Genomic DNA, 72,089 nt, shown 5'->3' on the forward strand with positions numbered 1-72,089 from the left:
AAACAAAGGGGCTTCCCTTCGTCCACCATCAACTCTGCTCTCAAACGCATCTCTCCCATTTCCCGCACATCTGCCCTCACCCCATCTACCCACCACCCCACTCGGGATAGGGTTCCCCTTGTCCTTACCTACCACCCCACCAGCCTTCAGGTCCAACATATAATTCTCCGTAACTTCCGCCACCTCCAACGGGATCCCACTACCAAACATATTTTTCCCTCCCCCCCCCCCTTTCTGCTTTTTGCAGGGATCGCTCCCTACGCGACTCCCTTGTCCACTCGTCCCCCCAATCCCTTCCCACCGATCTCCCTCCTGGCACTTATCCTTGTAAACGGAACAAGTGCTACACCTGCCCTTACACTTCCTCCCTCACCACCATTCAGGGCCCCAGACAGTCCTTCCAGGTGAGGCGGCACTTCACCTGTGAGTCGGCTGGTGTGGTATACTGCGTCCGGTGCTCCCGGTGTGGCCTTTTATATATTGGTGAGACCCGACGCAGACTGGGAGACCGTTTCGCTGAACACCTATGCTCAGTCCGCCAGAGAAAGCAGGATCTCCCAGTGGCCACACATTTTAATTCCACGTCCCATTCCCATTCTGATATGTCTATCCATGGCCTCCTCTACTGTCAAAATGAAGCCACACTCAGGTTGGAGGAACAACACCTTATATACTGGCTGGGTAGCCTCCAACCTGATGGCATGAACATTGACTTCTCTAACTTCCGTTAATGCCCCTCCTCCCCTTCTTACCCCATCCCTGACATATTTAGTTGTTTACCTGTTCTCCATCTTCCTCTGGTTCTTCCCCCCCTTTCTTTCTCCTGAGGCCTCCCGTCCCATAATCCTTTCCCTTCTCCAGCTCAGTATCACTTTCGCCAATCACCTTTCTAGCTCTTAGCTTCATCCCACCCCCTCCGGTCTTCTCCTATCATTTCACATTTCCCTCTCCCCCCGCTACTTTCAAATCTCTTACTATCTTTCCTTTCGGTTAGTCCTGACGAAGGGTCTCGGCCAGAAATGTCAACAGTGCTTCTCCCTAAAGATGCTGCCTGGCCTGCTGTGTTCCACCAGCATTTTGTGTGTGTTGTCATATATAGAGGTAATGGATGGATGCAGATCACGTGCAGACAGGTGAGATTAGTCTCAATTGGCATGACGTTTCCCAGAGAAACATTGTGCTGAATGGCCTGTTCCTGTACTGTCCTGTACAGTACATGTTCTATGTTCAAATCTCAGCATTACACCTTTCATTAGAATCACTTATTTAGAATCAAATATTCCTGTTTCTTTTGACTAAGAAATGTTTTTGATCGGATTGATTCTATTATTCTATCTTTTATTTGGGATAATAAAAGACCAAGAATTTGTCATAAGGGGACAAGAGACTGGAATCAAGTGCAGGACACAGGCACTGAAGTACTAGGGGCAGGATAGGAACAACTAAATGATAGACAAGATGTGGTGACCGTGGTGTGCATGAGGGTCATGACGTTCAAGGTGATTCTGGGGTTCTGGGAGGATCCCAGAGTTCAGGCAAAGGAGGATCCCAGAGTTCAGGCAAGGTAGGATCCCAGAGTTCAGGCAAAGGAGGATCTCGGAGCTCACTGGGTAGGTTGCGAGGCACAACCCGTCGGCAGCGAGGGATAGGTAGGGGCAGAGGCATCTGAGCGGGCTGCATAACTCCTGGGCAGGGCCTGGACCTCCCAGGCAGGAACACGAGGCACTGAGCAGGTCGCGGGGCACCTGGGTAGGTTGCAGGGCACAACCCGTCGGCAGCGAGGGATGGAAAGGGGCAGAATCCCTCGCTGGGCAACGGCAGTCGAGCCAGGCTTGTCTGATGGAGGCAAGGGATAGGAAGGGAACTAGGTCCAGGGTGACTGCCAGACTTACTCAAAGAACTCATCTTTAACAAGGGGATCTCCAAGCCAGGGTAACCAGAGGAACAGGATAGGCAGGACAACCCCCCATCTCTACTCAGTCCCAGATCCCCCTATATACACCGCCAGCCGATGGGCATCAGGTGCGCCTCCTTGAGCCCCAATAAGTCAAGGTAATCCACAGATGTGACTAATTGGGCTCAGTGGCGAAAGGAGGGACGGCTACAAGACCCGGAGTCCGGAGTCTGCGGACCAGATGAAGACCCGGAATGCGGGTTCCGGACTGAACCATAACAGAATTAGTAAATGTCATTTACAAAAGTTGAAAAAGGATGGAGGTCTCGCTTTGCCTAATCTAAGAATGTATTATTGGGCTGGTAATTTGTGATATATGTCCTTTTGGTTATATTGGGGTGATAAGAATGATTAGCCTACTTGGGTAGACCTGGAACTGAGAGCTGTGAAACAGTTTTATTTAACTTTGTTATTAGGAGTTGTTCTACCCATACAATTAGCTAAAGATGCTAATATAAACCTATATCCTGTGGTTAAGCACTCTTCACAAATTGGGCTCCAGTTCTACAATTTTTTTAATCTTAAACATTGTAGTATAATTTATCATAATTACTTTTTTAAACCTTCCTGGAGTGATCCAATTGTCTTACTTGGGAAAAATAAAGGTATTAATTCTTTTTTGGATTTATTTAAAGAAGGCAGATTAATGTCTTTTGAACAATTAATCAATAAATATTCTCTCTCATGTTCACACTTTTTACAATACCTTCAAGTTAGACAGTTTTTACAAACATATTTAAGTAATTTTCCTTACATATTGGAGGCTGACTTGTTAGATACTATTATGAATATGAACCCTTCGATGAAAGGTTCTATGGAAGAATTTATAATTTATTATTACAATGGGATAAGCGTCCTTTATTTAAGATTAAACAATATTGGGAGAAAGAACTCAATTTGACTTTTATATGGGAGAATTGGACATGGATTCTGAAGTTGGTTAACTCTTCTTCGATCTGTGCTAGTCATTCACTGATTCAATTTAAAATTGTGCATCGTTACCATTTGACGAAGGAGAGACTTTCTAAAATATTTCCCAATGTTGACAAGTATTGTGATAGATGTAAAACTGAGATAGCTACACTGACACATATGTTCTGGTCATGTTCTATATTAAAACAGTTTTAGAAGTCAGTCTTATTGACAATTTCTAAAGCACTCAGAATCAACTTACAACCTAATAAATTGACTGTGCTTTTTGGAATAATTCCTCAAAATATCCATGGTATTTCTGTGTCTGACCAACATGTTATTGCAATTGTTACATTGATAGCTAGGAGGGCCATCTTGCTGAAATGGAAGGATATATCAGCTCCTACTTTGTCACAATGGTTCTCTCAAGTGATGCTGTGTCTTAATTTGGAGAAAATTAGAAGTCGAACCTTTGAACCTTTATTTGATTTTGAGAAGAGATGGGGCTCATTTGCTCATTATTATCATTTCAGTTAACTGATAGATTTCCTCCATGATCTAAGTGTAAATTTTTTTCTGATATATCTTTCTTTCTTGTTGGCAGTTTGCTGTTTACTTTTAGCAGCTTTCTGTCTGATGCATGGCTCCGGGGTTGTGCCCTCAATGGGTTTCTTTTTTTCTCACTATTCTTGCTTAGCAGGGGTTTTTTTTATTCACAAAAAAATTTTCAATCTTTAAGATAATTTCTTTTTTTTTGGAGGCATTGTAAGTGTTGTTACTTCGACGTACTTGTGTTGTTTTTGAATAATAATAATAATAAAAGATTTGAAAAGAATCACTTTGTAAACTTAAATCACCAGACCAAATAACCACAACACAAAAGATTGTTACTTATATTTTCACCAGTTTATTTCTTCAAGCTTAGCTGGCGAGGGAACTTGGTCCCGACAACAGGGGGAGAAGTGATCTCATCCCTCTGGCGGTTCAAACAAGTTCACTGTTCAACTTCCAGAATTGTTACAATTTATAAGGCCACTGATACAGAAGAACAGCTTGATAAAGATTCCAGCCAAGTCAATGGACTATTGATACAAAAGAACTGAAGCCGTGAATTCTTCTGTTCCCTCAGTGCCAATACTCACTCAGACCACTTCTCCAATTTATAAAAGCGAAATAGAAGATCATGCATTGGCCCAGTTACATCACGTAAAACTGGAGTTGGAAATTGGTTTTCAATTCTGTTTAGTCTTTCTATTGAATCATTGAATAGAAGGGTATCCAGTTGTCAGAATTAATAATGAATGCACTCTTGACAACCTAATTATGTCATTCATTGTACAATATCAGATCCAAAATCATTCTGTACTATTGCTGGATTGAATTAAATTTTTGTATGTATTTGGACAATGCAACTGGAAGAAATGTTCCATTAATGATCCACTTCCAGCAGCAACTTTTATTTTCTTGTGTTTATTCATGAAGTTCCAGACATGTGCTCCATACGTATCTGAAAAGACCTGTTCTATATGCTCCTTTTTCCAGGGAGCAAAGTACTTCTGCCATGCTGGATATGGGACTGGATAGAAACGTTTTGAGATCCATATAGAGATGCCATTGCATTCCTTGCCAATGAAGGTGGCTAGTTCAGTGGTATTGCACCATCTCTTCAGCACACGGGTGATCAGTTGAGGACCTTGTTGACCCCAAACATGACCAATGTAATGAGTCACAAAATCTTCCATGCAATTCCACAAAAAGGTATGATGCTTCTGATAGAAACCCATTGCTCCATTACTGAAAACATTTGGGCTTTGTGGACAGGTAAAGTTATCAAACGGCATAGACCTCAGTGATATAATGTCAGTATCCAGGTAGATTCCTCCATATTTCCAGATCAACACTAACCTGCAGCCATCAGCAAGTACATGAGTCCAAAACCTCTCTTTTTGTGGATTTACCTACAGTATAAATGACAAGAAAAGTTTAATCCATTAACTGAGTATTTCAGTGATAATAAAGAACTGTATTTAGCATCAGGAAGAGAAATATAGATGTAGAAATAATGAGAAAGGAAATTAAGATAATAGTCAACTACAAAGGAAGTTCTAGTTGGGTGTCTCACAAAGGAGGAACACCAGCTCTTCTGCTGTCAAAGGCACATAGTGAAGGCATTATGAATTCTATTAATATCAGTATCAGAATCTGGTTTATTATCGGCATGTGTTCTGAGTCTTGTTAAATTACCAGCAGCCGCAATACATAATATTGAAGAAAAGATCAATCAATCAATCAATTACAGTATATGTATATTGAATAGATTAAAAATTGTGCAAAAACAGAAATAATATATGTAGGACTCTCAGTACCCGTAACAGTGGTGTTAACTGTTCAGACTAACAATATAGCTTCTCTGTATTGTTATAATGAAATAGCTTCTCTGTAATGCGGTGATGGGTTTCTGTGTCTGGTATGTTTGGGTTATGACTGTAGATAAGGGGGGAACTAACCAATGGAGAATTGTTATGCTATCTTGTATGTGTGAGCTGAGCGGGAGTTCACGGTCTTTTCCGGGAGGAGGACGAGGAGGACGGACGTGTGAGGAGCAGACAGCAGTTCCAGGGCAATGGATACTGGACGTTGGCGGTTCAGACGGTGAATGAAGGCTCAGAAGGTCGTAGTGGATGGAACTGGAGGCCTGAGCTTCAACCTATTAAAATATTATGTGCACAAACTGATAAACTTACTTATTTGGTGCATTTAGATTATCTGTTTCTACTAACCCATCACTAAGAGAAAACTATAAAGTTGCAACTATTTAATCGCTTTTGGGTGCATTGTCTGATATTTGTATTGCGAGCGTGTACTGGGGGGGCATTACTCCGTATTTACACCGAAGTATTGCACTATTGGCGGGGTGACGGCGGTTCACCCTAGGCAAACAGGGGCCAACTGGGGTGTCATTTGTAGGGGTTTCTCGTCTGGGTTTGAATTTGTCACATATGGTGTAATTCGCCCCGGTTTAAACGACGGGAGATGGATTCGGATAAGATTGAACTCTGATGTGAGATCGAGGACATACCATTTACTCATGTCTGCGTATTAAGTGGGGTGCACATGCATACCTCAGGCAAAGTGTTAATTCGATGCTTGAGTACGGTTAGAGATATGTGTTAGTGCAGATTGGTGCTGACGTCTCGGTGGTGGGACTGCCACCATCTCTGTGACCTCAGTGACAGGGGCGTGCATATTGTCTCAGCGGAAAGGTTTGATGGGACACCTGAGGAGTTGCCAGTAGCTGGGGGCGGAGATTTTCGAGAGCGGGTCCTATCATTTTTGAAGGATGAAGGATGAGGGTGTCGTGAAACTTAGAGGAGACTCAGTGAGGGAACGGCCTGGAGTCTCTGGGAAAACACGTTCCCAGCAATGTGCCACGGGACCCCTGAGTGGAGAAGAGCCAATCCCAGAAGGATTGGTGGGACCCAGATCCAGTGTGTCAATCCGGATAGAGGGAATAGATGCAAAAGCCATACTAAACACGGGGTCACAGGTCACGCTATTGTACTATTCGTTCTATGATCAGTATTTGTCACATTCACCCCTGACATCCTTCAATGCCCTGGAAATTTGGGGTATCAGTGCTGGTCAGTACCCATACAATGGTTATTTGTCCATGAGGCTGAAGTTCCTCGAGGCCGAGGTGGGAGTGTCTGAGGTTCATGAGGCCTTGGCACTGGTTTGCCTGGACCCAGTTGTGACTAGAGTTGTGTCAATTCTGATAGGGACCAACACCCCTATTGTGCAGAAACTCCTGGGGGCTTTCAAGGAGAAGACGGGTGAGGACTGTCAGTGCACCCGGTGTTCCATGCTGCCTTTAAAGATGTGGGTGGTCGCCACGGGTGGGACACGGTATTGGAAAGAGGAACTGTATGGTGTGCCCAGTCGAAGCCCAGGGTGGTACGGCCCAGTGAAGTAACGAGAGTGGTGGGGATCCCCAGATACCCCAGAGTGCCTGAGGGTGAAGCCTTTTTAGTGGACAGTCTAGAGGATCTCGAGGGGGAATCGAGATTCCCAGCTGGGGTGCTGGTGAGGCCTGAGCTACAGAAGCTCTCGGTGGTGAAGGCACGCCGGGTGGCGGTGAACATCAGGAACACCACACAACGGGAGATCACTTTTAAACGAGGAATGCCCCTGGCGCATTTGTTCCCAGTGACGGTGATGCATAGTGCCCCCGTGAGGCTCGCAGGAGGAGAACCATTGGAAAACAGGGATAAGTTGACCGCTGGGGTGTTTAACTTTGGGGCCTCACCTGTGCCAGAGAGTTGGAAGCGGAGGATGGTGGAGAAGATGTTGATGAGTTTGACTTGGGCTGTTTCAGGAGCACTCGCCACACCATCCGGGTGACTGAAGACATCCCATTTCGAGAAAGGTCGCGATGATGGGCCCCTGCAGATGTGGACGATGTGCGGCAACATTTGTGTAAGTTGAAGGAAGCTGGGATAATTTTGGAGTCCCGCAGCCCTTATGTGTCCCCGATAGTCATGGCCAGGAAGAAAAATGGGAAGATTCATGTGTATGTGGACTATAGGACCCTGAATATGTGCACCATCCCTGACCAGTATACGGTCCCCAGGGTCAAAGACATGCTGGCCTGTCTGAGTGAGGCAAAGTGGTTCAGTGTGTTGGATTTGAGGAGTGGATATTTCTAGATCCCAATGAGTGAGGCGGATCAGGAGAAGATGGCCTTTATATGTCCTCTGGGATTTTACCAGTTTGAAAGGATGCCCCAAGGCATATTGGGGGCTCCTGCCACCTTCCAGAGGGTCATGGAGAAGACCGTGGGGAATATGAACTTGCTTGAAGTGCTGGTATATTTGGACAACCTGATAGTATTTGGATCCACCTTGGAAGAACACGAAGCGAGGCTACTGAAGGTGCTCAACCGGCTGAAGGATGAAGGGTTAAAACTTTACTGGACAAGTGCCCGTTTTGCCAGATGTTTGTTAGGTATGTTGGACATATAATCTCACAGAACAGGGTAGTTACAGACCCGAGTAAAATCAAAGCAGCGACCACCTGGCCGAGACCCCAGACTGTGAGCATTCTGTGCTCGTTCTTGGGGTTCTGTGGATATTACTGGAGATTCGTGAAGGGCTATGCCAAGGTGAGCCATCCCTTGAACCAGCCTCTGCATGGCTAACCCCCTCTGGGACAGAAAGGGAAAGGGAGAGGAGGACGGAAGGCTGGAGAATATTTGAACCCGGCAGAGCCCTTCAGACAGAGATGGGATGACCGATGTGAGGCGGCTTTTCGGTCCCTTAAGGAGACGCTGATTCAGGGGCCGGTGCTGGCTTTTGCGGAACCCCGGTTGCCCTATGTGCTACACACCAATACTAGTCGGGAGGGGTTAGGGGTGGTCTTGTATCAGGATCAGGGTGCCGGGCTGAGGCCGGTAGCATTTGTCAGCCGGAGTTTGTCACCCTCCGAGAGGAACTACCCCAGCCACAAGTTGGAGTTTCTGGCATTGAAATGGGCGGTAGTGGATAAGCTGAGTGACTATCTCTACGGGGCCAAGTTTGAGGGACAGACGGACAACAACCCGCTTACCTACATCCTGACCTCGGCGAAACTGGACGCCACCGGTCATCGTTGGTTGGCCGCCCTGTCTGCATATGACTTTCACCTGAAGTACCGGCCGGGGAGCCGGAATGTCGATGCAGATGCTCTGTCTTCATGGAAGCATGAGGACCTGGAGGGGGACGAGGAGTGGGAGAGCGTTCCTGCATCCGGAGTGAAGGCCATGTGTCAGTTTGCTATAACCGCGCAGACCGAGGAAAAGGAGCGGCCAGAGTGTGTGGTGGACCCATTGGGGGCATCCGATGATGCCCTACCCCTAGTTGACTGTGACATGTCGGCTCTGAAGACCCCACAGCTGCCAGAGTTGAGTCCTGGGGAAATTGCAGCTGCTCAGCGAGATGACCCTGGCATTGGCGCTATTTGGGACGCAGTTGAAAAGGGGGACGTGGCCTGGGTGGAGAAGACACAACATGGCTCAGTGCCTCTGTTACTGAGAGAGTGGCCTCGGTTGAGGTTGAAGAACCAAATGTTATACCGGGTAACGTCACCCCCGGACCGACCTCGGAGTTGGCAGCTGGTCCTGCCTGGGAAGTATCGGAGGGTTGTGATGAGGTCACTGCATGATGACTCTGGACACTTGGGGGTGGAGAAGACCTATGGATTGCTGAAGGACTGGTTTTATTGGCCCTGAATGAGGTCGGAGGTCGACGAGTATTGCAAGTCCTGCATATGTTGCATACGCCGGAAGACACTGCCTGTGCAGGCTGCTCCGTTGTCGCACTTGCAGAGTGCGGGGCCTTTGGACCTGGTGTGTATGGATTTCCTGGCCATAGAACCTGATACCAGCAACACGGCGAATGTCCTAGTCATCACCGATCATTACACCAGGCATGTTCAAGCATTCCCCACCAAGGATTAGAGGGCGACTACAGTGGCAAGAGTGCTATGGGAGAAGTATTTTGTGCATTATGGCCTTCCCCGACGGATACACAGTGACCAGGGACAGGACTTTGAGAGTAAGCTCATCTATGAGTTACTGGATATGCTGGGGATTGAGAAATCGAGGACCATCCCATATCATCCACAGGACGATCCCCAGCCAGAGAGGTTTAATCGGACTTTTTTAGACATGCTCGGGACTCTGGAGATCAGCAAAAAGAGTCGATGGAGTCAACATATTGGACATCTGGTTCACTGCTACAACTGGCCCTTCCCCCACTGGGTTAGAGGGGGTAAGGGGGGCTAGTGATGGGCTGTTGGGAGTAGCACAGGGCATTGGTGAGGAGGATGTGGGGCCCGAGCAAGAGATAGAGGGTTGCGAGGTGCAGAAGGGTTTGGGTGACCGCTTTCAGGAGGGTTCGCCTCATAGTTTCCATGAGTATTCTGTAGTGTCCGAAGTGGAGGAGGTAGAAGAGGGAGTGCGCAGGTATCAGAGAAGTAGGCGCCCCCCAGATAGGTTGGTCTATGTTGCACCTGGGGAACAGGGTGTGATCTCCACTGTTTTAGGGAGTTATGTCACTGCTTTCTGCACCTGGGTTGGGCTTTGTGCTTTGCAGGAAGGGTTGGCAAATTATCTGAGCGTCATGAGGGCTTGACTAAATTTAGTAGGGGGAGAATGTAGGACTCTCAGTACCCGTAACAGTGGTGTTAACTGTTCAGGCTAACAAAATGGCTTCTCTGTATTGTTATAATGAAATGGCTTCTCTGTAATGCTGTAATGAGTTCCTGTGTCAGGAATGTTTGGGTTCTGACTACCGATAAGGGGGAAAATAACCAATGGAGAATTGTTATGCTATCTTGCATGTGTGAGCTGAGCGGGAGTTCATGGTCTTTTTCAGGAGGAGAACGAGGAGGACGGACGTGTGTGGAGCAGACAGCGGTTCCAGGGCGGCAGATACTGGATGTCGGTGGTTCGGACGGTGGCCGAAGGCTCGGAAGGTCGTTGTGGATGGAACTGGAGGCGTGAGCTACAACATATTAAAATATTATGTGCACAAACTGATAAACTTATTTATTTGTGCCTTTAGATTATCTGTTTCTACTAACCCACCACTAAGAGAAAACTACAAAGTTGCAACTATTTACTCGCTTTTGGGTGCATTGTCTGATATTTGTATTGCGTGCTTTTACTGGGGGGGGGGCATTACTCCGTATTTACACCGACGTATTGCACTATTGGTGGGGCGATGGTGGTTCACCCTAGGCGAACGGGGGCCAATTGGGGTCACGGAGGCTACATATATATATTAAAAAATGTGAGGTAGCATTCATGGGTTAAATGTCCATTTAGGAATCACATGGCAGAGGGAAAGAAGCTGTTCCTGAATCACTGAGTGTGTGCCCTTAGGCTTCTGTACCTGCTACCTGATGGTAACAGTGAGAGAAGGGCATCCTTGGGTGCTGGGGATTCTTAATAATGGACGCTACCTTTCTGAGGCACCGCTGCTTGAAGATGTCCTGAGTACTTTGTACGCTAGTACCCAAGATGGCGCTGACTAAATTTATGACCCTCTGCAGCTTCTTTCAGTCCTGTGCAGTAGTCCCACATCCCTTCAAACTTCTAATGAAGTGTAGTCACTGTCTTGCCTTTTTTTATAGCTGCAGAAATATGGTGAGACCAGGTTAGCTCCTCAAAGATCTTGACACTCAGGAACTTGAACCTGCTCACTCTCTTCACTTCTGATCCTTTATGAGGATTGGTATGTGCTCCTTCGTCTTACCCTTCCTGAAGTCTACAATCAGCTCTTTTGTCTTACTGACATTGAGTGCAAGGTTGTTGCTGCAACACTACTCCACTAGACGGTATATCTCGCTCATGTACGCCCTGTCATCTCCATCTGATATTCTACCAACAGTGGATGTATCATCAGCAAATTTATACATGGTATTTGAGCTATGCCTAGCCACACAGTTATGGTATAGAGAGAGTAGAACATTGGGCTAAGCACACACCGCTGAGATGCACCAGTGTTGGTCGTCAGCGAGGAGGAGGTATTATCACCAATCCGCACAGATTGTGGTTTTCCTGTTAGGAAGTTGAGGATCCAATTACAGAGGGAGGTACAGAGGCCCAAGTTCTATAGCTTATCAATCAGGATAGTGAGAATGATGGTATTAAATGCTGAGCTATAGTCGATGAACAGCATCCTGACATAGGTTTCGGGTTGTCCAAGTGGTCTAAAGCCATGTAAAGAGCCATTGAGATTGCATCTGCCATTGACCTACTGTGTGCTGAGCCAGGAGTTCAGTCTAGTCATGACCAAACTCTCCAAGCATTTCATCACAGTTGATGTGAGTGCTGCTGGGTGATAGCCATCAAGGCAGCTCGCATTATTATTTTAGGCACTGTTATAATTGTTGCCTCTTTGAAGCAAGTGGGAACTTCCACCCTTAGTAGTGAGAAGTTGAAAATGTCCTTGAATACTCCCACCAGTTGGTTGGCACAGGTTTTCAGAGCCTTACCTGGTACTCCATCAGGACCTTCAGTCTTGCAAGTGGTCACCCTCTTTAAAGACAGGGGTTAAAACTAACTCTCATATCCTAATCGGTATTTGAATAGTCTTGAATTTTTTTAACTTATATTTCTCAATATATACACAAAAAGGATGGGAGAATGTTGAGTTCTGTCAACTAGGACTATGTAAGCATTTAGTAGGGATGTGCTTTTTCCCTTGTACGCACGTACATACTGGGTGAGAAAGGGGATTGTGGGATGAAAACGTGGAGGCCCTCTGGTATTGAACTGAGACACTGAAAATAAAGTTGCTTAAACAAAATAAAATCATATCTTTGTTGTTCGGGCATTAACACTGACCTTGGCATCAACAACTTCCCTAAAATATTCACTCACTGTAACGTGCTGGAAGATATTTAAATACTAACTCTATGCTCCAGAGGACTATGCTGTGACTAACTGAAGATATTATGACTCTTTATGAGGTAGATTTGCAGTACTTGTGTCTTGTGTGCTGTTTCTTTAAGAAGTTTTCTGAGTTGTGTGGATATGTGGGCTCCCACTGTCATCCATCATCTTTTGACTTTAGGTTTTGGACCACATGTTGGAAGTTTCATTATGGAATTAACTCGAACACCTATTACCACCAGTAATCATCTTCCATCATACAGCACCTTTGCATGTACATAGAGGAAAAATTTCTGCACTTTGGTCATGTGAGAAGGGAAGTCATTATTTATAGAAGTTCCTTATCTATCTTCCAGGTGCTCAATTGCTCCTTCAGGTCAAGCAACAAATTATCTGTATTTCTACCAATTTTTGTGCACTGCATCAGGATTCTTGTCTTTCTACACTGGAGAATCCAAAGCCAGATTAGGCAAGTGACTGTTGTACAGTGTATCTCTGCTGTCTTCGATTGAGACCCAAGGTGTCAAGTTTAAATTTTTAATCACATTAATTTTCTCCACTTGCTTTGTACAGCACTGCCTTGTCTCAAAATATACCATGTACCTTTCCCTTTGGTGTCCATTAGCATGTCTGCCCTGCCTCCAACATCTGGCCTGCAGTAAAATGCTCTCAGATACAACACACTGGTTTAAACGTAAAGAATAGGCGAGGCAATGTTTGTCAATGTGGCAATGCCTTTCACTGCATCCAGTACTTCTGCCCTAGATATTTATTTCCCATCATTCCTACCGATACTCTACAATAAATCAGGGGTGTCAAACTGACTTTAGGTCATGGGCCAGATTGAGCAAAATGCAGCTTCATGCGGGCCGGATCAGTCGGACGCGTGCGAATGCAGCTTTCGTTGCCTCTGTTTTTTCAGCCTGCTCTCATGTGTCTACTATAACTACAAAGTGTTTCACTTTACAAATTCCGTTTCTTATGAAGAAGACTGCCGAGCAAGACTGCCGAATAAACACTAAAAACCCTGAAAACCTGGTACCTGAATAAACTCAGCATTAGCCATATCATATGCCATAGGCGCTTTGATTACTGGGGTCAGCTTTAATAGTAATTAGATATTATCTCGTGGGCCAAAGATAATTCCACCGCGGGCCGAATTTGGCCCGTGGGCCTTGAGTTTGACATATATGCTCTACATTCATTTAAAAACAAGTTAATTTGAGTCAAACACTGAGCTTACCAAACAAAATCAGATATTTCTGTTGATTACCTTTTGATACCAGCTTTTCAATGGAGTGTCTTCGAACAGTTCAGTGACATTCAAGGGTAGAATCGTGACATTCCTCACTGAGGAGAGCAAAGGGATTCCTTTGTACTCAGGCTGTGGATACTGGCTCAAGTTGCCACTGAATCCCTTCATGAAGTAATAGATTGGTTTGTCTGGGTTTCGGAGAGCAGCAGACTCCACTGAACACACCATTAATGGTGTCGGCTCTACGTTGTCAGTTGACTCCACAAACATAATCCCGGGATTCTGGTATAAGAATGCAAGATCAGGAACATCTTTTTCAGAACCAGATTCGTCTTTTAGATGCAATATTCTAAGCATGTACCTTTGAATGGAATAATAGCCTTCTAAATCCCAGCATCTGTACAACATGCCTGCAGTTGCAAATATTAAGACAAGGAAATATCCTTTCTTCATGGAGATCATAATGTGGAGCTGAGATGGTTTGTCAAATGTTCCTGCAAAACAAAGATGCATGTTCTGTTTTCAATATTGACTACATGAACTAAGACATACTTAGATTTATAGAAAAGGAAGACAAATTCATCCTGTTATTGATGGCAGCAATTTTTCTTTAACAAAACACGTTTAAAAGAAACTGGCAAATTATGAATCCCCTGCATTTACTGTTCTGAAGTATTGGGATCTAGAATTAAGGACCCAAAGACAAAGTTATCATGAAAGTTTTGAGCTGATCAGACATAGGATTTATAACATAAAAATAGACAAAGCTGCCGGTCACATGCAACTGTGGAAACAGAGCTCACGATCCAGGTTGAAAACCCATTGTCAGAAATGCAGTGAGAGAAAAGTTAGTTTTATGTGTTTAGAAAGTGCAGGGGTGGGATGGAGTGGACTCTGATGTGGATTAGACAATGGAAATAACATTTGACAAAAGAGAAATAGGGTAGGGGCAAGATACTGACTCTTCCTCTCTCACTATAACCTACTCCCTCCTGAACCCGCAGCATTCCTCTCTGAAAGGACAGTGATAATACCATTCTTTTCCTGACAAAGTGCTACAGGTCTAGTTCAGTGAATTGTTTGCTAACTTGCAGAGATCAAATGTCAGCTCTCAGGCATGTCATTACACGTCCACTGGATCATGACACAATCATACCGTCACCAATCATCAAGCAATCAATGCTTCTCTCTCTCTCTCGATCTTGTTATGAACCCCATAACTGGGTCACTTACCAGCAAAGATAGAGAGGTCCATTGAAGTCTGATGGTACTATTTTTAAATGTTTTTATTTATAAAGGGGCACAAAAGTAAGGTTAATACAAACATTCAGATAATATATGTCGTCAATACTCAATCTAAAGCGCGGGTATAGTAATAATCAACAATAAGAAGTAGCTCTATCGTTTTGTCTAGGGGTAAATTATTGTCCGATGGAAATATCAAAGTCTCTCGAGTTCATGCAGGCTTTTTGCCTTTTGGGAACCGCTGGGTTTCACGTGTTGGAGAGAGAGAGATTTTTGGTGAGAAAAATAAACTTGCCAGCCTTTTGGACTCAAATCATTGAATCGGGAACGTGGGTTCCCCGTTGTCAGTTCGAAGTCCTTTTCAGTGTTATCAGCCACTCGCTCCCCAGGCTAGGGGAAACAAACCACACGTGGCTTCCGAATAGCTTCCCGTTATCACGGGAGCGATGAGCGATGGTGTCTCCTTCTGGTGCGTCGCTAGGGTACAGCCTCCTTGATGCACCATCAATAACTCACGCTGAGACGTAGGAAGTGAGGTATCGGCTTTTATTGACTGGAAGAATGAACAACACTACATCCTGGGGAATGAGCAGGGCAACAGGCCACAGTCACCTTTATACAGGGGTCTGTGGGAGGAGCCACAGGAGCAGTCAGCAGGGTCTGTGGGAGGAGCCACAGGAGCAGCCCAGACAGGTATATGTAGTTCACCACACTCCTGCAGTCCCCTTTTTATCTTGACTTGCAGAGTTGTAGATGTCAATCAAGGTGGGGTGATACAATCCCCAACCCACATTGCCCGAGGGTGTCCATGTATCCCTGATAGCTGGCACGTAGTATAGAGTCGCAATCTACAAGGGTGTCTCCAAGAAACAATGGTCAAAATCCGTTGCATTGTCTCTCTGAGGATTCTCTCTCATTTCCTGGGTCCAAGACCCGAATTAATAGCGATCTTGCGATTCTCAGGAAGGAGGGGGCTGGGATCATAACACCTCCCCTCTTAAAAAACGTTTTTTACCAGCGGTTAAAAATGGATTCGTACAAAGTCTTACAGGATTTTAGAATCTAACACAATACACAAGCTTTTCTTTTCACTACAGAGCTATACAGTTATACATTTAATTCAGCATCTTAACAGGTAACGATTACAGTGGTACTTCCTTTAATATTTTTTTCCTCTTGTACCTGACTAAAGGCTGGTAGCATCAGATTTCAACTTAACAGGCAGGTTCCAAGGGGGTTGTCTTTGTTACTCACATGCTTTGTCAAAATCACGTACAGCCGGTTTTTCTATTTAAAAATGGCGCCCCCATTAACCATCACCTTTTTTCCGGTGAGTTCCTACGGGAGGAACTCGAGTAGTTTGGCGAGGGAAACTCATAGGAGTTAATTTATCAACACCGTGTCCCAGACTTAGGTCATTTCCACCCAATTCTTTAGTTTTCTCTTCAGGAACCGTCATGCTATTAGTTTTCAATTTAAGATCTGCAAGCGATCCCTCTTTGTTCAAACAGCATTTTGAATTCTGCTGTTTCACACCACACCCTTGAATAACAATAGTGTGTGGGGCCCCAGCAGCTCCCGCCTTACTCTGTAAGTGATCTGCAGGGTTTAAATTTTCTTCATTCGGTTTGGGAACTACAAACTTTCTGTTCCCTTCAATAATAATATTTATCCCCCCATGTTCGAGTTCCGCTTTAAGTTTCACCACCCCTTCATGTACAAACACCAGGGAACCCTCACTTCCCACAATTACCAGGGTTAACCCTGTCTTCACTGAACCCAGTCTATCTGACCCAAAAGGACAGACGTCTTGTTCAGCTGAATCAGATACCTCAGACCTTTTCTGAGCTCCGGGACTAGGTTCAGGACCACGTGCATCCCCGTCTTGGACACACTCAAATGGGACATTGACCTCTTCCAGGCTTTCAATACCCGTACCTTTTTCAAATTCCAAATTCTCTTGCTCCTCCCAGCTACTCTCTGGGCAACTCCCTTCCGGAGTAAACTCAACCCCGTGGGCTGAAACAACCTCATCTGCCAACCCAGCAGACCTCTCCAAGGTAATGGCATCCTTTTCATCTAGGACTGCCTTCATCTCATTATCGGGAACACCTTTATAACTCTCAACTTCTTCAAACAGGTCTGCCAAACCAGACAGATCATCCATGTCCAACTCTGGACCTTTTAACCGCTTTATCTGTTTCTCATCTTTATTTCCTACCTCTAGGACCTTTCTCTTCGCTAAGGGAAGATCTATCTCCTCTCCCTTACCCTCTTTCACTTCACTACTCCTCGTTTTACCACCCTCAGAACCCTCGTGGCACAGGGTCGGTAAAGACGTCTCGGCCAAATCAAAACTGCTCAGATTTAAACTGCTCTTGGGCTCAGCTGCCTTTTTTAACATGCTGCGAGTGACCGCGCATGCGGGATAGATCTTAGGATCTGACGGAGGGGCCTCAACCCACACAGGCTGGGTTGTCAGCTTCACGGCTGCACCCATCTCCCCACCCACTAGGTCGTTACCCAGAAGGACGTCCACGCCTTCCCCCGGCAACTCCGGCAGGACCCCCAGTTCCACTGGTCCCGACACCAACTCACAATCTAAAAGGACCCTATGCAAAGGCACCACTTCGGTCCATTTTCCTATGCCTCTCAGGGCTACCTCTCCCGTCTGAGGTCCGAATTTTAACACCTTACTGCTAATCAATGAAAGCTCCGCCGCCGTGTCTCTCCAAATCCGTACGGGAATTGGTGGGTCCCCCTCCCTCAAAGACACGGTTCCGTGTGACAGACAAATCTCAGACCCCTCTCGCACTCTGCCTACCCGGTACCCTCTTGCCGATTTTCTGATTACCACTGCACACCCGATAGGGACCGCTGCTTTCCCTTTTTCTGGCTCCTTCCTCGGAGCAGGGCATTTAGATGCAATATGTCCCACCTTTCCACAATTAAAACAGGTCAAACCAGGAAATCTCCAGTTTTCTGGCCTGTTATCCTCACTTCTTCCGCTAGCAGCTGGCTGAGTTTCTCCCTTAGCCGGCGGGCTTTCCCTACCGTTCCCACGGTCTCTCGGATAACTTTCTGGCGAGGAAAACTTTGTCTTCTGGGTTAGGGCATAGTCATCTGCGAACCTAGCAAATTCTGAGATGGACTTATTCGGCTTCTCATTCAAATACATCCGGGTCTCTTCCGGAACACAACCTTTAAATTCCTCAATCAAAAGTAACTCCCTGAGACGCCCATAATCCTCATCCACCTGTTCCGCAGTGCACCAACGATCCAAGAGCACACCCTTCTCATGGGCTAGCTCGGTTTGATACGTTTGATTCCACCCTTTCCTTAAATTTCTGAACTTTTGTCTATACGCCTCAGGTACCAATTCGTAAATCCGGAGAATTGCCTCCTTTATTTCGGCATAATTTCGAATGGAGGTACTACCCTCAACTCCCGACTAACATTAAACCTCTCCTCTCGATCTAACCCTAGATCTCTTCGCTCTTTCTTTAACTTCTCCATCTCCAAGTCATGTTCCCGCTGTTCTCGTCTCTCCTCATACTCTCTTTGCTTTTTGGCTCGTTCTCTCTCGTTCTCGGCTCATTCCCTCTCGTTCTCAGCTACTTCTAGCTCTTTTAGCTGAATTTCATGCTGTCTTTGCTTTTCAGCTTGGTCCTGCTCTTTTTCCACCTCTAACGCCTTTAGTTGGAGCTCCTGGTCCCGTTTCACCTCTAACTCCTTTATGTGGAACGCCTGCTCCCTTTCTCTCTCAGCCCCTTCCAGCTGCTTCATTTTAAATTCATGTTCCAACCTTAATTTCTCCAACTCTAGCTGATCCATTCCACTCGCTGGTACTGTTTCAGGGATATTTTCCACTACCTCAGCTTCAAACACATCCTTCCCAATGTAATACTGAGTTATGGCCCCTCGCACCTCCCGCTTTTTCATGGACGACCTCACTTCTGTGAGGTCCAATCCCTTCGCCAAATTTAACAAGTCTAATTTGGTGGCCGCCTCTAACAGTTGGGTTTTTCATAAATTCATCCACGTCCATCTTTGCTGGTTTCCCGTCTGGCTACCCGCGTACCAGATCCAATTTATTTATTTATTTATTTTTGACTTACAAACCCAATTCACTGCCCTCCCAATTAGGTTTCAAATCCCGGATGAGCCCCCACGTTGTTACGTATCCCGTAACTGGATCACTTACCAGCAAAGATAGAGAGGTCCACTGAAGTCTGATGGTACCATTTTTAAACGTTTTTATTTATAAAGGGGCACAAAAGGAATGTTAATACATATATTTTGATAACATACGTCGTCAATACTCAATCTAAAGCGCAGGTATAGTAATGATCAATCAGAATTAAGCTCTATCGTTGTCTAGGGGATATTATCTTGTCCATTTGGGAATATAACAGTCATTCAAAAGTCGGCAGGCTTCAGCTTTCTGGGAACCGCTGGGTTTCCCTTGTTGGAGAGAGAGAGAGAGATTGGAGAGAAAAGGAACACTTGCCCAGGTCCTTACGAAGCAAAGCTGTGGAATCAGGAGAGCAGGCTTTCCTGTTGTTAGTTAAAAGCGATTGTCCGTGATTCCAGCCACAGACTCCCGATTCGGAATCTAACGCACGTGGCTTCCTTCAAAATGGCTTCCCGCTACGACGGGATCGCTATCGTGTCTCCTTGGTGCGTCTAAAGGGGTCGTCCCCCCCAGACCCTCCTTTATACTTCCTCACGGGATGGCAGGTGTCAATCTCTCTCTCTTTCTTTCTTTCTTTCTTTTCAAATCTTTTTATTAATTTTTAAGAAAAACATAAGTAAAATATAAGTACAAAACATTTGAGAGTACATAATAGATTAATTAACAATCAAATATGTATTAATCAATACATAACATCTCCAAACTCATAGTATAATGTAAAGGAATTAAGAAAAAAGAAACCCCCCCCCAAAAAAAAACTAAAAACTAACCAACATGGGCAATTGCATAATGTTAAATACATACAGTAGTGCCGATGACTCCCAACCTCCATCCACACAATTCAGGATAGTAACAATAAGGTTCAGGATCAGACCATTTAATTCATATGAAAATGTTGAATAAATGGTCTCCAAGTTTCCTCAAATTTAACTGAAGAATCAAAAACCACACTTCTAATTTTTTCTAAACTCAAACAGGAAATAGTTTGAGAAAACCACTGAAATACAGTTGGAGGGTTAATTTCTTTCCAATTCAGTAAAATAGATCTTCTAGCCATTAGTGTAACAAATGCAATCATTCGTTGGGATGAAGTGGATAAACGCTTCTTATCTATCATTGGTAGACCAAAAATTGCGGTAAAAGGATGTGGTTGGAGATTAATATTTAAGACTCTTGAAATAATATTAAAAATATCTTTCCAATAGTTTTGTAAACAAGGACAAGACCAAAACATATGGGTCAACGAAGCAATATCAGAATGACATCTATCACAGGTTGGATTAACATAAGAATAAAATCGAGCAAGTTTATCTTTAGACATGTGAGCTCTATGTACAACCTTAAATTGTATTAGAGCATGTTTAGCACAGATAATGAGTTTACCAATGATAATTTTTTTTCCCATTGCTCAGTAGATATAGGGCAATGCAATTCTTCCTGCCATTCCTTCTTAATTTTTTCTGATATATCTGGTTGTACATTCATAATCATATTATAAATGATAGCTACTAAGCCCTTTTGACAAGGATTGAGGGCTAAAATTCTTTCTGTAATGTCCAATGGACATTCTTTTGAAAAAGACTTTAGTTCATTATATAGAAAATTTCTAACTTGTAAATATCTAAAAAAAATGGGTTTTAGATAAATTATATTTATTAGATAACTGTTCAAAGGACATAATGTTATCATCCAAAAACAGATCACAAAAGCATGTTATACCTTTTGTTTTCCATAAAAGAAAAGCTTGATCTATAGATGATGGTCGGAAAAAGTAGTTAGATATTATAGGACTTGACAGCATAAACTTATTCAAACCAAAACATTTACGAAATTGAAACCAGATTCGTAATGTATACTTGACTATAGGATTAGTTATCTGTTTATTCGTTTGAATAACGAAAAAGGAAGTGAAGATCCTAAGATTGAGATCAATGAGAAATCTTGCACAGATTTACATTCCAAATTTACCCATTGTGGGCCAGCAACTGTAGTCGATTCTTGTGTCCAAAATATCAAATACCGTATATTAACAGCCCAATAGTAAAATCTTAAATTTGGTAGAGCCAAGCCGCTCTCCTTCTTAGGCTTCTGTAAATATTTTTTACCTAGCCTAGGATTTTTGTTCTGCCACAAATACGAAGATATTTTAGAGTCAACCATATCAAAAAAAGATTTAGGAATAAAAATTGGTAATGCTTGAAATAGATATAGAAATTTAGGTAGTATCATCATCTTAATGGCATTAATTCTGCCTACCAAAGACAAAGATAGTGGGGACCACCTATTAGCAAGTTGCTTAATTTGATCTATTAAAGGCAAAAAATTAGTTTTAAATAAATCTTTATGTTTTTTAGTAATTTTAATACCTAAATAAGTAAAATAATCTGTAACAATTCTATATGGTACCTGATTATAAATTGAAGTATGCATATTTAATGGAAAAAGTTCACTCTTATTAAAATTCAATTTATATCCAGAAAAATTACTAAATTGAGCAAGCAAAGAAGAAATAGCAGGAATAGATCTTTCAGGGTCAGATATATATAATAACAAATCATCCGCATATAATGATACCTTATACATTGTCTCCCCACGGGTAATACCTAAAATATTGGGTGATTCACGAATGGCTATAGCCAAGGGTTCTAAAGCAATGTCAAATAATAAAGGGCTTAAAGGACAACCTTGCCTTGTACCCCGAAATAACTGAAAAAAAGGGGATCTTTGATTATTGGTGAAGACCGAAACTAAAGGTTTCTGATATATTAATTTAATCCATGATATAAATTTTGAACTAAAATTAAAATGTTGCAATGTATTAAATAAATATGACCATTCGACTCTATCAAATGCTTTTTCGGCATCTAAAGAGATGACACATTCTGGGATTTTAGATGAAGAGGTATAAACAATATTAATTAATTTTCTAATGTTAAAAGATGAATAGCGATTTTTAATAAATCCAGTCTGATCCTCAGAAATAATCCGAGGCAATATATTTTCTAATCTAATAGCCAAAATTTTACTAAGAATCTTAAAATCCGTATTCAGCAAAGATATAGGCCGATAGGATGCACATTCAGTAGGGTCTTTATCTTTTTTAAGAATTAAGGGAATAGAAGCTTCATAAAAAGATTGTGGTAGTTTACCTATACTTAATGCATCTTTAAAAATTTTACAAAGCCAAGGAGAAAGTATGGAAGAAAAGGATTTTAAAAATTCTGCAGAAAAACCATCTGGACCCGAAGCTTTACCTGAGTTCATTGAGAAAATAGCCTTTTCTATTTCAGACTCCGTAATAGGTGTGTCCAAAAATACACTATCCTCAACAGTTACTTTTGGAATATTCAATTTCCTTAAGAATTCATTCATTATAGAAGAGTCCTTAGTACATTCTGATTGATATAAGAAATTATAAAAATCTTGGAAGGCTTTATTTATCTCTTTATGATCAATCGTCAAAGTACCATCTTGTTTGTGAATCTTAGTAATTTGTCGCTTATCCGAAACAATTTTCAATTGGTTAGCTAGTAGTTTACCAGACTTATCTCCATATGTATAGAATTGAGCTTTCGATTTAATTAACTGACTTTCAATCGAGGAGGTTAATAATAAACTATGCTCCATTTGAAGTTCCACTCTTTCTTTATAAAGTTCTTTACTAGGGGTCAATGAGTAGATCTTGTCAATTGCCTTAATTTTATCAACTAATATTAATATTTTAGAATTAGTTCGTTTCCTAACTCCGGCAGAATATGAAATAATCTGTCCACGAATATATGCCTTAAAAGTATCCCACAAAATTCCACTAGAGATCTCTGCTGTAGAATTTATTGAGAAAAACAAATCAATTTGCTGTTTAATAAAGTTAACAAAGTCAGAGTCCTGCAGTAAAACAGGATTAAACCTCCAACCTTTAGTACTAATATATGAATCTGTCACCTTAATAGATAACTTCAAAGGTGCATGATCAGATATAGCAATAGAGTCATATTTACAATCCATAACATCTGTAAGTAAATGCTGATCAATGAAACAGTAATCAATTCTTGAGTAATTATGATACACATGGGAAAAGTATGAGAACTCTTTGTTATTAGGGTGTAGAAAACGCCAAATTTCACAAATAACTGAATCAATCATAAAAGGATTAATAAGAGAAGCCGATTTATTCGGAAAAGTTTGAGTGGGCTTGGATCTATCCATCAAAGGGTTTAGACAACAATTAAAATCCCCGCCCATTATCAATCTATATTGATTCAGATTAGGAAAGGATGTAAATAAGCATTTAAAAAATTCAGGACAGTCAGTATTTGGAGCATAAACATTAACTAAAACAACTTTTTGATTAAAAAGTAAACCAGTAATAAGCAAAAATCTACCTTGCGGATCTGAAATTGTTTCATGATGTATAAAAGCAGTTGATGAGTCTATAAAAATAGAAACACCTCTCACTTTGGCTTGCGAATTTGAGTGATACTGTTGGTCCTTCCAAAACCTAAACAACCGCTGACTATCCACCTTCCTTACATGAGTCTCTTGTACAAAAATAACATTAGCATTCATTCTATGGAATACTTTGAATACTTTTTTCCGTTTGATCGGATGATTTAAACCATTAGTATTCCAAGAAACAAAGTTAATAGTCTTATCCATATTGACAATATATATTACAGTTAACATATAGGTTTGAAAGAAAAGTGAACTCATGAACCCGGAAGAAGGAAGTAAGTTCAAAGGGAAACCGGAAGTCACAGCACTGCAGCCATTTTTGTAGTTTCATATAAGCCCATGAAATAAAACTAAGCAAAAAGCAAGCGAAAAAAAGAAAAAAAAAGAAAAAATCCCCCTCCCACCACCCTCAAAACCCCAGGAAAAAAGCCAAAAAGAGGCAAGCGAGCGATCTAATGCTAAAATTACCCCAACCAGCTCTCTCTCTCTACCAGCCCACTTTGCCCGAGGGCTTTACACGTGGTCTTCATGAGACAATAGTCAAGGTCGCCTTATTCGGCATCCCGGTGGAACGCGGTATTCAGCACGTCTCTCTTTCTCCCATTTCCTGTGTCTATTCAGCACGTCTCTCTCTCTCTTGGGTCATTGACCCCCCCTTCACTAGGGCTCTTGCGATTCTCACAAAGGAGGGGGCTGGAATCATAACACCTCCCCTCTTAAACGTTTTTTACCAGCGGTTAAAAACAGTGGTATAGAGTCCTACAGGATTTTTGAATCTACCACAATACACAAGCTTTTCTTTTCACAGAGTACTACTGTTATACATTCAAGTCAGTATCCAAACGGTTAACGATTACAGTGTCCCTTTCTTTAATATCTTAACATCGCGTACCGTACTAAAAATCTTGTAGCATCAGACTTTAATTCAATAACCACCTATTTTTTTTTTCAGCAACAAAACTAAGGAGGTGTGATCTTAGCTTAGGTGCATCTACAAAAGTTTATGCGAATACTAATCGTTTCGGTCGTTTCACTTCACAGGCAGGTCTCCAAAGGGGCTGTCTTTATTATGCACAGGCTTTGGCACAACCCTGTACAACTTGCTTTGCTGTTTAAAAATGTCATCCCCATTAACCGTCGCCTCTTTTCCGGTGAGTCGTCCCCCCCCCCGTGAGGAACTTGAGTAATTTGGCGTGGTGAGCTCCCGCCCATCTCGTTCCTCGAGGTCATCTTATCAACACCACTTAGACCATTTCCACCCAATTCTGTAATTTTCCCCAGGCGACTAGCCCTTTTGTCAGGACCATGCAGGCTGATGGGTTTCAGTTCGAACCTTTCCCTCAGGCCGCATTTGAATTTCGGCTTTTTCACAGCGCTCTCCAGAATAACAACAGCGGGTGGTGCACCTTTACATTCCAAATCAACCTGTAATCGATGCGCAGGCACCGAGTTACCAAGCCCTCGTTTCTGTAGCTTGGTTGCTTCTTCTGACACCAATCTAAACTTTAAATTTTCTTCATTCGATTTGGGAACTACAAACTTCCCGTTCCCTTCAATAATGATGTTTAATCCCCCATGGTCGAGTTCCACTTTAAGGTTCACCACCCCTTCGTGTACCAACACCTGGGAACCCTCCCTTCCCCCAATTACCAGGGGTAATCCTGTCTTCACTGAACCCAGTCCATCTGACCCACAGGGACTGCATTCCTTTTCAACTGAATCAAATACCTCAGACTTGTTCTGAGCTCCATTACTAGGTTCAGTACCACGTGCATCCACATCTTGGACACACTCAAACGGGACATCTGCCTCTCCCAGGCTTTCAATACCCGTACCCTTTTCAAATTCTAAATTCCCCTGATCCTCCCAGTTCCTCTCTGGGCAACGCCCTTCCAGAGTAAACTCAACCTCGCGGGCTGAAACAACCTCGTCTGCCAACCCAGCAGACCTCTCCAAGGTAATGGCATCCTTTTCATCTAGGACTGCCTTCATCTCATTATTGGGAACACCTTGATAACTCTCAACTTCTTCAAACAGGGCTGCCACCCCCGACAGATCATCCATGTCCAACTCTGGACCTTTTAACAGCTTTTTCCATCTCTCATCTTTATTTCCTACCTCTAGGACCTTTCTCTTTGCTAGGGGCAGTTCTAACTCCTCTCCCTTAACCCCTTTCACATTACTACTCTTCGGTTTACCACCCTCAGAACCCTTGTGGTACAGGGTCGGTAGGACCGTCTCGGCCAAATCAATACTGGCCAGATTTAAACTGCTCGCTTTCTCAGCTGCCTTTCTCGACAGGCTGCGAATGCTCGCGCCTGTGGTACAGACTGGAGATGCGAGGGGCGGGGCTTCAATCCTCACAGGCTGTTTGAGCCGTGTCATCCTTGTCCTATCCTTCCCCCCGGCTAAATCATTTCCGAGGAGGACGTCCACGTCAGTTCTCGAGAATTCTGATGGCACCCCTATTTCGACTGGTCCAGATACCAGCTCACAATCCATAATTACCTGATGTAGGGGCACCATTTCTATTCTTGTACCTATCCCCTTCACGGCGACCATTCCCCTTCTCCGACCGAAATCTAGTATCTCACGGCGGATCAACGACAGCTCCGCCCCGGTGTCTCGCCAGATTCGGACAGGAATGGGTGGGTCTCCCCCCTTCACGGACACGGTTCCGGGTGACAGCCAAGTCTCTGACCCTTCTCGTACTCTGTCTACCCGGGGCTCTCTTGTCGATTTACTGATTACCACGGCACACCCGATAGGGACCGCTGTTCTCCCTTTTTCTGGCTCCTTTCTCGGAGCAAAACACCTAGAGACAATATGTCCTCCCTTCCCACAATTAAAACAGTTCAAGCCCGGAAATCTCGGGCCGCCTGGCCTTTCCCCCTCAACCTTACCACTAGCTCCCGGCGGGACCTCTGCCTCAGCCGGCGGACTTTCTCGGTCGTTCCCACGGTCTCTCGGGTAACCTTTTGGCGAGGAAAACTTTGTCCTGTGGGTTAGGGCATATTCATCTGCGAACCTAGCAATTTCCGAGATGGACTTATTCGGCTTCTCATTCAAATACATCCGGATCTCCTCCGGAACACACCCTTTTTATTCCTCAATCAAAAATAACTCCCTGATACGCCCATAATCCCCGTCCACCTGTTCCGCGGTGCACCAACGGTCAAAGAGCACACCCTTTTCATAGGCTAGCTCGGTATACGTTTGATTCCACCTTTTCCGTAAATTTCTGAACCTTTGTCTATACGCCTCAGGTACTAGTTCGTAACTCCGGAGAATGGCCTCCTTTACTTTGGCATAATTCTCCGCTTCCCCTTCCTCGACGGCCAAGGCTGCATATGCTCGTTGTGCCTTCCCCTTTAACACACTTTGTAACAACGCCACCCACTGCTCTTTGGGCCACTTTTGATTTACTGCCACCTTTTCAAAAAGCAAGAAATAACTATCAACATCCGACTCTTCGAATGGAGGTACTACCCTCAACTCCCGACTAACATTAAACCTCTCCTCTCAATCTAACCCTAGATCTCTTCGCTCTTTCTTTAACTTCTCCATCTCCAAGTCACGTTCCCGCTGTTCTCGTCTCTCCTCATACTCTCTTTGCTTTTCGGCTCGTTCTCTCTCGTTCTCGGCTCGTTCCCTCTCGTTCTCGGCTACTTCTAGTTCTTTTAGCTGAATTTCATGCTGTCTTTGCTTTTCAGCTTGGTCCTGCTCTTTTTCCACGTCTAACGCCTTTAGTTGGAGCTCCTGGTCCCGTTTCACCTCTAACTCCTTTATGTGGAACGCCTGCTCCCTTTCTCTCTCAGCCCCTTCCAGCTGCTTCATTTTAAATTCATGTTCCAACCTTAATTTCTCCAACTCTAGCTGATCCATTCCACTCGCTGGTACTGTTTCAGGGATATTTTCCACTACCTCAGCTTCGAACACTTTCTTCCCAATGTAATACTGAGTTATGGCCCCTCGCACCTCCCGCTTTTTCATGGACGACCTCACTTCTGTGAGGTCCAATCCCTTCGCCAAATTTAACAAGTCTGATTTGGTGGCCACCTCTAGCACCTCCACAGTCGGGTTTTTCATAAATTCATCCACGTCCATCTTTGCTGGTTTCCCGTCTGGCTACCTGCATACCAGATCCAATTTATTTATTTATTTATTTTTGACTTACAAACCCAATTCACTGCCCTCCCAATTAGGTTTCAAATCCCGGTGGAATGCAGTTTTCAGCACGTCTCCCTCTCTCCCATTTCCTGTGTCTATTCAGCACGTCTCTCTCTCTCTTGGGTCATTGACCCCCCCTTCACTAGGGCTCTTGCGATTCTCACAAAGGAGGGGGCTGGTATCATAACAATGTGTAGCTGTGTCCATCCTAAGATTGCAAATGTTATCTCTGATTCTGTCAGTGAATTAACGCTGACAATTGCAGTGGATTTTTTCTTAACTGCTCTCAGATACCGGATGCAACATCGGCAGAGATTTCAACAGTCATTACTTGCCATCCCCGCTTCATCTCTAACCTGTTGATCATGCTGGCAGTCCACATGCAGAGGAAATACCTTCTTATTTCAACTTTTCTAGCTGACATGAAAGCCTGTGTCTTAAAGACAGCCTCTCTCACAGCTATCACTACTAATGCACCATCAATAACTCACTCTGAGACATAAAAGCGAGGTATCGGCTTTTATTGACTGGAAGAAGGAACGAGCAGTGAGTGACCACCATACTACATCCTGGAGACTGAGAGGCCGGGCTCAGACCTCCATCACCGTTATACAGGGGTCTTTGGGAGGAGCCACAGGAGCAGTCATCAGGGGGTGTGTCCAGACTGGTATATGTAGTTCACCACAACTACACTGAAAATATCACACAAAATTCCAGCTGAGTCACAGCATTAGGGACAGTTCTGATGAAGATTTGCTGTCATGATGTCACAAATGGTTGGCATGGATCTTCATCCATCATCCCATGGGATTAAGAGGAATAGACAGAGTGGACAGCAAGCGCTTCTTCCCCAGGGCACCACTGCTCAGTACAAGAGGACATGGCTGTAAGGTAAGGGGAGGGAAGTTCAAGGGGGGTATTAGAGGAAGGTTTTTTACTCAGAGTGGTTGGTGCGTGGAATGCACTGCCTGAGTCAGTGGTGGAGGCAGATACACTAGTGAAGTTTAAGAGACTACTAGACAGGTATATGGAGGAATTCAAGGTGGGGGGTTATATGGGAGGCAGGGTTTGAGAGTCAGCACAACATAGTGGGCTGAAGGGCCTGTAACGTGCTGTACTATTCTATGTTCTATGTTCTATTACCAAGGCAAACATGCATACCACTCCCAACCTGCACTGGCTTGTTAACTGTACAGACTGTGTTTGGTGCTTGAGAGATAAAAGAGATGATGAAAATCTGAAATACAGCTTAACATACCAGGGGAATGTGGGTCTGGCAGTACAAGTAGAATGGAAACCAGAAATTAATGATCCAATTCAGTGAAGCATCAGTATTACTTCAATACTCCTGATTGTTCTAATTTCTTTAATACTTTTAATGAGAAACATGGTGAAAGAAAACAAAACAAAACCAAAGCTATGTCTGAGTCATATTAATATACTAAACATCTTTTTCTTAATGACATGTTTTTTGTGCTTTTTGTTTTTGTGATGTCTGGGCATCAACACTCAAAATTGATATTAGAGTATTCCTGATGGTCAAAATGTTTTTCTTTGCCAAGCGTTGTAAAAACAGATCAGGTAATTGCTCAAATTTGAATCTATCCCCAGTTTGCTCACTGGCTGATGGTATCCAAAGAGATTAAGTTCATGAAAAATAAAACACATTTTCCCAAAATGAAAAGAAATCCCAACATAATTCAGAGAAAACATATTAAAATTCATTGGCACCTACCTGTTTTAAGTGGGATTCACTCATGCCACTCTGTGTGAATGAAAGGATGTTCCGGGAATTGTTTGATTTTATATCTGAAGTACAAACCTTGTTAGCATATCTGACACACCCAGTGTGCTCTGCTTGTAACTCAGGTGAGAGGAAGTCAGCTATTGGTTGTAAATGAAAAGCAGAAACAAAGCAACTCACACAAAATGCTGAAGGTCTCAGTAGGTCAGGCATTATCTATGGATATGAATAAAGAGTTGATCTTTCATCCCGAAACCCTTTCAGGACTGGAAAGGAAGGATGGAATATACCAGAATAGAAAGGTGTGGGGAGCGGGATGAGGCTAGCTAAGTGATAGGTGAAAGTGGGTTGGTAGCAATGATAAAGGGCTGGAAAGGAAGGAATCTGATAGGATAGGACAGTGAAGCTCAGGAGAAAAGGAAGGAGGATGTGATAGGCAGCTGAGAGGAGGAAAGAGGACAGAGTGGAGAAGAGGAGGAGAGGAGGAGGGAATTTTTTTTACCAGAAGTAGAAAATGATATTCATGTCATTGGGCTGGAGGCCACCCAGATGGAATATACGTAAGGTGTTGCTAGCAGCTCAGACAACATTTCCAATCAACAGAATTCAATGAGAACTGGGAATGTGAAAATAGAAAATGGGAAAACAGAAATAGGATTTAGGAATGAGAAAACAGAAAATGATGAGTAAGGTTGATTATTCTTCTCCATAGATGCTGCCTGACAAGCTGGTTCCTGTAGTATTTTGTGTGTGTTGCCATTGTGATGAACGGTCATTGATCAGAAACACTAACTCTGTGTCTCTCTCCACAAAAGCTGCCAAACCTGCTGAAGATTTCCGTCATTATCTCCTTTATTTCAGATTTCTTGCATTTCAGGATTTTCACTTTGATGATCACAAATATCATGAGGTCAAAGATTTAGCGAATAATGGTTCAGGTTGGAAAACAAAACAACATGAGCTGGCAGAAACAGGAGCAATTCAATGTTAAGCGAGAATGATCGGTGTGAAAGGAATTTTTAATCAGATGTGAAGTAACTATCAGGATATCAGGCAGGAACTTGTAAGGATCAATTGGAAATAGATTTTCTCAGGGAAACGTACCGAAGATATATGGTGAATGATCACGGGATATTTGTGTGGGGTTCTGAGTAGTTTCCTTGCAATGAGACATGGAAAGAATGGTAGGGTACAAGATCCATGGTGCACAAAGGCTGTTGTAAATCTAGTCAAGAAGAAAAGAAGAGCTTATGAAAGGTTCAAAAACCTAGGTAATGTTAGGAATCTAGAAGATTATAAGGCTGGCAGGAAGGAGCTTAAAAATGAAATTAGGAGAGCCAGAAGGGGCCATGAGAAGGCCTTGGCTGACTGGATTAAGGAAAACACCAAGGCATTCTACAAGTATGTGAAGAGCAAGAGGATAAGATATGAGAGAATAGAATCAATCAAGTGTGATAATGGAATAATGCGTATGGAACCGGAGGAAATAGCGGACATACATAATGAATACTTTGTTTTAGTATTCACTATGGAAAAGGATCTTGGCGATTGTAGGGATGACTTCCAGTGGACTGAAAAGCTTGAGAATGTAGATATTAAGAAAGAGGATGTGCTGGAGCTTTTGGAAAGCATCAAGTTCGATAATTCACCAGGACTGGACAGGATGTACCCCAGGCTACTGTGGGAAGCAATGGAGGAGATTGTTGAGCCTCTGAGGATGATCTTTGCAACATCAATGGGGACAGGAGAGGTTCCGGAGAACTGGAGGGTTGCGGATGTTGTTCCCTATTCAAAACAGGGAGTAGAGATAGCCCAGAAAATTATAGGACAGTGAGTCTTATTCAGTTGTTGGTAAGTTGATGGAGAAGATCCTGAGAGGCAGGGTTTTTATAAATGACCTGGATGAGGAACTGGAGGGATGGGTTAGTAAATTTGCTGATGTCACAAAGGTTGGGTGTGTTGTCGATAGTGTGGAAGGCTGTCAGAGTTTACAACGTGATATTGATAGTATGCAAAACTGGGCTGAAAAGTGGCAGTTGGAATTCAACCCAGATAAGTGTGAGGTGGTTCATTTTGGAAGGTCAAATATGATGGCAGAATCTAGTATTAATGGTAAGACTCTTGGCAGTGTGGAGAATCAGAGGGATCTTGGGGTCTGAGTCCAAAGGACACTCAAATCTGCTATGCAGATTTACTCTGTGATTAAGAAGACGTATGGTGCATTGGCCTTCATCAATCGTGGGATTGAGTTTAAGAGCCAAGAGGTATTGTTGCAGCTATATAGGACCCTGGTCAGACCCCACTTGTGCTCAGTTTTGGTCACCTCACTATAGGAAGGACGTGGAATCCATAGAAAGGGTGCAGAGGAAATTTACAAGGATGTTGCCTGGATTGGGGAGTAGGCCTTATGAGGATAGGTTGAATGAACTCGACCTTTTCTCCTTGGAGAAACAAAAGATGAGAGGTGATTTGATAGAAGTGTACAAGATAATGAGAAGTATTGATTGTATGGATAGTCAGAGGCTTTTCCCCAGGGTTGAAATGGCTAGCACAAGAGGGCATAGTTTTAAAGTGCTTGGAAGCTGGTACAGAGGAGATGTCACGGGTAAGTTTTTTTACGTAGAGAGTGGTGTGTGTGTGGAATGGGCTGTCAGTGACGGTGGTGGAGGCGGATACAACAGGGTCTTTTAAGAGACTCTGGATGGCTACATGGAGCTATGCGTAAAGCCTGGTAGGGACATTTTCGGCACAGCTTTGTGGGCTGAGGGGCCTTTATTGTGCTGTATGTTTTTCTATGTTTCTAACAAAACCTGAAAACCAAAAACAGGTGCTGCAAGTCTGAAATAAAACCGGGAAATGCTGGAAACCACAGGTTAGGCAAGCTCCATGGAAAAAGAGATTTTATTAGCATTTCAAGTGGAAGAACCTTTTGTACAACTGGAAAATAGAGAAAACGGGTTGGTTTTAAATTGCCAGGATAGAGACATTATTTTGTTAAAGACATCATCTGGGTGATGGGTCTTAATGAGCAGTGCCACAAAGTCATGATGTGTCTGAAATATTAATCATTTCCACAAGCTGTTGGTTTACACTGTTTCACAAATCTGATGGCTACTCCATTAAGCCTATGATCATCACTAAAGACCTGATAGTGAATGCATTCAGCTCTAATTGGTCACTGCCTAGGAGGCCCCGAGGCTCACAATATATTAAATAATCGGTAAAACGGAGAGAGTATTAACGATAACATAGAACTCTTGCAGACACTGCAATCCATGACACAACAACCCATGCAATCCGGAAACGCAAGAAAGTAAGGATCGATAAAAATCCCTACAATGTCAAAGGTCACTCTGAGTACAGAACAGGTAATCCGTGTTCCTGCGGAGTCTGAGGAAATTCCAGAACAAGTTTGTTCACTTGAAATCACGAGCCACAGACACCAACAATAAATCTGAAATACTCGACCCAGGCAACTATAACGTTGCCCTTTAAAGTGCCCTTCAAAGTGACAGTACTTTGGAGATTTTTCTACAGAGAACCGTTGTTGTTTTTGAAATGAATGGACACATCCACAGCTGTGTCTCTGTCATTCTTAATGAAGACAAAATCTAGAATCCAGGCATGACCTTCCTCATCAAGGAATTGCTGTTCTTTTCAGACAGTAAAGCCAAACAAGCACCATTTATTACAGAGCATATCCAGGATCTTATTATGATGCTGGATGTTCGGTAGCTTCACGGACAGGCATGCTCTTGAAATGTTTCTGATGGTTTCTCTGGCCAGACCACATTTCCTGCATTCTCTAGACTCCGTGGGTTCTGGCCAGAGTGTGGATGTTCTTAACTGTGTCCAAGTTTGACCAGAGGATCAGGCCAGTTATATAATTAGACTGCCTAAAAGGCATAAAGCACCTCAGCTAGCTATTGGACTGGGAGTTGTTACAAAAGCAACAAAATTCAATCCCTTGATCACCTTGCCACACCACTGACCGACAATTATTCCTATTTACTTCTATATCGATATTGTCCTCCTCACTTCTCACCACATCTCCTAAATGGCTAGTGGCATTAAGATATTTTAATTGTTTGTATCTTCCAATTTTCTCACCCATGTGGATTCCAGCAAATCTGATACTCAATCTTACCATACCAATCTTTGAATTCATAAAATTCTCATATTTTTTAATCTTGGCCCATGGAAATTGAGTTTTGAATTTGGGGGATTTTCAAGCTATCATCTCTATACCTAGAATATAAGATACCATCATTACAACTGAAGAGGAGTTGTAAAACGTCCTTCACGAGGCCCCAGACTCTTCCACCCAGTTTGGATAGAATGTTCTGGAAAGCCTGACGAAGTATCAATGAATCATAAAGTCATAGAGATGGAGTAGGTCTTAAAAATGCAAATCTTTTGGGCAGGTTGGAGCCTAGTGCTCAGGATGTTCATACCCCATTCCTTGAGTTTAATTATCCTGTCTTGTCTGGAACACCCAATCCAGGGGTTGATCCTAGCACCAAAATACTTTTCTATGTTACAAGGAATAAATATACTTCACCTCCATTAAAAAGTTTATAGACATAATTAAATAGGAATGTTTTTACCTTGCATTCCATATAAAAGCCATCAGTCTTGTTGAGATTAACCTCAAGGCCAGACTTCATACAGAAGATTTCTAAGACTTTGAGGTTCCTGACCAAGCCCTTGTGAGAATCACTCTGCAGCACAGCATCATCAGCAAAGGCTGGGGCTGTACATGACTTATTGCCAGTAGATGGCACCAGACCCATCCCTATCTGATGAATATAAAAGAATGCGTTAGTAGAAACAGACAACCTAAAGGCACCAAATCAGTAAGTTTATCCGTTTGTGCACATAATATTTTAATATGTTGCAGCTCACACCCCCGGTTCCATCTATATCCACCTTCTGAGCTTCGGCCACCATCCAAACCGCTGCTGTCCAGTATCCGCCGCCCTGGAACCGCTGTCTGCTCCTCGCACGTCCGTCCTCTTCGCACACCTCCCGAGAAGACCACGAACACCTGCTCAGCTTACACTTACAAGATAGCATAACAATTCTCCTTTGGTTAGTTCCCCCCCTTATTTGCAGTCATAACCCAAACACTCCAGACACCAAAACCCATTACAGCATTAAGTAATATTACAGAGAAGCTATTTTGTTAGCCTGAACAGTTAACACCACAGTTAGTGATACTCAGAGCCCTACAAGTGTCTGAAACCATGTTAGATAATATTGGGGAAAGAGGGTCTGCTTGATTTACTCACTTTAGAATAACAATGGGTCAGTCCCAGCCTTGTCATTCTCAACAAGAGAACTGAAACCTGTATTTAGGTCTGTAATGAGGCCCACAAAATGGCACCAACACCCATCCAGTGCAAAGCTTCAACAATAAGCTTATAAGCAGAATATAGTATTAATGGCAAGACTCTTGGCAGTGTGAAGGATCAGAGAGATTCTGGGGTCCGAGTCCATAGGACACTTAAAGCTGCTGGCATACGGTGCATTAGCCTTCATCAATGGTGGGATTGAGTTACATAGAAAACCTACAGCACAATACAGGCCCTTCGGCCCACAAAGTGGTGCCACACATGTCCCTACCTGAGAAATTACTCGGCTCACCCATAGCCTTCTACTTTTCTAAGCTCCATGTACCTGTCCAGGTGTCTCTTAAAAGACCCTATCATATCTGCCTCCACCACCACTGCCGGCAGCCCATTCCACGCACTCACCACTCTCTGCGTAAAAAACTTACCCCTGACATCTCCTCTGTACCTACTCCCCAGCACCCTAAACCTGTGTCCTCTTGTGGCAACCATTTCAGCCTTAAGAAAAAGCCTCTGACTATCCACATGATCAATGCCTCTCCTCATCTTATACACCTCAATCAGGTCACCGCTCATCCTCCGTCACTCCAAGGAGAAAAGACAGAGTTCACTCAACCATTTTCATAAGGCACGCTCCCCAATCCAGGCAACTTCCTTGTAAATCTCCTCTGCCCCCTTTCTATGGTTTCCACATCCTTCCTCTAGTGAGTGGGGTCTATATAGTGGGGTCCTATATTGCTGCAACATTACCTCTCGGCTCCTAAATTCAATTCCACGATTGATGAAGGCCAATACCCCTTATACCTCCTTAACCCCAGAGTCAACCTGTGCAGCTGCTTTGAGCGTCCTATGGACTTGGACCCCAAAATCCCTCTGATCCTCCACACTGCCAAGAGTCTTACCATTAATACTAAACTCTGCAATCATATTTGACCTACCAAAATGAACCACTTCAGAGTTATCTGGGTTGAACTCCATCTGCCACTTCTCAGCCCAGTTTTGCATCCTATCAATGTCCCGCTGTAACCTCTGACAGCCCTCCATATTACCCACAACACCTCCAACCTTTGTGTCATCAGCAAACTTACTAACCCATTCCTTCACTTCCTTATCCAGGTCATTTATAAAAATCATGAAGAGTAAGCGTCCCAGAACAGATCCCAGAGGCACCCCACTGGTGACTGACCTCCATGCAGAATATGACCTATCTACAGCCACTCTTTGCCTTCTGTGGGCAAGCTAGTTCAGGATCCACAAAGCAATGTCCCCTTAGATCCCATCCCTCCTTACTTTCTCAATAAGCCTTGCATGGGGTACCTTGTCAAATGCCTTGCTGAAATCCATATACACTACATCTACTGCTCTTCCTTCATCAATGTGTTTGGTCACATGCTCAAAAAATGCAATTGGGCTTGTAAGGCATGACCTGCCCTTGACAAAGCCATGCTGACTATTCCTAAACATAATATACCTCTCCAGATGTTCATAAACCCTGCCTCTGAGGATCTTCTACATCAACTTACCAACCACTGAGGTAAGACTCTCTGGTCTATAAATTCCTGGGATATCTCTACTCCCTTTCTTGAATAAGGGAACAACATCTGCCGCCCTCCAATCCTCCGGAACCTCTCCTGTCCCAATTATGTTGCAATGATCATCACCAGTGGCTCAGCAATCTCCTCCCTCGCCTCCCACAGTAGCCTGGGTTACATCTCGTCAGGTCCCAGCAACTTATCCAACTTGATACTTCCCAAGATCTCCAGCACATCCTCTTTCTTAATATCTACATGCTCAAGCTTTTCAGTCTGCTGCAAGTCATCACTACAATCACAAAGATCATTTTCCATCATGAATACTTAATATTCATTAAGTACCTCTGCTATTTCCTCCAGTTCCATAAACACTTTCCTACTGTCACACTTGATAGGTCCTATTCTTTCACGTCTTATCCTCTTGCTCTTCACATACTTGTAGAATGTCTTGGGGTTTTCCTTAATCCTGCCCACCAAGGCCTTCTCATGGCTCCTTCTGGCTCTCCTAACTTCCTTCTTAAGCTCCTTCTTAGTATCCTTATAATCTTCTAGATCTCTAACAGTACCAAGCTCTTTGAACCTTTTGTAAGCTTTTCTTTCCTTCTTGACAAGATTTATTACAGCCTTTGTTCACCACGGTTCCTGTACCCTACCATAACTTCCTTGTCTCATTGGAATATACCTATACAGAACTCTACAAAAACATCCCCTGAATATTTGCCACATTTCTTCCATACTTTTCCCTGAGAACATCTATTTCTAATTTAAGTCTCCAATTTCCTGCCTGATAGCCTCATAATTCCCCTTACTCCAATTAAATGCTTTTCTAACTCTCTCCAATGCTATTGTAAAGGAGATAGAGTTATGATCACTATCTCCAAAATGCTCCCCCACTGAGAGATCTGACACCTGACCAGGTTCATTTCCCAATGCCAAATCAAGTACAACCTCTCCTCTTGTAGGCTTATCTACACACTGTGTCAAGAATCCTTCCTGAAGACACCTAATAAACTCAAGCCCTTCTAAACCTTTTGCTCTAGGGAGATGCCAATTGATATTTGGGAAATTAAAATCTCTCATCACGACAACTCTTATTATTACACCTTTCCAGGATCTGTTTCCCCAGCTGCTCCTCGATATCCCTGTTACTATTGGGTGGCCTATAAAAAACCACCCAGTAAAGTTAATGACCCTTTCCTGTTCCTAAACTCCACCCACAGGGACTCTGTAGACAATCCTCTTTTTCTGCAGCCGTGACACTATCTCTGATCAACAGCACCACACCCCCACCTCTTTCACCTCCCTCCCTGTTCTTTCTGAAACATCTAAAACCCGGCACTTGAAATAACCATTCCTGTCCCTGAGCCATCCAAGCCTCTGTAATGGCCACCATATCATATCTCCAAGTACTGATCCACGCTCTAAGCTCATCTGCTTTGTTCACAACACTCCTTGTGTTAAAATAGAAACATCTCAAACCTTTGGTCTGAGCACGTCCCTTCTCTATCACCTGCTTATCCTCCCTCTTGTACTGTCTACAAGCTTCTCCAGTCTCTTCAATTCGGTTCCCACCCCCCCCCCCCAACAATTCCAGTTTAAACTCTCCCCAGTAGCAAACCTCCCTGCCAGGATATTGGTCCCCCTGGGATTCAAGTGCAACCCTTCCTTTTTGTACAGGTCACACCTACCCCAAAAGAGGTCCCAATGATCCAGAAATCTGAATTCCTGCCCCCTGCTCCAATCCCTCAGCCACACATTTATCCTCGACCTCATCTTATTCCTATTCTCACTGTTACGTGGCACAGGCAGTAATCCTGAGATTACTACCTTTGCGGTCCTGCTTCTCAACTTCCTTCCTATCTGCCTGTAGTCTTTTTTCAGGACCTCTTCCCTTTTCCTACCTATGTCATTGGTGCCAATATGTACCACAACCTCTGACTGTTCTCTCTCCCACAGCAGAATATCAGATGAGTAGCAGACTCCAATGAAAGATGCTCAACAGCTTCAGTTCAATGTTGTCAATTGACCCAACAAACATAATCTCAATTCTTGTGTCCTGTATAATAAATGCATACAAACCCTTTTAATATTAACAATGTAACTATTCATGAATGTATTAACTTTTGTTGAATGTAATTTTTTTTATAAGGAATGGGAGCAGTATACAATCATATCATTGGAGCAGATTATTCTTTATCAGCACATTAGCAGTGGGTGGGAGGAGCCTGAGTCTGAATGTGTCGGAGAAAGTTTTGATTAAAAGTGAGGCAGGTTCAGTGGAGCAGCCACTATTAGAGTGGGTAGTCTCTGAAAGGACAGGGTTTGGTAGAGAGGTTTGAGTAAGATGCCTATGTAAGAAAGCCTAATAATTCAAAAATATGATGCTCTCCCTCTCACACCACTCCTTTACGACATATTTTATAGCACAAATCTATTTTTAGTAATCCCGAGATTATAATCCTGCTATTTATTTTTCTACCTAGCTCCCTAAAATCATCTGACAGGACCTCATCCACACTCCAGCCAATGTCTTTGGTACCATTCGGGACTACAGCTTCCAAGTGCTCACCCCTCCTCTGTTAGAATATTCTCTACCCACTGCGAGACCAGGAAGGCAACACATCATTCTGAAGTCTTGACTGTGGTGACAGTAACGTCTATCTGTGCTCCTTAGAGTCAAGTTTCATTTTGATATTGCTCTGCCTGATGTCACCTTTCCCTTCTTAGTCACAGAGGCAGATATGGTGCCACAGGCCCATCTCTGGAGCTGGACTTAGAATGATCATTCTCTCCATAACAGTATCCAAGCTGCATATATGTTAGTGAGGGAACTTCCAAATGGCTAAACTGTTCTCTCCACCTATTCCTCTAACTGCTTAGGAAAAACAGATTCTAACACTGCAATGCAACGGAATGTGGTCAGGGCCAGATGGGTGTGACTGTGAGTGAGGGAGGTAGAGAATCCAGGAGATGTTGAAGGAGCCTACATGTGAGAGTTTTCTAACAGGTTTGAAATATTTTTCCTGTGCAGTTGAATATGGGGGCAACTGAAAGGCTGAGCAACCTAACCAGAGCACTGTGGTTCAGGGAGACATTCACGAGGGGAGAAAGTAAAGAAATGTAGTTGTAATTGCAGGTGGTATAATCTCAGGAACGGACAGAGTTTTCTGTCACTGGGACCAAGATTCATTGACCATGGTGCCTGGGTTCGGGACATCTCATCTGCTTAGTAGAAGATTTTTGAGCAGGAAGAAAAGTATCCAGTTGCCATGCTTCAATGATATAGACAGAACAAAAGGTTCTGCTGACTGGTTATGAGTGGGACCCAAGGAATAAAGTGGGTTTTAAATTTTAGGACACTCACATCAGTACAGGGGCAGGAAATAGCTGTTCTATTAGGATCATGAATCATGAATCTTGTATCATACTGAGATCAAAATACTGGACAATAACATAACTAGAGCTGTAGATAGGACTTTAAAATAAATGGTGGGTGGGAAGGAGTAACTGCAGTATAAACATTGTGAATCAAGCTAATGCAGAGCATTGAAGAGGTTAAGGTCTTCATAATGAAAAAAATAAGCCACAGCGTTAGGAATTTAACTTCAGGCAACATGGGGATGTCTTTGTGTTGGGAGTCAGTGAATACATGACGGCGAGTGTTGCATTTGAAAGAGCGCAGTATCTGAGCTGAAGTAAATGAGTTTATAGTACAATTCAAAAAGTTGGTATGGTGTCATGGTGATCATGGAGTCATGGCTGAAAGAGGATAAGAGCAGAGAGCTGAATATCCAAGGATATGCATCCTGTCTAAAAGATGAGCAGGTGAGAAGTGAGGGGGGGGGGGAGTAGTAACTCTACTTGTAAAATTTAAAATTAATTCAGTGGCAAGAAGCAATCATATGATCAGAAGATGTAGAACTTCTATGGGTAGAGCTGAAGACCACAAAGTTGAAATACCCTTTATGGATAGACATTGAAGAATTGGGGTACAGAATACACCAGGAGATAGAGCAGGTATGTAGAACAAACACTAACACTGTGACAAAGGGGGATTTTAATACACATGTAAACTAGTAATATCAAGTTGTTGGTTGCCCACAGGAGAAATAACTTTGGATGGCTTTTCAGAGCAGCTTGCAGTAGAGCTCAGTAGGGAACAGTCAGTGCTCGATTTGCTGCTGTGAAACGAGACCGCCATGAATAGAAAGCTTATGGTAAAGGAACTCTGATGCTGCAGTGACCATAATAAAGGAGGTTGCATCCACAGTTTAAGAAGGAGAGGCTGAAAATAGACATAACAGAATTAGAGTTGAGTAAGGGTAACTAAAGAGTCATAAGATAGTGTAGGAGCTAGCCAGAGTAGGTTGGAAAGGGATGTGAGCAGTAACATGGTGGAGACACAATGCAGATGTTCATGGCAGTGACTTGGGAAACATAACAGAACTTCATCCCACACTGAGAACACCAAGAGGAGGATGAGTCAACCTTAGCTGACACCAATAACATTTTCTAGTATATATTCAAACTCTTACTGCTGTAAACTGAGGTTCCCAGCTGCTTCAAAACCAAAGAATTATAAAGGTGCATAAGATGAATAGGGTGAAACCTTAACAACTATTGACAGGTAGCAATTAGTGTACATCTGCCACAATGAAGTGCTTCCAGAGGTTTGTGATAGACAGAATTAACTCCTGCCATTGCAAGGATTTGGACCCAATGAAATTTGTCTACTATCACAATATATCTACTGCAGGTGCAATCTCACTTGCAACTCAGTCTGCTCTGGAGCACCTAGACAGCAGCAAAGCATACATTAAGTTCATGTTTGTCAATAGCAGCTTTGTGTTCACTATCTCCTCAGTATGAATCAACAAACCTACACCTACACCTACATCTGTAAACAGACCCTTAACTTCCTTAATAGGAGACAACAGTCAATACAGATCAGTGATACCATCTCCACGTCACTAACAATCAACACAAAAGCACTTCAAGGATGGATGCTCAGCTTGCTGCTCTACTCTCCTTTCATTCATGATAGTGTGGCTATCTACTTCTCAAACTCTATCGATTAGCACCCAGATGACACAACTGATTTTAGCAAGGACTCAGGTGGCTCTGAGGAGGTAATCTCAAATGAGACAGATCAGCTGGTTGAGAGGTGTTGTAACAACAAGCGTGCTCAATGTCAGTAAAGCCAAAGCATTGACTGGATTTCAGGAAGAGGAATTTGAAAGTTCATGCACCAGTCCTCATTCTAGAGTCAATGGTGGGATGAGTGAGCTGCTTTAAATTCCTGGATGTCCACATTTTGAGGATAGGTCCAACTTTTCAAGCAATAATGAAGGAGGCATGTCAGCCACACTACGCTGGGGTGAGGGTAGGAAGTGGCAGGTGACCGGAAAATTGGGGAAGGGGGTGTAGTCGGGATGCAAAGTTGATTGTGAAAGAGATAGAGCTGAAGAAGGGGTAATCTGATAGGACAGGACAGAAGACCATGGAAGAATGAAAAGGGTGAGGAGCAACAGACGGAGATGATAAGGTTAGAAAGGGAAACAGGAGTGGGGTTGGGAATTCCTTTCCCTCCGGCTCTCTCTGATCAGTAGTGTGCTGCTATTGTTCTGTTCGATCCTTGAACACTTTAAGTTGATTACACAAATCTTTCACATACTGTGTCATTCTATCCCGGTAAGGCCCAGACTCACCTCAGCCCGTAATTACCCCATAAGGGAGTGGCATTGCTTGCTCCATCAATAATTCATAGCAGCTGAGAACCAACGTGCAGTTTGGGGTTACCCGCAATCTCATCAGGACTCCCGGTAATACATCAACCCAGGCCGAGGAGAGCCCCTAACACCCATTAGTGAAATCCAGGAATCAAAAAAGTTTATGTTGTGGAGACAGGCCATTCGGGATTGTTGCTGGGCTCGCAATGGGATGCTTTCTCAGCGTAGTGCTATTAAGGACGGTATACTCTATTGTTAACCGATATGATCCTTTGGGCTTTTTTACTGGCCATATAGGCAAGTTAGTAGTTGACACAGTTTCTGAGTGTTTTCGTTCCTTCACTATACACAGAACAGCTGTCAGTGCAGCTACGCTGTCTATGTTGTATTCTCTGTTGTTTAGACATGTTCACTTCCCCTGTCTTATCAACAATAATTCTCCCCCTTCCTGAATCTATACTGGCCTCTGCTTTCCTTGGGATGTCTAGTTCATAGATAGTGCCCTCATTATCTGGACAGACCCAGAAATACACTGGGAGCTGCACTCTCCCGCATCCGAGTACCTGCGACTTGGATCTTTCTGTTTTCCCCGTTTTCCCTCCTACATCAGTAATATAAATATCCTGTCTGGTTGTTGGCAAGGGTAGGTCAGTTATTGATACCGATGCCCCTTGTCATCTAACAAAGCGCATTGCCAGCCGCCTAACAATACTGGTGTATACATTTGTGGGGTGCTGGCAGTGGGGGCCATCGCCGCAACTTTTTAAGACATCCGAGAAGTTGACTTCACCATCTCTTTGATCTGATTGACAATCAGATTTATCAGTCTGGTTGCTGAGTGGGTGAGAGATTGTGTGTCTGCTGTGACCTTCACCTGTGTTTCTTCCCCCCACTCCCCGACACCTTTTTTGTGCATTGCCTCCAACCATATTCCAATAGGCCACAGCTGTACTATATCAACTCCTTTACCCTCCCACATCTATTCCATCTGTTCCTTGCTTTGATCTGGCTGCAGGCACACAAAAGAAACCTTCTGTGACATCGCAACAGCTGCATTCATGAAACCCTCTTACAATTTCTCTTGCACTTTCTCCGGTCTATCTCAATGGCCCCCAAAAGTATTGACCTCTCCGCTATTCTTTAATCCAGTGGTTCCCAGCCTTTTATATGCCCCACACCTCTAGGAAATGTTTGATTAATGTTCGCACCCCCTACAAAAGTAATTATCACATTTGAAGATGAATAAGTCTAATTTCTAATTTCTGAACCACGAATTGAACCACATACAATACTGCGGGTGAACAAATTGAACTTAAAAAAATAAGCTTTTAACTCAGTGCATAAAATGCAAATATAAATTGAGCAATTAGATTCTAATTTATTCAGAAAAATTTGTAAACAGTAAAATCAATCCCAAATGTGAACATAAAATTCAATGACTTCTTTGCTCCTGCTTCTCATTCATGATTTTGTCAAAACGTGGAACTTTCTTGCTAACTGCAGTCCGTGTCGTGGTTACTTGAAATGACTTGGAGACACAGACAATTCTTCAAGAAAATTAAACCTTTATTTGCAAACAAAGGCTGAGGCAATCAATGAACTTGTCACCGAAAGCCCACCGAGCTCTGGTGTACAGCATTCTTTATAGTAATTTCTTATCTCAGTTACATTTCGGTTTCATCGCCATACCCAATCAAGTTTAATTGCATATCATCTATATATGAATTAATTAATCGCTCTTGCCTAGCCCGCGGTACGTCACCACTGTTTTTCACCCGTTCGCATTGGGGCCTTATTCGTGGCCAAGATTATGTTTTTCAGACAACCTCCCTCACATTACATTCCTGCTCGCAGCATCCTGTCCGCCACCGTTATCTCGTACCAAACAAAGGCTGAGTGTAATACATGGGATACATCGCAGCTAATAGTGTTGCAAAACAAGCAGGTGTTCTGTAAGTGTCATAATATGCAGCTAAGAGAGTACAAAGTATCTACTGAAAACAACACATAGCAAAATGTGCCTAGTAAAATAATACATATTAATATTCGGTACCTAGAAGTGATTACATAGTATAGTAAATAGCTAATACATAGTGATTATAGTTCAGGTATATATAATGATTAGATCAGGTATATTTCTCAATATAATCCCCCCTTTGAGACCCACAGGGTCTCACACAGAAAGAGAACACTCAGAGGCTGTGCACCAAAGCCAAAATAAAGTCCAGCATTTTAATCCCAAATTTGGGTCAACTACAATTTCCATACTCGGAGCTCAAAATGATCTCTCTCTGTTATCCTAGGCTGTTGAGCCAAAAACCTGTCCCTCCGTAGCTGAGACAGGAAAAAAGACTCAGACACCCTTACAGACTAGTGTCCACATTATTAACACCTTCCAGTCCGCTCGATGCATCGTGCAGACTGTAACAGTACATCTTCGGCTTTTCTCCTTGTCTACGGTCAGATTCAACAATTTCCAGGAGCATCGGGAATTGTTTTGCTGTCGCACACATTATCAAAGTTTTGAGTCATGGAAAAAAAACAGAACAGAATAAATGCACAACTTATCAGCACAATGCCTGCAGTCATTGCCAATTTAATCAGCCACGCACCCCATCCCCCTAGTTAGCTTTCTAACCAGTCAAACCACTGATGCACAAATCCTGCATTCTGTTTGACCTTCTTCCGCAGATCCTTTAATTTATTCATTGCTCTGGTGAAAGACCCTTCTGGGCTAGTATTGTTCGGTATGAAAGTGCAGCATTGATCTCCAAACATCACACACACACCCCCCCTTTTTCTGCCAAAAGCCAATCCAGTACCTGTCTGTTTTGCCACGCCATCCTGCTAGTTGCATCCAGCTGTTACCCTAAGGCCTCCAGTGCATCATCGGTGTAGTTGATGAAACTCTGTTGATTGTAGTATATATAATTTATCCATTCAACATTTTTGCTTACCCCAATCACAGGTATGATAGCTTCCCAGTGAGCATCGCATGCGGTGTCAGGCATGTCACTCGATTAGTTTGCATATGGTAACTCATTAATGCTAACAGTAAAACATCGACCCAATTAAGTTTAGTGTCTGCACAAATTTTGTTTAGTTTGGCCTTCAGAGTGCCATTGATTCTTTCCACCATGCCCTGTGACTGTGGGTGGTACACACATCCAAACCTTTGTTTTATTCTCAGTACTTGTAATACCAATTTGACCACCTTTTGGATGAAGGCCGAACCTTTGTCCGAGCTGATTTCCATAGGTATTCCAAATCTTGGGATCACTTCATTTGTCAGGAACTTTACCACTGTTCCTGCCCCTTGATCCTTCGAGGGTATTGCCTCTACCCATCTGCTGAACCTGTCAATTACCACCAGAATGTATCTTTTCCCTCTTACCGTCTTTATCATATCTACGTAGTCGATCACCAGATGTCAAAATGGTCCTTCAGGCACGGGTATGTGACCTATTGGGGTTGCAAGCTCCCTTCGAACATTATTCTGTGCACAAACCTTACACTGTGCTAAAATATAGTCTACTGAAGCCTGTAAGTAAGGCGACCAGAAACCATCCTTTTTTATTTTCCTTATTACTTCCCCCCTTGCACAATGGTCCACTCCATGTGCTTCTGAAATTAGGATAGTCAACAAAGGAGTAGGAGCTACCCACAAACCATCCTCTGTGCTCCACAGGCCTTCTAAGTTCTGCTTGGCCCCCCCATCACCTCCAACGTCTGTTCTGCCAACGTTGCCCTACCTTGCATTTCAACCAGGTCCTCTATCATGGGTTCCGGCTCTAGGCTTACCTGGGGTGCAATAATAACTGATGTATACCCAGACACTTTCCTGGCTGCTTTGCTTTTCCTGTGCCTGTCTCTTGTGTTAGTACCGCTGTGACATAACCCTCCTGTCGGTTGGATACATACAAATGAAAAACCTTCTCGTAGTCAGGCAAAGCTAATGCTGGTGCTGACTGCAATTCCTGCTTAATAGTATTGAAAGCTATCTCCGCCTCTCCATTCCACTGTAAGCCGTTCTTCAAATTTGTATGTCCTGCTTCTTTCATTATCTTTCTCAAAGGTGCCACAATCTCAGCATATTCTCCAATCCAATCTGAGCTATATCCTGTCATTCCCAAAAACGTCATCATCTGCCCTACTGTTTGGGGCTTTGGAGCCTTCGTTATCGCCTCAATCTGACTCGGCGCTATTGCCTTCACACCTTTAGATACCATCCTTCCTAAATATTCCACCTGCTGCTTACAAAATTGCAGCTTTTTCTTAGATACTTTATGCCCTCCATACGCCAGTTTCTCTAAAAGTATCACAGTATCCCATTCACACTGCTCTTCACTTTCAGAGCAAATCAACAAATCATCCACATACTGTATCAGTGTACTTTCCAGCGAAATGCCATCCAAATCTTCCTTCAATACTTTATTAAAAACATGTGGTGAATGCTTAAATCCTTGTGGCATTCTAGTGTAGGTGTACTGGTTGCCTCTGTATGTAAATGCAAACAAATACTGACACTGTTCGGCTAGGGGAATGCTGAAGAAAGCCGAACACAAATCAATTACTGAAAAGTAGCTTGCTTCTGGCGGGATATTAGTCAGCAGTGTGTGTGGATTCGGGACCACTGCTGCCAAATCCTCCACTACCTCATTCACTGCTCGTAAGTCATGCACCAGCCTCCATTTAGACCTGTCCGCTTTTGGGACAGGCAACAGCGGAGTATTGCAGGGGCTGTTTACTCTCTTAAGCACTCCTGCCGCTAACAGTCCCTGTATTGTCGGCGCTATACCTTCCTCTGCTTCCGGTCTTAAGGGATATTGTGGTCTCCTAGGTGGAACTGCTCCTTTCTTTAACCTTACCTCCACCAGACTGGCTGTTTCTATTTTCCCCACATCCATGTCATGTTGCAACCACAGAATAGATGGCAACTTGTCCAATATTTTATTTTTCTGCCGACCCCTTGCCTGCCCCAACAACGGCATGTGTGGCTGAGGAGTTACTTCAACTTCCTTCATTGTTCCTGTCACATCTATGTTTACCCCTATCTTAATGTAGTTGGTATCTCCGGATATCCATACCTCAGGCATAACCTTTCTCCAAACCGTTATGGTGCTTACCTGCTTTACTAGGGGTCCCAGGTCTTTAGACTGGTATCCCTCATTTACCAGCAGGGTTATGTGGGGTACAGCTTCCGGTATCCTGTACCATTCTTTCAAGAAGGTATTCCACCTGACTTGCAGGGCCGCCCCCTGCTTCCCAATTACTATGGCTTCCCCTTTTAGGTGTTGTCGAATATCTGTCCTCATGTTCCATCTCCTCTCTACCTCCTTATTCTGAGCCTCATCGAAAATTACAGTACAATGTAACTCAGATTTGGGCGCTACAGCCTCAGGTAATATGGCCTGCACGCCTTGTTTCCACTTTCCCAGGTATCCCAGATGTGATCTTCTATGTCCCCTATCCAAAAAACATTGGCTCTCTTATCTTCTCGCATTATTAATTGAGCCCCTGCTCTTTCCACACTCAGCCCATTTCTGGTGCATTCTAATTTTAATTCCAGTTTCAATAAGGCATCTCTGCCTAACAAATTAATCAGAGTTCCTTTAGATACTAGTACTGGTAAAACAATTCCTTTATTTCCCATTTTCAAATGCACTGGAGCCGTGCACTGTGTCTACTGTGTTTTCCCCGAGAACCCTACCGTCTTAATAAACTTTCCTGACATGGGAAGGTGAAGGGCATACTGTGGCTGTACGCAAGTGTACGTGGCTCCAGTATCTATCATCATTGGTGTCAGTTGCCCTTCTAACATAACCTGAACCATAGGTTCCTCCTCTGCCTCCCTCATTCCCACTTGAGTTCTCAGGGCACCCCTAATACCATGCATAGGGGTTTACAGGTCCGCTCGGACTCCCAGGAGCCAGCATGTGGCCAAACTGTGGCTCCCTTGCCATCGGCTCCTGCTGATACAAGACGGGCCATGGTTTAAATGGGCAGTCTCTCTTCATGTGTCCGGGCTGGTTGCATCCCCAGCACAATCTTTCTGCCTCTCTTTCCCCCTGTCTCCTCTCTAATCCTCTTTGCCCATAACTCCTCTGCGCCCCTCTTGGTAGTTCCAGTCCTGTCTGGGCTGTTGCTTAACTCTACTCTGTCCCCAATAAGGTATCTGTGGAAATGTTCCACCGGAGACATTCATTATTGGCATGGGGTTTTCTGGCCCTTGACTGACAGAATGACCGGTTCCTCCATCTAGTGGTGCTTCATTCACTTTAATGGCTGTACTCACACTAGTGATGGCTGGCAGCATCTTTTTGCTTTTTTCTTTTTCCTTCTTTTTCAGTTCTTCGAGCTGCATTTGCAATAGCTTTCGCTGCACCTCTTCTTGCTGCTCAGCCAGCTTTCGCTGCACCTCTTCTTGCTGCTCAGCCAGCTTTCGTTTGTCTCTCCGATATTTCTCCACTGCATGGACTACGTGATCACTGAATGCTTGTGGGATCAGTGATGACAGCCCAACCACCTCCTCCATTTTAGACTTGACCTGCGGAGGCATTGCATCCAAAATGCTCTGTCGGAACAGTGAGTTCAGAAACAAGTTATTTTCCACCTCTTGCTCAGTCTCCAGTCTCCACTTTTTCAACTGGTTTTCTACTGTTATGATCCCAGCCTCCTCCTTTGTGAGAATCGCAAGAGCCCTAGTGAAGGGGGGGGGGGGGTCAATGACCCAAGAGAAGAGAAAGATACGTGCGGTGTCCCTCGTTTCATGGTGAGGCAAAAGCTGGCGACTGTGGTCATTGTCTCTTGGAGACACCTTTGTGAATTGGGAACTGTACTACGTGTATACCCTCAGGGCAACGTGGGTGGAGAGACGGAGAGAGATTGCATCATCCCAACCTGATTGACATCTGAGACCCCGTGAGTTCAGTTAAAAGAGGGGTTGTAAAGACGGCCCCCCAGACGCACCAGAAGACACGCTAGAAATCCTGTGACTGTGTTTAATAGCGACAGCCGGTGGGGGGCTCGTGTGCGTCCTTTCCTTGCCTGGGATTGGCGACCTCACCACGGAAGAATGGCTTTAGCTACGGGAGAGGCCACAAGTGAACGGCCACTCCCCAACGAGACTCCGACGGATCGAGCTCATAAAGGTTGGAAAACCCGCCGGGTAACTGTTCCATTCTATACCTATCTCTCTCTCTCTCCAACAAAGTGCACCACCGCGACACCCAAACGACGGCAGCTGGTGGAACTGCAGTGACCTCGAGAGACTTTTATATTTACATCGGACAATATATTACCCCTAGACAACGATAGAGCTTATTTCTTATTGATTATTACTATACCTGCGCTTTAGATTGAGTATTGACAACATACGTTATCTGAATGTTTGTATTAACCTTACTTTTGTGCCCCTTTATAAATAAAAACTTCTAAAAGATAGTGCCATCAGACTTCAACGGACCTCTCTATCTTTGCTGGTAAGTGATCCAGTTACGGGATACGTAACAACTTGGGATTCTCGTCTCGGGATTTGACACCAAATTGGGAGGCCAGTGAATCGGGCTTGTAAGTCCAAACTTGGATCTGGTTGTGCAGGTAGCCAGACGGGAAACCAGCAAAGATGGACGTGGGTGAATTTATGAAAAACCTGACTGTGGAGGCGCTAGAGGCGGCCACAAAATCAGACTTGTTAAATTTGGGGAAGGGATTGAACCTCACAGAAGTGAGGTCATCCATGAAAAAGCGGGAGGTGCGAGGGGCCATAACTCAGTATTACATTGGGAAGAATGTGTTTGAAGCTGAGGTATTGGAAAATATCCCTGAAAAAGTACCAGCTAGTGGGATGGATCAGCTGGAGTTGGAGAAATTAAAGTTGGAACATGAATTTAAAATAAAGCAGCTGGAAGTAGCTGAGAGAGAGAATGAAAGGGCCAAGAAAGAAAGGGAGCAGGTGTTCCACATAAAGGAGTTAGAGGTGAAAAAAGAGCAGGACCAAGCTGAGAGGCAAAGACAGCATGAAATTCAGCTAAAAGAGCTAGAAGCAGCCGAGAGAGAGAAGGAACGGGCCGAGAGAGAGCAGGACCGAGCTGAAAAGCAAAGAGAGTATGAGGAGAAAGAGAAACAGGGGGAACATGACTTGGAGATGGAGAAGTTAAGGAAAGAGCGAAGAGATCTAGGGTTAGATCGAGAGGAAAGGTTTAATGTTAGTCGGGAGTTGAGGGTAGTACCTCCATTCGAAGAGTCGGATGTTGATAGTTATTTCTTACTTTTTGAAAAGGTGGCAGTAAATCAGAAGTGGCCCAAAGAGCAGTGGGTGGCGTTGTTACAAAGTGTGTTAAAAGGGAAGGCACAACGAGCATATGCGGCATTGTCCGTAGGGGAGGGGGAAGCGGAGAATTATGCCAAAGTAAAGGAGGCCATTCTCCGGAGTTACGAGCTAATACCTGAAGTTTATCGACAAAGGTTCAGAAATTTACGAAAAGGGTGGAATCAAACGTATACCGAGCTAGCCCATGAAAAGGGTGTGCTCTTGGACCATTGGTGCACCGTGGAACAGGTGGACGGGGATTATGGGCGTATCAAGGAGTTATTTTTGATTGAGGAATTAAAAGGGTGTGTTCCGGAGGAGATCCGGATGTATTTGAATGAGAAGCCGAATAAGTCCATCTCGGAAATTGCTAGGTTTGCAGATGAATATGCCCTAACCCACAGGACAAAGTTTTCCTCGCCAAAAGGTTACCCGAGAGACCGTGGGAACGACCGAGAAAGTCCGCCGGCTGAGGCAGAGGTCCCGCCGGGAGCTAGTGGTAAGGTTGAGGGGGAAAGGCCAGGCGGCCCGAGATTTCCGGGCTTGACCTGTTTTAATTGTGGGAAGGGAGGACATATTGCATCCAGGTGCTTTACTCCGAGAAAGGAGCCAGAAAAAGGGAGAGCAGCGGTCCCTATCGGGTGTGTGGTGGTAATCAGTAAATCGACAAGAGAGCCCCGGGTAGACAGAGTACGAGAGGGGTCAGAGACTTGGCTGTCACCCGGAACCGTGTCTGTGAAGGGGGGAGACCCACCCATTCCTGTCCAAATCTGGCGAGACACCGGGGCGGAGCTGTCGTTGATCCGCTGTGAGATACTAGATTTCGGTCAGAGAAGGTGAATGGTCGCCGTGAAGGGGATAGGTACAAGAATAGAAATGGTGCCCCTACATCAGGTAATTATGGATTGTGAGCTGGTATCTGGACCAGTCGAAATAGGGGTGCCATCAGAATTCCCGAGAACTGACGCGGACGTCCTCCTCGGAAATGATTTAGCTGGGGGGCAGGTTTGGACAAGGATGACACGGCCCAAACAGCCTGTGAGGATTGCAGCCCCACCCCTCGCATCTCCAGTCTGTACCGCAGGCGTGAGCATTCGCAGCCTGTCGAGAAAGGCAGCTGAGAAAGCGAGCAGTTTAAATCTGGCCAGTATTGATTTGGCCGAGACGGTCCTACTAACCCTGTACCACGAGGGTTCTGAGGGTGGTAAACCGAAGAGTAGTAAAGTGAAAGTGGTTAAGGGAGAGGAGTTAGAACTGCCCTTAGCGAAGAGAAAGGTCCTAGAGGTAGGAAATAAAGATGAGAAATGGAAAAAGCTGTTAAAAGGTGCAGAGTTGGACATGGATGATCTGTCAGGGGTGGCAGCCCTGTTTGAAGAAGTTGAGAGTTATCAAGGTGTTCCTGATAATGAGATGAAGGCAGTCCTAGATGAAAAGGATGCCATTACCTTGGAGAGGTCTGCTGGGTTGGCAGACGAGGTTGTTTCTGCCCGCGGGGTTGAGTTTACTCCGGAATGGAGTTGCCCAGAGAGGAACTGGGAGGATCAGGGGAATTTAGAATTTGAAAAGGGTACGGGTTTTGAAAGCCTGGAAGAGGCAGATGTCCCGTTTGAGTGTGTCCAAGATGTGGATGCACGTGGTACGGAACCTAGTAATGGAGCTCAGAAAAAGTCTGAGGTATTTGATTCAGTTGAAAAAGAATGCAGTCCCTGTGGGTCAGATGGACTGGGTTCAGTGAAGACAGGGTTAACCCTGGTAATTGGGGGAAGGGAGGGTTCCCTGGTGTTTGTACACGAAGGGGTGGTGAACCTTAAAGTGGAACTCGACCATGTGGGGATAAACATTATTATTGAAGGGAACGGAAAGTTTGTAGTTCCCAAATCGAATGAAGAAAATTTAAAGTTTAGATTGGTGTCAGAAGAAGCAACCAGGCTACAGAAACGATGGCTTGGTAACGCGGTGCCTGCGCATCGATTACAGGTTGATTTGGAATGTAAAGGTGCCCCACACGCTGTTGTTATTCAAGAGAGCGCTGTGAAAAAGCAGAATTTTAAATGCGGTCTGAGGGAAAGGTTTGAACTGAAACCCATCAGCCTACATGGTCTTGATATAAGGGTTAGCTACCTGTGTAACATTAAAGAATTGGGTGGAAATTCACACGATGATTTAAGTTTGGGACACGGTGTTGAGAGAATAACCCTTATGGAACGGAAAGGCGGGAGAGTACCTCGCCAAATTACCCAGGTCCCCCACGTAGGAACTCACCGGAAAAGAGGTGACGGTTAATGGGGGCGCCATTTTTAAATAGAAAAACTGGCTGTACGGGATTTTGACAAAGCCTGTGAATAACAAAGACAACCCCCTTGGAACCCTGCCTGTTGAAATCTGATACTACCAGCCTTTAGTCAGGGACAAGATGTTACCATATTAAAGGAAGTGCCACTATAATCGTTAACTGTTTAGACGCTGAAAAATGTATGACAGTACAGCTCTGTAGTTAAAAGAAAAGCTTTTGTACTATGTTAGATCCTAAAACCCTGTAAGACTCTTTACCACTCTGTTTTAACCGCTGGTAAAAACGTTTTTAAGAGGGGAGGTGTTATGATCCCAGCGCCCTCCTTTGTGAGAATTGCCAGAGCCCTAGTGAAGGGGGGGTCAATGACCCAAGAGAAGAGAAAGATACGTGCGGTGTCCCTCGTTTCACGGCGAGGCAAAAGCTGGCGACTGTGGTCATTGTCTCTTGGAGACACCTTTGTGAATTGGGAACTGTACTACGTGTATACCCTCAGGGCAACGTGGGTGGAGAGACGGAAAGAGATTGCATCATCCCAACCTGATTGACATCTGAGACCCCGTGAGTTCAGTTAAAAGATGGGTTGTAAAGATGGCCCCTCAGACGCACCAGAAGACACGCTAGAAATCCTGTGACAGTGTTTAATAGCGACAGCCGGTGGGGGGCTCGTGTGCCTCCTTTCCTTGCCTGGGATTGGCGACCTCACCACGGAAGAACGGCTTTAGCTACGGGAGAGGCCACAAGTGAATGGCCACTCCCCAACGAGACTCCGACGGATCGAACTCATAAAGGTTGGAAAATCCGCCGGGTAACTGTTCCATTCTATACCTATCTCTCTCTCTCTCCAACAAAGTGCACTACCGCGACACCCAAAAGACGGCAGCTGGTGGAACTGCAGTGACCTCGAGAGACTTTTATATTTACATCGGACAAAATATTACCCCTAGACAACGATAGAGCTTATTTCTTATTGATTATTACTATACCTGCACTTTAGATTGAGTATTGACGATGTATGTTATCTGAATGTTTGTATTAACCTTACTTTTGTGCCCCTTTATAAATAAAAACTTCTAAAAGATAGTGCCATCAGACTTCAACGGACCTCTCTATCTTTACTGGTAAGTGATCCAGTTACGGGATACGTAACACTACATAGGCTGCTGGGTTTTCAGTGTCTCCCAGTAGTTCCCCCTTTAAGGCTTTGGGGTCCACTCTGGGTGGATAAAGCTTCCTGAGGGCCTGCCATACCCTCTGTCTCACTGGATCAAAATTGGTCCCATCAGTCTGTGTACTGTCCACATTCTGTAAGCCAGCCATTTCCATCAGTTCTTTTAGCTTGGAAGTTCCCATCAACCTTATCAGCAGTGCCTTCAAATCTCCCATAGCCAACAATCGTCCTGTTGTTTCCTCCTCAAAGGCTCTAATCCACTTTCCTGCCCCCTCGTGCAGACAAGGCAGAGTATTTTTCAGCCCTTCCAGGTCCTGGGATCCCCAAGGGATATACTGTACTTGTCCTGATCCCTTTACCAGCAGTGGCAGCATTTCCTTCTCCCCGTTCCATGTAATCAAGCTTCCTTCCTCACTTGGTTCTTCATCTATTGCTGGCCCTAGTACTACTGGCTGCCACTCATACCTTCCTCGGGTATACCTTCTTCCTTGCTCCTTCTCTCCTCTAGTCCCCTCTTCCATCTCCAATATCTGCCTCTCCGTCCTCTCTCGTACTTCCTCCAAACTCTCGTCTCCTACCTTCCTCCAACTTCCTCTCAACTCACTCCATTCTTGCTGTCTAGATGATTCCTGTTCTCTTCTAGTCTGTCTGTCTCTACAGTATAACCGATACTCCTCATAATCCCTCTTCTCTCTCAGCTGGTGTAGCCTTTCCACTTCTCTTTCCATCTCCCTTCTTTCCTGTTCTATCTTTATCTTTTCTCCCTCTATCTCGTTCTATATCGCCGCTTTTTTCCTTCTCGTATTGTTTTTTTTCCTCCTCATTATCCCAAACTGGGACTTCTCCCTGCATGTTTACTGTTCCCGTCAGCAGGGGGCACTGCTTAGGAGTTCCTTCCTCATTATAGGGAGGGGGTTTTTCTGTTTCTTTCGCATCTGGGTACGGAGCTGAAGCCAGCTTCTCACTGTACCTTCCTCTCTCTCTAACAGGCTGTTTCTCCAGCACCTTAGTGTCTTCCTCGTTTGTAATCAATATTCTACCTGTCCTCAGCCTTTCTCCCTCCGTTCTGAAGAGTTTTAGCACTTCAATTTCTCGTTCTCTTTTTTGCCCTCTTTTCTTAGATTTATCTTTTGGTTTGTAATTTTTTAATTAGTCCCTCCATTTCTTCGCAGAGACTTACATCACACGTTCCTTCTCTTGGCCACTTTGTGACCAGGTTTTTGGTTATTTTTTCCCATTTTTCTGAAGTTTTTGTGATCTCATATTTAATTAACGGGAATTTTTTGCTCAGAATCTCTACTGCCATTCCTTCACCTGTCACGTTATTCTCTCTTTTTAAGGTATTTCAGAGATTCACAGTTTGTTTACTGGATAATATTATTTACTCTAATTCTATGCCTAGTCTATTCTGTTCTGCCCGTGCAGACCTCTATTCAGAGCGGTACCCACAGAACTTGCTCTTTGCACCTCGTCTGTTCAGACCCTTATCTCTTAAGGCGGTATCCACGAGGATTTTCTACTCTAATTCTATTCTACTTTTCCTTACCCTGCCCGTTCAGCCCTTCGCTCTGTGCGAAGCGGTATCCACAGGGATTTACTCTACTTATCCTTACCCTGCCCGTGCAGCCCTTCGCTCTGTGCGAAGCGGTATCCACAGGGATTTACTCTACTTATCCTTACCCTGCCCGTGCAGCCCTTCGCTCTGTGCGAAGCGGTATCCACAGGGATTTACTCTACTTTTCCTTACCCTGCCCGTTCAGCCCTTCGCTCTGTGCGAAGCGGTATCCACAGGGATTTACTCTACTTTTCTTTACCCTGCCCGTGCAGCCCTTCACTCTGTGCGAAGCGGTATCCACAGGGATTTACTCTACTTATCCTTACCCTGCCCGTGCAGCCCTTCGCTCTGTGCGAAGCGGTATCCACAGGGATTTACTCTACTTTTCCTTACCCTGCCCGTTCAGCCCTTCGCTCTGTGCGAAGCGGTATCCACAGGGATTTACTCTACTTTTCTTTACCCTGCCCGTGCAGCCCTTCGCTCTGTGCGAAGCGGTATCCACAGGGATTTACCAACACCACGTGGAATTTTTCTTAACTTAACTTCTTATTAACTTATTTGTACTTACCCTCACTGCAGTGTTCTTGATCAATCCTCTGAGCCTCCTTTGTTAACCCCCAATTCTGCCAGATTCTTTGGACTGGAGAGACCCTTCGGCAGTGTTTCCACATTTCTGAGACTCCAAGACCTCCCCAAAGCCAACAGAATTCTTAGTCCAAATTGTCGCAAAAAGCGCTTACCTTTTGTTTGGGTGCACCCTTAATTCTGTTAGCCTTGTGGGGGTCCCTAGGGGACTGGGAAGCGTCCCCAATCTGCCGTTTCCTTTCCGCGGGTCTCTTCCCGGTCCTGCCGCGGTCGCCAATTTTGTCGTGGTTACTTGAAATGACTTGGAGACACAGACAATTCTTCAAGAAAATTAAACCTTTATTTGCAAACAAAGGCTGAGGCAATCAATGAACTTGTCACCGAAAGCCCACCGAGCTCCGGTGTACAGCATTCTTTACAGTAATTTCTTATCTCAGTTACATTTCGGTTTCATCGCCATACCCAATCAAGTTTAATTGCATATCATCTATATATGAATTAATTAATCACTCTTGCCTAGCCCGCGGTACGTCACCACTGTTTTTCACCCGTTCGCATTGGGGCCTTATTCGTGGCCAAGATTATGTTTTTCAGACAACCTCCCTCACAGTACATTCCTGCTCGCAGCATCCTGTCTGCCACCGTTATCTCGTACTAAACAAAGGCTGAGTGTAATACATGGGATACATCTCAGCTAATAGTGTTGCAAAACAAGCAGGTGTTCTGTAAGTGTCATAATATGCAGCTGAGAGAGTACAAAGTATCTACTGAAAACAACATACAACAAAATGTGCCTAGTAAAATAATACATATTAATATTCGGTACCTAGAAGTGATTACATAGTATAGTAAATAGCTAATACATAGTGATTATAGTTCAGGTATATTTCTCAATATCCGCAGGTCTGCCTGTGGATTCAGGCAATTTCTAGATTTTGTCTTGATTGACAAAACAGAACTGAATCCAGATTCACGCAAGCATGTTGTTGCAAATGGTATGAGGACACGGAGTGCTTTTCCACCAAGTCTTGGGAACATATCCAGTGCTGCACACCAAAACTCCTCCAAAGTCTTGCTTTTAAATTGCATTTCAATAGCTTGATTTGTCCGCAAATCAATAGATCTTCCTTCAGCTCTTCATCATCTGGCATTTTCTCCAAATTGTAGGAATATGGATTCATGATCCATCTTCCGAAATATTCAAGTCTCCAGCAGCAAAATATCCATCAAACGATTCTGACAGCATTTCCAAATGAGCCACAATTTCTTCACGCTCAGTAGGAGTTATGGATCCAGCATCATCAACCATCTCTTCTAGTGAAGGGAAATTTGACAGACTGCCTCTTTCCATCCTTCGACACCAACGACGTAACTTTTCTTTGAAGGCATTGAACTTTTCACAAGCTTTCAATATGTTTACCCCTTTTCCTTGAAGAGAAACACTCAGGTCATTCATACGAGTGAAAATGTCAGCTAAGTAAGCCAGCATTTGGGTAAATTCCTGTGATTCCATTGCCCCAACCAGAACACATTCACGCTCCTCCAGAAAAACTTTGATTTCTTCCCGCAGTTCAAAGAAGCGGGTTAAAGCTTGTCCTCGTGACAACCAACGGACTTCTGTGTGGAAAAGCAAAACTGAATGCTCACTTCTCAGATCCTCACAATCTGATTTGAAGATGGGATGGTTCAAAGCACGCCCCCAATCCAGTTGATGATCTTCAAGGACTTTCTTCAAATTTGGAGGAAATGTTTTTGATACCAAAGCATGCCAATGAAGAAAACAATAGGTAACCTGCAAGTCTGGAATCTCCTTTTTCATCAATGCAGAAAAGCCAGATTTATTTCCAAGCATTGCAGGTACCCCGTCAGTGCACACAGAACCAATGACTTTGATATCTAAATCATGTTTGGCAAAGAAGTCTTTCACCAGCTGCATCACATCCTTTGCAGTTATGTTTGTTTTCAGATCTTTACAAAACAGGAAATCTTCCTCCACAGCACCATCATTGACATACCTCACTAATGTGATGAGTTGACTACAACTGGAGACATCAGTTGACTCATCCAACTGAATAGAGATTTTAAGAGGACTAGCTCTGACATCTGAGATGACTTGGTCCAAAATATCTTCACTCAAATCACTGATTCGGTTGTGAATGACATTATTTGATAGGGGCACCTGTTCAAATTTTTTTCTTGCTTCTTTGCCCAGGATAATTGTTGCCATTTCCAATGCACGTGGCTTGATGAGATCTTCCGCAATTGTATGGGGCTTCTTGGATTTGGCCACTTTATATGCCAGTTGGTATGAAGCAAGAAGTAGTGGCTTTTCAACAGAAATGAAACCTAATTTTGGAAGAGTTCCTTGTGAATCAAAACGAGCTCTTTTGATTTTCAATGACCCAACATCATGTCCTTCAACATCAGCTCCGCCATGCTTGTTCTTGAAGTGCTCTTGAGGCTTGGATGGCTTCAGATTTGAGTTGGAAAACACAACGCTACAAAGAATGCACTGGGGTTTTTGCAAGCATCATTTCCTGTTGTGCAAGTGAAACCAAAGCACACATAGTCATCATTCCATTTCCTTCTTTTTGACATGATGAAGGGTTAAGGGTAAAGAGAAAAATATGAACTAATATGAGAAAAACTATCTGACTAAGTCAGGGATGACCACTTTACTCAAACAGACATGCCTATAGCAAAGTATCGCGAGAAATACGCTTTTGAATATTATATTAGATGTTATCTGCTGTTACGCCAAGATGCGACACGACTTATTAGGCCACTCTCTACTGAATTTACACACCTATTTGCGATGATTACCGGCGATATGAACTCCCATCACACGATTCAAAGTCCTCGGTGCTAACCATGATACCTCCTCAACTAACACAATTGAAAATTATCAACGATTCAAGAAAAAAAAACTTTTAAGAGAAAAAAAACACCTTCTTTAATGCATTGAGACAAATACGAATAAATGACTTCAGCTGCTTTTTATCAAAATGCGGCTTTTTAAAATTTTATAATTGAATAATTTACCTACTATCTGCGGGTTTGGTTTTAACGCGAAGTCGTTACTTGATGGTTGATTCGGGATGTATAAAGATTTTGACATTATGAGATGATTTTTAACTCTGGGGTGTATGGGGTGTCAGGGAGAGGTAGTACCTCTGACGGGGAACATGTCGAACTCTTCTGAGTAGTTCGTCCGCATTAGTCCTCACCTGACTCTCAGCTCTCACCTGTGGTTCCTCGTAGCTGTTTGCATGCAACAGCGGCCACCTCGGGCAACGGCTTCGACTGCCCGGCAAAACCCGGTGAGAGTAGCCGATGGGCCTCAAACCCTCAGTGAGTTAGGGCTTGTCTACCTACACATGCAAAGACTGAATTCGGCGGACTACTCGGAGCAGACCACCACTTGGCGGTCCAACGAGTAGAAAGGCGGACCCAGCAAAGCATTGTGGAGCACAATCAGGGCACAGTGAGACACAGGACACTGCTGGCCATCCACTGCATCCCGACTTATCTCCAGCCGTCTTGACTCCGTCTTGCAACTGGATACAGATAGGTCAGGACGAGAAAGTGAGGCTGACGATTTGCGCAACTCTCCCTCACTTTAATCCAAGTCAAGCGCAAGTCACGACTCCAACCCCCATTCTGCTAAAAAACTTCAAGTCCTGTGGCGATGGGCGAGTGGCGAAGCAGCAGGTGTGGATACACTGGAAGCTGTAGTCACAAACCTGCACACAGGCGGCCCAGGGCATTGGGTCGTTCTCCGCTGGAATGAAGCAGCAGTGGAGCTCGGCAGCCCCCTGGGTGTCTGAGCAGTCCTCTTTAGGAATCGCTCTGCTCACCTCCATGGAGGAAGGGGCTAGAAAAGGTGCCTCAAACATAACCTGCTTCATCTTACCCTGGCCAGCACACCACGGCTGGCGGGGATCCCACTCAGCGGTCGAACTACAAAGAAGACGAAAGTGAAGGTGCTCAACCTTAGCACGTGGAACGTGCGAACTCTGCTTGACATCACCAAGGCTGTCAGACCAGAAAGAAGAACAGCACTGGTCACCAAAGAACTAGCCCGCTATAACGTGGACATTGCAGCACTCAGCGAAACACGCCTAGCAGACAAGGGCCAGCTTACAGAACGTGGTGGTGGGTACACCTTCTTCTGGAGCGGTCGCAGCAGCACTGAATGACGAGAGGCTGGCGTTGGATTTGCCATCCGATCCGACCTCACTCGTAAACTTGCCAAGCTTCCAGAGGGCATCAACGATCACCTGATGACACTTCGGCTCCCACTTAGCAATAAGAGGAGTGCAACGCTGATCAGCGCATATGCTTCAACGATGACCAACCCAGATGACATCAAAGATAAGTTCTATGAGGAACTTGACACCCTCATAGCAGCAGTCCCACAGTCAGAAAAGCTTATTATCCTCGGGGACTTTAACGCCAGAGTGGGGACAGATGACCAGACCTGGGAAGGGATTCTTGGAAGACATGGTATTGGCAAGTCTAACAGCAATGGCCTGCTGCTCCTCAAGACATGTGCTACGCATGACCTTGTCATCACCAACACCCTATTCCGCCTCCCTACCCGTAACAAGACAACTTGGATGCATCCACACTCTAGGCACTGGCATCTGATTGACTATGTCATCACCAGAAAGAGGGACTGACGAGACGTGAGAGTGACAAAGGCCATGTGTGGTGCCGATTGCTGGACGGATCATTGACTCATAGTGTCCAAGTTTAAACTTCGCATCCTGCCTGTGAGAAGACCCCAAGGTCAGAAGACTGCAAAGAGGCTCAATGTCTCCCAGCTGAAGAGCAGCGTAGTTGCAGAAGAATTTCGTGAAGACCTAGATAGCAGGCTGCTTGACACACCCCAGGATGACCACACCAGCATTGAAGAGCAGTGGACGGCTTTCAGAGATGCAGTCTACTCTACCGCTCTCGAACACCTCGGACCAGCAATCCATAGACATCAAGACTGGTTCGATGAGAACAACGAGGAGATACAGGCACTGTTGACAGAGAAACACCAACTGTTCAGAGCGCACCAGAATGATCCCACATCACAAGCAAAGATAGATGCCTTCACCAGTGCAAGACGGAAAGTGCAGAAGAAAGTCCGTGAGATGCAGGACGTCTGGTTCAGCAATAAGGCTGATGAGATCCAGGGCTACGCAGACAGTCACGACACCAAGCGTTTCTATGACGCTTTGAAGGCTCTGTATGGACCTGTCCTCTGGCTCCTCCCCCCTCCTCAGTTCAGATGGAACTCAGCTGCTGACAGAGAAAAAGCAGATTTTGGAGAGATGGGCTGAACACTTCAACCAGGTCCTCAACCGCCCTGCCGAAATCAATGATGAGGCCATTGCTCACCTACCTCAGGTGGAGATCAACCTGGACCTTGACAACCTCCCCACAGAAGAAGAAGACAGAAAAGCCATCAGGCAACTTTCTTGTGGCAAAGCACCAGGATCAGATGCAATCCCTGCTGAAGTCTACAAAGCAGGAGACCCATTCATGATGCAGAAGCTGACTGAACTCTTCGTCTATGTGGAACGAAGGAAAGGTCCTGCAACAGTTGAAAGATGCCAGCATAGTCCACATCTACAAGAGGAAAGGCAACCGCCAGTCTTGTGACAATCACCAAGGCATCTCCCTCCTGTCCATAGCTGGGAAGATCTTGGCTTACGTCCTGCTTAATCGCCTTCCCCAACACCTTGAGCAAGGTCTCCTCCCAGAAAGCCAGTGTGGCTTCCGTGCAGAGCATGGAACTGTCGACATGGTATTTGCTGCACACCAACTCCAGGAAAAATGTCAAGAACAGCACAGCGACTTCTTTATGACCTTTGTCGATCTGACCAAGGCATTTGATACGGTCAGCAGAGATGGCTTATGGAAGATAATGTAGAAGTTTGGCTGCCCTAGCAGGTTCTTCACAATTGTTCAGCAGTTCCACGATGGCATGATCGTGAAAGGTTTGGATGATGGTGACGAGTCAGAAGCCTTCCCAGTGACGAACGGTGTGAAGCAAGGATGCGTTCTTGCCCCTACACTCTTTAGCATGGTCTTCTCTGCTATGTTGAATGATGCCTTCCACGATTGTCAGGATGGTATACATGTCAGATACAGGACTGGCGGTGGGCTATTCAACCTCTGGCATCTACTGGCTGTTACAAAGGTAAAGGAGAGCGTTGTCAGAGACCTCTTATTTGCTGAAGATTGTGCCCTCAATGTCAGCACAGAGCAGAAGATGCAGCGAGAAATGGACTGCTTCTCACGAGCCTGTGACAACATTAGACTTACAATCAGCACCAAAAAAGACTGAAGTTATGTACCGGCCTGCATCTGGTGTTACGTACCCGTGACACGTGACAGTGGTACCCTTGGCACGTGACTGGGGTTGAAGTTATATTGGACTTGAGGTAATGGTCGTGATGGTGGAGTGACATCATCTTCCCACCAGTAGAAATCATGTGACAGGTTTTTTTTACAGGGTATAAAAGGAGGACCCCTCCCTGTGAGGAGGGGCAGTTCGTGGCTGGATTTGCCATGTTGACTTCATGCCACTGCGTGATTTAATGTGATGACGCAGTTTAGTTGAAAGATGAAGTTTTATCTAATGCCTAAAGTTTAAAAGGTCATTGCCAGCAGTTTCTTTACAAATACTGCTAGTTGAGAATCAGTGGAGAGTGAAGATCGGAGTTCGGGAGTTAAAGATCGAGGAGAATCGATTTTCGATGGTGAAACGGGTTCGACCTTATTTGATCGTTATTCGGAAGGAATTTGTTGACTGTTCTCGTGTTAATCTCTGGGAAATACCAGAAAAGATTGAGGACAGTGTGGAAGAAAAGGTCAGTGCCTTTAAGCCATTTTGTTTCATAAAATTCTTCGTGGGAAAAGTTCGACTTTGGGGACTGAAGAAAAACGACGTGAAAGAGAATTTAAATCGTCTTAAAAAGTCTCTCCTTTTAAATGGACTGTGAGAATTTTGAACTTTTGGCAATACCACTTTAAAGAACTGTTTTTGCAACATCGCTTTAAGAACTGTTTGAGCTGCATCGCTTTAAGGACTGTTTAAGCTGCCGCACAGCAGCTGATTTCCGGTTACGTTAGTGTTTTGTTTATTTTTGGGGGGTTTGTTTTCAGTGTTTAATAAACGTGTTATTTGTTATAAAAACCCCTGCCTAACTCATATATTCATTGTTGCCTGAATCTGTAACATAAATATGGGGGCTGCGTCTGGATTGGATCGTTTGAGTTTAAATGCTTGTTGAATTTTGAGTCGGTGTTTTGGAAATGGGGAATACTCAATTCTTTTGTTTGATTGGCTTGTGAGTGGTATTCGGCAACGATGAATATTGATGAGTTTCTGGCTTCGCCAGGCGCTGAGTTGTTAGCGAAGGCAAAAAAAACGGAGGTATCTGAGATAGCTAGTAAATTGCAACTTAAAGGTATTTTGCAGACTACATCAAAGGCTCTAATACAGAGAAAAATTGCGTCATACTATGTGGATTCGGGTGTTTTTGATGAATCGATTTTAGAATCGTTTCCAATAAGTAATATAGAGATGCAGTTGCAAATCGAACAAATGAAGTTGGAACAAAGTAAAGCAGAGTTGGAGCGTTGTAAGTTAGAAGCTGTTCAAAAAAAGAGGGAATTTGATTATGCAATGGTGGAATTAAGGTCTGGGAATAGTCTTCTGGTTCTAAAAAGCCATTTGTTGCTAGTCAGGAATTTAAATTGGTCCCTCCATTTAGTGAAACAGAGGTGGAAAGATATTTCCAACATTTTGAAACTATTGCTCGGATGTCAGAGTGGCCGAGAGATAAATGGTCAGTGTTGTTACAGAGTGTAATTAAAGGTAAAGCACAACAAGTTTATACAGCTTTAACTGCTGCACAAGCACTTGATTATGATATTGTGAAAATGCATATTCTCAAAGCATACAGATTAGTCCCAGAAGCGTATAGAGAAAGATTCAGAAGTTTGAAGAAGTCTGTGGAAAAGACTTATGTGGAATTTGCCTATTATAAAGCTGTGTGTTTTGAGAGATGGGTTTCTTCTAAAAATGTAAATGGGGACTATAATACATTGAGAGAGCTGATTTTAATGGAGGAATTTAAAAGAAGCATTCCTGTTGAAATAAGGACCTACTTAAATGAGAGGGATACTGATACATTGCAGGACTCTGCTAGATTAGCTGATGAATATGTTTTAATCCATAAGAATAAATTTCCTCAGGGCAGAATTTTTAAGAGGAAAAATAACATGGAGACTCAGGGTAAATCAGAAATTAAATCAGATGTTACTGAGAAAGGTAAGGAGGAAGGAAAACCTGTGAAGGAAAGACAGTTTGGTCTTATTTGTAACTATTGTAAGAAGCCTGGCCATGTAATAGCTAACTGTTTCAGATTGAAAAAGAAAGAGAAGGAAGCAGTTCCAGATGCTTGTGTGTAACATACTGAAGCACCTGTAAAATTACAGGGTTTGATAAACACAAATAAGGTTTTGTTAGAGTCTGACCAAGTTAAAAGGGGATATGATCATTTTATAACTGAAGGGTTTTTATCCTTGAAAGAAGGATCTACTCTGGTGCCAATAAAAATCCTTAGGGATACTGGAGCTTCTCAATCACTGATGTTAGACAGTGTATTGAAGTTTAATGAGGAGTCTGATACTGGTGAGGTAAATTACATAAGAGGTGTTGGGAGTGATTTTATGCCTGTACATTTACATAAAGTAAATTTAAAGTCAGGGTTAATTACAGGATTTGTTAAAGTAGGATTACAGCATAGCTTACCTGTGAAGGGTATTTCTTTATTGTTAGGTAATGACTTGGCAGGTGGACAAGTTTTTCCTGAAGTGCATTTGACAATGGAGTCAGAGGATCTAGAGATGAAATCTAACACAGATTCTTCCTGTGTTGTGATTAGAGCTATGGCTAAAAAGATTGATGTGCAGAATGAGGTTGTTACTCATGATTGTTCAACTCAGGATTCGAGTTTTGAGGATGTGTCAGTGATGCACCATCAATAACTCACTCTGAGACGTAAAAAGCAAGATATCGGCTTTTATTGACTGGAAGAATGAACAACGCTACATCCTGGAGAAATGAGGCCGGGCTCAGGCTTCAATCGCCTTTATACAGGGGTCTGTGGGAGGAGCCACAGGAGCAGTCAGCAGGGGTCTGTGGGAGGAGCCACAGGAGCAGTCCAGACAGGTATATGTAGTTCACCACAGTCAGAGACTTTCTTATCTTCGTTGTTTGAACAAGATTCTGGGAGTAAGTCTGACTATGAAGATTTATCTGTCTCAGAAGGAGATGATAGTAGAGCAGATTAGAGACCCTGAGATTATAAAATTAAGAGAACAAGCTTTACTAGATAGTGAAATTGAGAAGGTGCCAGTAGGATATTATTTGGAAAAAGGAGTGTTGATGAGGAAGTGGAGGTCACCTACAATTCCTGCAAGTGAGGAATGGAATGTTGTTTACCAGGTAGTTGTCCCTAAAGTTTACCGAAATGAGATTTTGACTTTAGCTCATAGGGTGCCTTTAGGTGGACATCAAGGGGTAAGGAAAACTGTGGACAAGATTTTAAAACATTTTTACTGGCCTGGTCTAAGAAAAGATGTGGCGATATTTTGTAAAACATGCCATACTTGTCAAATTGTGGGTAAACCAAATCAAATTACACCAGTAGCTCCATTACAACCTATTCCAGCATTTGGTGAATCGTTTTCTAAAGTTATTGTAGATTGTGTTGGTCCATTACCAAAGACAAAAACTGGTTATCAGTACTTGTTGACTATTATGTGTACTTCGTCTAGGTTTCCAGAGGCAGTACCACTTAGGAATATAAAAGCTAAAACTGTGACAAAGGCTCTTATAAAATTCTTTACTTATTTTGGATTACCTAAGGAAATACAAACTGATCAAGGCAGTAATTTTATGTCTGGATTGTTTCAACAGATAGTTTATAAATTAGGAGCTAAGCAAATCACTTCATCTGCATACCATCCAGAATCGCAAGGTGCCTTGGAGAGGTTTCATTCTACCCTCAAGAATATGATTAGGACATATTGTGTGGAAAATGAAAGTGACTGGGATGAGGGTATAAACTTACTTTTATTTGCAGTAAGGGAATCAGTACAGGAATCTTTAGGTTATAGTCCATTTGAACTTGTGTTTGGGCATAGAGTTAGAGGACCTTTAGCTTTATTAAAAGAACAGTGGATTAGTAAGGAAGTACACACTAATTTGTTGGACTATGATTTGAAATTTAAGGACAAGTTACATAAAGCTTGTAGCTTAGCCAAGGAAAATTTAAAGTTGGCTCAGGAGAAAATGAAAACTTGGTATGATAAAGAAGCTAGGATGAGGATGTTCAAGCCTGGAGATAAGGTGTTGGTTCTTTTCCCAGTGCAGACAAATCCTTTACAAGCTAGATTTCATGGTCCTTATGAAATTGTGTCTAAAATCAATTATGTGGATTACGTGATAAAAACTCCAGATCGTAGAAGGTCAACACAACTTTGCCATATAAATATGATTAAACCGTATTATGAGAAACAATCTGATACTGTGACTGTTGTGGTTAGTGAGAGTGAGTTTGATTTAACTAGGAACATGATAGATCATCCATCTGAATTTCATTCTAAATCCAACATTGTTTCTGTTAGGTTACAAAATTCAACCATTCTGGAAAATATTGATGAGAAATTAGCACACTTACAGCTAGAGCAGAAACAACAGATGAAGGAATTAATTTTTAAATATAAGGATTTGTTTCCAGATGTTCTGAGAAGGACTACTATAGCTTCACATGATGTAGATGTTGGAGATGCCAAACCTATTAAACAACATCCATATAGGATGAACATTGAAAAATGTGAACTTCCTGAGAAAGAAATTAAATATATGTTAGAGAATGATATTATTAGACATTCTAACTCAAATTGGAGTTCGCCATGTGTTATGGTGCCAAAACCAGATGGTAGTATTAGGTTTTGTATGGACTATAGGAAGGTGAATGTTGTAATGAAAACAGATGTATATTCAATTCCTAGAGTAGATGATTGTGTAGATAAAGTTGGAAAAGCAAAGTTCCTTACAAAGATTGATTTATTGAAAGGGTATTGGTGTGTTCCATTAACAGACAGAGGTAGAGAGATTTCTGCATTTGTAACTCCATCTGGGTTATATGAATATAATGTTCTTCCACTTGGGATGAAGAATGCCCCAGGTACTTTCCAGAGGATGATTAACTCTGTGATTCAGGGATTGAAAGATACTGATACTTATATTGATGATTTAGTGACAGGAAATGATACTTGGGAAGCACACATTATTGTGGTGGAGAAATTGTTTGAAAGGCTTTCAAAAGCTAACTTAACTATTAATTTAGCTAAGAGTGAATTGGGACATGCCACTGTGACTTACCTTGGTTGTGTTGTGGGTCAAGGTATGGTAGCTCCTGTTCAGGCAAAAGTTCGGGCAATTTTAGAGATTCCCATTCTGACGGGAAAAAAACTCTCAGAACATTCTTGGGAATCATAGGATATTATCGAAAATTTTGTAAGAATTTTGCTAATGTTGCCCTTCCATTAACTAACCTTTTGCAGAAGAATGTGAAGTTTGTGTGGACAGTGCCTTGTCAAGAAGCATTTGAAAAATTGAAAACAATGATATGTCAACAACCTGTGCTTAAAGCACCTGACTTTGGAAAACCTTTTTCATTAGCTGTAGATGCTAGTGATGAGGTTGCAGGAGCAGTATTAATTCAAAGGAATGAGGGTGATGAGGTTGATCATCCATTAGCTTACTTTTCGAAGAAATTTAATAAGCATCAAAGAAACTATTCGACAGTAGAGAAGGAATTGTTATCTCTTGCTTTAGCTTTAGAATATTTTGAGGTATATGTTGGTACAACTCAAAATCCACTTATTGTTTACACTGATCATAATCCGTTAGTTTTTCTGAGTAAGATGAAAAACAAAAACAGAAGATTATTAAATTGGAGTTTGATGTTACAAGAGTTCAATATTGTGATAACTCATATTAAAGGTAAAGATAATGTGGTTGCTGATTGTCTATCTCGATGTTGAATGTACAATGTAATTTTTTTTTGGAGTGGTTTTTTTTATTGTAACACTCCTACTGTATTGTGAGTTGTAAGCTGTTATATGATGGTATTGTATATTGTGTATGTTATAAAATTTATACACTTGTTTTTCTTGTAAGTAATTGTTAAAATGTTTGTTCTTGTCAGACCAAAAATGTTTTTTTGGAGGGAGGTGTTACGTACCCATGACACGTGACAGTGGTACCCTTGTCACGTGACTGGAGTTGAAGTTATACTGGACTTGAGGTAATGGTCTTGTGATGTTGGAGTGATGTCATTTTCCCGCCAGTAGAGATCATGTGACAGGCTTTTTTTACAGGGTATAAAAGGAGGACCCCTCCCTGTGAGGACGGGCAGTTCGTGGCTGGATTTGCCATGTTGACTTCATGCCACTGCGTGTTTTAATGTGATGACGCAGTTTAGTTGAAAGGTGAAGTTTTATCTAATGCCTAAAGTTTAAAAGATCATTGCCAGCAGTTTCTTTACAAATACTGCTAGTTGAGAATCAGTGGAGAGTGAAGATCGGAGTTCGGGAGTTAAAGATCGAGGAGAATTGATTTTCGACGGTGAAATGGGTTTGACCTTATTTGATCCTTATTCAGAAGGAATTTGTTGACTGTTCTCATGTTAATCTCTGGTAAATACCAGAAAAGATTGAGGACAGTGTGGAAGCAAAGGTCAGTGCCTTTAAGCCATTGTGTTTTATAAAATTCTTCGTGGGAAAAGTTCGACTTCGGGGACTGAAGAAAAACGACGTGAAAGAGAATTTAAATTGTCTTAAAAAGTCTCTCCTTTTAAATGGACTGTGAGAATTTTGAACTTTTGGCAATACCACTTTAAAGAACTGTTTTTGCAACATCGCTTTAAGAACTGCTTAAGCTGCCGCACAGCAGCTGATTTCCGGTTACGTTAGTGTTTTGTTTACTTTTGGGGGTTTGTTTTCAGTGTTTAATAAACGTGTTATTTGTTATAAAAACCCTTGCCTAACTCACATATATTTATTGTTGCCTGAATACATAGCACCGGAAAGCCCTACCAGGAACCACACATCACAGTAAAGGGGCAGAAAGCTACTGGAAGTCGACAGCTTTACTTATCTGGGTAGTACTCTATCACAAGCGGTGAACATAGATGCAGAGATCAGCAACAGAATTGCCAAAGCCAGTGCCGCCTTTGGTAGACTCTGTGAGAATGTATGGGAGCGGAGAGGACTCAGCCTTACCACGAAGCTGAAGGTGTACTGAGCAGTGGTTCTCACCACCCTCCTCTATGCCAATGAGACCTGGACTGTCTACAGCAGACACGCTAAACAGCTCAACCACTTCCACTTGATCTGCCTCTGCAGACTTCTCCACGTACGATGGCAGGACAAAGTCTCAGACACGGAGGTCCTGGAGTGGGCTAGCACCCACAGCGTCTACACCCTCCTACAGAAAGCCCAGGCCAGATGGGCTGGCCATGTCGTCAGGATGTCTGACAGTCGACTAACAAAACAGCTGCTGTATGGAGAGCTGAGCCAGGGCAAGCACTCAGTTGGAGGGCAGAAGAAACATTTCAAAGACTGCCTCAAAGTGTCCCTCAAAGACCTCAACATCAATCCCAGTAGCTGGGAATCGCTTGCTCTGGACCGCCCAACCTGGTGGAGCAGGACCACTAAGGAGCGTATGCAGCAGAAATCAGACGCACCGCAGAGGCTCAGAGGAAACACGCCGCACGCAAGGCTCGAGCTACCTCCACTTCCACTGCAGCACCTACCCTCATGTGTCCCACATGTGGGCGAACTTTCAGGGCCCGGATTGGCCTCACCAGTCACTTCCGGATCCACAGTCACAAAACCTCCACCTGACAGAAGTCGTGGTCGTCTTTGACTCCAAAGGAAGAACAACAACAACATGAGATGATTTTTAATTCTGAGAAGTAACCTTCTAGCTAACATTGATGAGAGTCCTCAACTCTGAGGTGTAACTCCCAGGTAACTCTGATCAGAATCCTCAACTCTGAGGTGTAACTCCCAGGTAACTCTGATCAGAATACTCAACTCTGAGGTGTAACTCCCAGGTAACTCTGATGAGAATCCTCAACTCTGAGGTGTAACTCCCAGGTAACACTGATGAGAATCCTCAACTCTGAGGTGTAACTCCCAGGTAACACTGATCAGAATCCTCAACTCTGAGGTGTAACTCCCAGGTAACTCTGATGAGAATCCTCAATTCTGAGGTGTAACTCCCAGGTAACACTGATGAGAATCCTCAACTCTGAGGTGTAACTCCCAGGTAACACTGATGAGAATCCTCAACTCTGAGGTGTAACTCCCAGGTAACACTGATGAGACTCCTCAACTCTGAGGTGTAACTCCCAGGGAACACTGATGAGAATCCTCAACTCTGAGGTGTAACTCTCAGGTAACACTGATCAGAATCCTCAACTCTGAGGTGTAACTTCCCAGGTAACACTGATCAGAATCCTCAACTCTGAGGTGTAACTCCCAGGTAACACTGATGAGAATCCTCAACTCTGAGGTGTAACTCCCAGATAACACTGATGAGAATCCTCAACTCTGAGGTGTAACTCCCAGGTAACACTGATGAGACTCCTCAACTCTGAGGTGTAACTCCCAGGTAACACTGATGAGAATCCTCAACTCTGAGGTGTAACTCCCAGGTAACACTGATGAGAATCCTCAACTCTGAGGTGTAACTCCCAGGTAACACTGATCAGAATCCTCAACTCTGAGGTGTAACTCCCAGGTAACACTGATGAGACTCCTCAACTCTGAGGTGTAACTCCCAGGGAACACTGATGAGAATCCTCAACTCTGAGGTGTAACTCCCAGGTAACACTGATCAGAATCCTCAACTCTGAGGTGTAACTCCCAGGTAACACTGATGAGAATCCTCAACTCTGAGGTGTAACTCCCAGGTAACACTGATGAGACTCCTCAACTCTGAGGTGTAACTCCCAGGTAACACTGATGAGAATCCTCAACTCTGAGGTGTAACTCCCAGGTAACACTGATCAGAATCCTCAACTCTGAGGTGTAACTCCCAGGTAACACTGATGAGAATCCTCAACTCTGAGGTGTAACTCCCAGGTAACATTGATGAGAATCCTCAACTCTGAGGTGTAACTCCCAGGTAACACTGATGAGAATCCTCAACTCTGAGGTGTAACTCCCAGGTAACACTGATGAGAATCCTCAACTCTGAGGTGTAACTCCCAGGTAACACTGATCAGAATCCTCAACTCTGAGGTGTAACTCCCAGGTAACACTGATGAGAATCCTCAACTCTGAGGTGTAACTCCCAGGTAACACTGATGAGAATCCTCAACTCTGAGGTGTAACTTCCCAGGTAACACTGATCAGACTCCTCAACTCTGAGGTGTAACTCTCAGGTAACACTGATGAGTCCACTCAACGCTGACTCGGGCAGCGGGAGACTGGAGTGAGTTTACGTCTCTCTGAACTCGGGCAGCGGGAGACTGGAGTGAGTTTACGTCTCTCTGAACTCGGGCAGCGGGAGACTGGAGTGAGTTTACGTCTCTCTGGACTCGGGCAGCGGGAGACTGGAGTGTGCTTGGGACAAATGTTACCACCACTTCTCAAGGCACACTGACAGCTGGCTGAGTGATGACTCGTGACTCGTCACTCAAGGACACAAGCCACTCCTCTGTCGCACCCCCTGAAATTCCATCTCACACCCCCTGGGGGTGCGGGCATCCCAGGTTGGGAACCCCTGCTTTAATCTAAAACTTCTTGGTGGGCTGACCGCAGGACATCCTACAGCATATTCACGAGTACTGGGTGGTCCCTACCTCGATTATCCAACCTTGTTTAGCCGTCATAACTTGATATTTACGTTTTGCATAATCCATGGCTGTCTCATCAGTGTTTTGAGTCACTGCCATTATCGTTCCCCAGTGACTCGCTGAATCACTTCCCCTTTTAAAAGAGCAATATCTTATTTCATTATTGGCGTTCCCGGTTGATGCCCATTTACCATCCCACACCCCCTGGGCCATCCCGTCCCACATATTCCTTGGGCACTTCGCTTTTAGTTAACA

At 43.8% G+C, this 72,089-nt stretch overlaps 1 protein-coding gene across 3 annotated transcripts; it reads right to left on the reverse strand.

Moving 5' to 3' along the window:
• Nucleotides 1-3,777: 3,777 nt before the first annotated feature.
• LOC140725343 (alpha-1,4-N-acetylglucosaminyltransferase-like) lies at nt 3,778-29,394 on the reverse strand. 3 transcript variants are annotated; one of them, XM_073040690.1, is made up of 4 exons: nt 26,353-26,436; nt 18,608-19,584; nt 13,576-14,051; nt 3,778-4,824 (listed from the first exon to the last, which is right to left on the reverse strand). In XM_073040690.1, exons 3-4 carry the CDS (start codon nt 14,017-14,019, stop codon nt 4,222-4,224), a joined length of 1,047 nt encoding a protein of 348 aa, XP_072896791.1. In that variant the 5' UTR covers nt 14,020-14,051; nt 18,608-19,584; nt 26,353-26,436; the 3' UTR covers nt 3,778-4,221. The 3 variants fall into 3 exon arrangements, with proteins under 3 accessions (XP_072896791.1, XP_072896790.1, XP_072896789.1); XM_073040689.1 differs by lacking the exons at nt 18,608-19,584; nt 26,353-26,436 and adding an exon at nt 29,355-29,394; XM_073040688.1 differs by lacking the exon at nt 18,608-19,584 and having other exon boundaries at nt 26,353-27,108.
• Between the last annotated feature and the right edge of the window lie 42,695 nt (nt 29,395-72,089).

The sequence above is a fragment of the Hemitrygon akajei genome, chromosome 3, assembly GCF_048418815.1.
Source record: "Hemitrygon akajei chromosome 3, sHemAka1.3, whole genome shotgun sequence".
NCBI lineage: Eukaryota > Metazoa > Chordata > Chondrichthyes > Myliobatiformes > Dasyatidae > Hemitrygon > Hemitrygon akajei.

Coding starts and splice junctions, on each gene's coding strand:
- LOC140725343 (XM_073040688.1), bottom strand. CDS start 26,524: ATGTATTTGAATGAGAAGCCGAATAAGTCCATCTCGGAAATTGCTAGG. Junction 14,052..26,352: donor GGTCCCGCCGGGAGCTAGTG/GTAAGGTTGAGG, acceptor TTTGTTTTGCAG/GAACATTTGACAAACCATCT. Junction 4,825..13,575: donor TGAAAAGCTGGTATCAAAAG/GTAATCAACAGA, acceptor TTTATACTGTAG/GTAAATCCACAAAAAGAGAG.